The sequence below is a fragment of the Rhamphochromis longiceps genome, linkage group LG2, assembly GCF_057381845.1.
Source record: "Rhamphochromis longiceps isolate RC_006_pf linkage group LG2, R_longiceps_female_GT1.1, whole genome shotgun sequence".
Classification (NCBI taxonomy): domain Eukaryota; kingdom Metazoa; phylum Chordata; class Actinopteri; order Cichliformes; family Cichlidae; genus Rhamphochromis; species Rhamphochromis longiceps.
This window is the reverse complement of record NC_140558.1, coordinates 8,564,753-8,636,841: the sequence shown is the minus strand read 5'-3', so window position 1 is coordinate 8,636,841 and position 72,089 is coordinate 8,564,753. Positions and strand designations below refer to the sequence as shown.

The window sequence follows — 72,089 nt, the reverse complement described above, 5'->3', positions numbered from 1 at the left end:
CTGGTTAATGAGGACTTTTCAGGTCATGATAATCGGTACAGAAAGGACACTGAAAGCCCATTTTGGAATTGTACAGCATGTTTCAATGCCATGCAAATCAAGCAAAGAGCAGAATGACTGAACTGAATGACTCATTACAGCAAGGTAAGGGGCTGCAGAAGGCCCTCAGAGCGCAGACCACCCACTTATATCACCCATAAAGATAGCCAGCTCTTCTTGCACATTAACACCCCTGCAGAAATTTACTGCTTGGCCTGCACTGAGGGTGAAAAATGGTGAAAGACGAGGATTTTTAATGAGACATGGGTCAATGAAATGTCAGAACTGGACAAAGCACTGAGAAAATGCTTTAGAATGCAACCAAAAATTCAGGCTTTACAACTTCAAAGGGAAATTGTGAACTTGAAATGATAACAAAAAAAAAGACAACTTTTGTCTTATTGGTAATACTATAACGACTCTCTGGCACCTAAAGAAACGACAGATAGATAAATTATCTAGTATTTCAACTGCTAAACAAGTGTACTTCAAAAACAGAAAAATGGTACAAAAAAGCAGTTCATCTGCATGAAGGATGTAAGAAACTTTTAGCTGTCCACAGAAAACCCACTGGACCAGGATTGCTCATTCACTCATCTCATTTATTCAACCCAGGGAACTGTGCAGGAGCTTCATGTCTGCCACACAATGTGTCCTTGTGTGATTCATTGCACCTGTACCGCCGAATGTCCTCCTGCCATGGGGGAACTCGGCAGTAGCCTGTGCGAGAGAATATGGGTCACATTGTACACAGAGATGAGTAGGTTATACTACATTCTTTGACACAACAAAGACATCCAGCAGGCCTTGTGATGCCACAGGAAGTCTTTACTGGACACCCCTGTCCTCAGTGTAGGAGCATCATGCGGTCATACAACATGACTTGTGTGTGCTACTGTTGTTTTTCTTGTGTTCGAATTTTTTTTTTTTAAAAAAAGGAGAAATACACTCACTTACATGCTAACTGAAGTAGTTGTGCACAAGTTATTAGAGGAGCTTCAGTTGTTTAATTTCATTTTGTTTACTTGCCTTTAGCTTGTTTTGCAAAATGGAATTCAAAGTTCTTCACGACTGATTAACAAATCAGAAATTACTGCAGACTAATAGTAAAAGTAAAGTAAAATTTTATTTATATAGCACATTTCTAGATAAAAAAAAAAAATCACAAAGTGCTTCATAAGGTATAAAATAAAAACAGACAAAAGTTAACAAGTTAACTAATGACATGGGAGTAATGTAAAATGACAAAAGGATAAAAAAATCAGCCCAAAAATTAAATAAAAACTGGTGAAATAACCTCAAAATGACCTTTAAAACAACAACAAACCCAAAACTATCCATCCGTCCACGTTTATCAGGATCCTGCTTGCAGGGGCAGCTGCCACCTCTAGCTCTCCCAGAGAGATACTGAGACATTTCCAAATCAGTTGAGAGACATAATCTCTCCAGCGTATCCTAAGTCTGCCCCTGGCATCTTCTCCCAATTTGAAATGCCTGAATTCGCTCACCTAGGAGGCATCCAGCAATCACCATAGACAGATAACTGAACCGCCTCAACTGGCTATTTTGTTATGAAGGAGCAGTGACACCTTCCAAATGAGTCCTGAGCTTCTCACCTTATCTTTAAAGTGCTTCATGAGTCTTAAAATACTAACCATTTTTGTAATTGGGTTGCATCACACACTGAGGAGAATTCTCCATTTTTCTTGCAGATCTCAAACATGCATATAGTAAAAGCTTAAAAAACGACAACATAACACACTAAATATTATCATCAAGGTCATCATCACAGATGGAGAAAAGCACCTCCTTGCATATTATCATAGAGGTGAAGATGTTTAAAATTAAAAGTGCAGTGAAACAAATTTCCTTAATGTTAGCGATACCTGCAAAAAAAAAAAAGCAGTTGACATCCACTGTCTATTTTTTGGTGAGAACTATAGGTAAGATTTTAATTGTTAGTAATATCTGTTAAACATCTGTTCACCATTTCTTAGCAACATGATTATCTGATGACACCTTTGCAAATTTGATCGTCAAACTGCCACCTAGGCTGTCCCGGTACCAAGTGCACTTTTGAACACATAAATGTCCATGGGAAAACTGTAGTGGGCACAGAAGTCCAATAATGGAACGCAACTCCGGTTGAGACTCTGGGGACTCCAGCAAGGCCAGGTACTCTAGATTGACGTTCAGTGCAAAAGTACAAGTGATGGTCAGGATTGCTTCCTGAACTAAAGGTACTCAGATACCAACTTTTCATCCACTGGGGAAAACCCCAAGATTCAGGCAGTGGGCCAGGGAGACAAAAGTAAACCTACCCCTTCCTGCTGCCTCTGACTGAAGGCAACTCCAGAGTGGAATAGAGTCTGGTTGCAGAACCTGAGCTGTGCTTTGAGGTGAGCCTGACTACATTTAACTAGTACCTCTCAACTTCATGCATTAGAGAGATTGCTCTTCTCTCACCTCTCTGGTGGGGAAGGACACTGTCCCTCCTGTGGGTGGTAGTCCATGTCTCCATGGCCTAAACGGGCTAAGGCTCAGCCACCAGGTGCTCGCCCTTGAGCCTCTCTCTCAGTCTTGGCTCCAGGGTGGGGCCCCCTTGCTTTTGTAATCTTTATAGCAGTGTCCAGAATTGTTCTTAGTCTGGCCCTGCATCCAGGACCTATTTGCCTTGGGGAACCATGAGCAAACATAGCCCCTGGTATCAGTCAGGCACACAAGCCCCTCTGACATTATAAAATGGCAATACAACATGTACAATGATTAAAAAAATGACAAAAAAGACCTAAAGGTCAACTTTTAAGCCAGTAATTGGAAGTGTTTGCTCCATTGCTCTGAAGCTAGACATATAAAAACAAAGGAGGTAACGATTTAAATAATATGCAAGTATTCATTTTTCTTCAGCTCATAGATATTACACCACATAATAACTGCAGGCCACATGTACTTCCTGATGAAACTTTGAAGGAAACTGATGTCTAATAACTTCAAAACATTTGTCATCAAAAAGTCACGATTTGTATGCAGGCATCAAACTTCTAATAAGTTTTACTTCACAGCTGAGGAATTGAAATGAGAGGAATGGATGCACTTGGTGATGGCCTCTAATCTCCAGAATACTAATAAACAAAAAACAGAGCAATATGAAGCCTGTAATCAGTTTGCAATCAGGCGGGACTATGAAGTGTGCAAGAACATCTGAAAGCCTCACTCAGAAAATCAGGGGATCAGTTTGCTCTCCGCACAACCAACTGGTACAATGTAACAGATGGTTCAACAGGGAGTTGGAATTGGGACTTACATATTGATTGATGCTGTAATGGATTAACTAGGCACGATCCCAGATGAGTCAAAACCCATATTTTTATTTCATATTTTTTTAAGAAGGGTACTATAGTGGATTCAAAAATCTTTGCCAGTCTTTTACTAAAAGTAACATAAAAAAGTTGTTGACTAGTGTGACAAGATTTCTAATAACACATGTTTACACTTCTTGTGCACACAAATTAGCAATCTGTACCATCTGACTACTTATTTAATTGTGTTTATTAAATAATTCCGACACACCATTCACAGAGCAGAACAAAACAGTCTGTTAGCCAAGCATCTACATGTGTGTGAGTATAAGTGTCTGTGATGTGAGGATGCTGTTGTTTCCCGTCTGGAGTCTTCATCCCACCTTGAAGTGGAGTTCTCAAGTTTCTTCAGTTCCCTGCTCTTCGGGTGCATTCGTCATCTAACTCTGTACCTTGCTGGATTTCGTTGTTTACTGTGTTTCGGGATTCCGTTTCCCCCTCACCGGAGCCATTCCTAGTGAAGTAGGACACTGTGAGGAGTTTCTTCTGCAATGTTCGCTAATTTTCGGCCATTCTGTACGTTCCTTCCCCAATGATGCCTTCTAAGCTCTCTGTTATGGTGAGTTTACTGAGGGGAAGAGTACTGGCATGGGCAAAGGCTTTTTAAAAATTTTGACCTTTTGCAGCCTGCCCATATGATGCATTTGTGGCAGAGCTGAAAAAGACATTCGCTCACCAAGTGTCTAAAGGGGTAGCAGGAACTTCCGGTGCCCTCGGCCTAACACCATCTTGAAAGTTGACAGCAGATTTGGACCCAGACTAGGTAAGCCCAGCTCAAGAAAGCCGATCAAAATAAAAGGTATGTCGATCATCATCGTCTTCCTGCACCCAATTACTCACCTGGACAAAAGGTGTGGTTGGCTGCAAAGGACATTCCCTTAAAGTCCGTGAAACTTGCACCTTGCTACATTGGACCTTATAAATTAGATACTGTGCTCAGTCATAGAGCAGTCAGGTTCAAACTGCCTCCCTCTCTGCACATCCCTCCAACATTCCATGTTTCCCAGATTAGGCCTGTGCACTCAAGACTGTTGTTTTTCTGCATGAATATGAGAAATGAGAAGATGCAATGTTGAAAGTTTTGTTTTTGACTGGTCAAGAAATATTTTGACAGGTCATTTAAGGAATGGAAATGTTCCAGGATGACTACAGAGCAGATTCATGGATGTAGTGAAGGAGGACATGCAAAGAATTGGCATGACAGAGCAGGATCCTGGGGACAGAATGAAATGGGGGCAGTATGACAACCCCAAAGGGAGCACTTGAAAGAAGCTGCATAGCAAGAGAGGAATACTTATGATTTATTTTGCTTATCCATTAAATATATAAAAATAAAAACACTACTTTTAGGCACTGCAAAGCTCCATACTTACTGAAAATTACACTGAAAAGACAAATATGTCACTGGAAACTGACTGGGATGGACAAGACAGCGCTCACATCCAACAAAAATAAAGAATAAACAAAATAACAGCTCAATCTGAATGTGATGATTTTAATGATAAAACACTATATTATGATTAATACCAATGGGCTACTGACACAGATATCCCATAAGGTACACTTTATAAACCACTGATCTAAGGAGCTTTTTATTTGTTTGTTCTTTTTTTTCTAACAAAAGAATTGGATGAAGAGCAATCCTGTATTTCTCCATATTTTTTCTTTTTGATAAATGTTGAGACATTAAGAATTGTTAGGACTGTTATTTACGCTGGTGATTAATTATGCATGAACCTTTAAAATAAAGTCCTGTGGTACAGCAACAGCTTCTTTTGAGTCCTGGGGGTTTAATCATTGCCAAACCAATCAATATCCACTCAGCAGCTATCCAAACAGGTTTTACTGGTTTCCTTTGTAATCACCCCCATCATCCCCCACATCCCCACATAAAAAAACCTTTCAATGTGAAATGGAAATTGTGTAGTTCTATTGAATTTGCTCTTTAAAGAAAAGGAACAAGGAAATACTACCTTTCATACCGAACAGTGCTAAAAAATATATATATATATATATATATATCAGATCATACTGAGAGGTTTTGATTTACAGAAATGGAAGACTGTGAATATGAACAGGTCACAATCTGACCTACAAAATGTATTATTGACATTACCAGCTATCTTAAGGTCCAAATTTGGAACAGTAGTGTGGGCATGACCTGTATTTTTGAGAGTAATGGCTAAAAAGACACACAGTGTGAGTGCAGCACACACACGGCAGGTTAAAGCTGTGTTTGTCATTTAGAATGAAAAAAGAAACATATGACAACAATAACTTCAGTAAAGTGACAGATATGAATATTTGATGATTCTGAGGCAGTGTGTTATTTGCAGCTGTAGTGCCTTTTAGTTTTTTGTTTGTTCTTTTGTTTCTTTATTCTTTTGGATGAGCACTATTTTCTCTACTGGCCTTGCAAATTGAATTTCCCTCAGGATGATATCTGGCATTGCATCATGCGCTGAGGCCGACTCTGAAAGGAGGAACTGATATGCACACTCCACTGATTATTGATTTCTGTTCTGCTGAGTCTTTCCTCAATAGTCCAAGACTTTAGTGTTTTTGCACAGGGAGATTGTCTCCTTCGTTTAGCAGAAGGACAGTGAAATAATCTATAACTTTACACTGAAATGTCAATACTACATGTCACTGTGCCCAAACGTATGGATGTATTGTTAAAAGGTAGACATTTAGCACTCAAGTTTATTAGGCTCTAAATCCTTTATTGCTTTATCTGTATTTTTAATGATGCTGCAAATTTTTCGGTTAATCTCTAGCTTTAATTGCTTTGTCCAAGAACTGCCAACAGTAAGAAATTTCTCTAGGGTGAAAAATGTAATCTAATGGCTTACATGTTTGTGAGAAGAAACTGCTCCATATGACTCTTTCCCAGTGTCATTTCCTCTCAGAGTGTGACTGAGGCTGCTGATAACAGGTTCTCTAAAAGGGAACAGCAATCCATTCAGGAAGAAAAGTGTTGCTACAGAGGTAGACCGACAGTTTAATTTTTGCAGTATTGATTGTGTTGTCATGCACATGATAGTATACTTAATATTTACTCTCCTGCAAATATTTGCTAAAGTGCAGCCTGACTACATGAAAGAAGCCCAAGAGTACGCTAATGACAAAATGCTAACACTGACAGCAAATTACTCTGGCTGTGACTGAGCTTCTAGGTGCGCCTCGCTCAATTCATCTTTCCCTGTCTATCATTGTCTCGAACTGAAATTCATTAAAAATGGGGGTGGGGATGATGCAACACAAGGTGGGGGTGAGGATAGGGGACTGGGAACTGAGTGGGGGTTGGGTTCACAGGTGCAGCCAAATTGGGAGGTGCCATTGATAATGCCGTCCTCACATCAATTATGGCCCAGCTGAGTCATGGTGTCCATACATATTTCATGACTATCAGCGGATGCAAGTCAGGCTGCTTAAATCTCTCAACTTCCACCCTTCCATGCGTCTTTCCCCCACCAATCTCCTCCCCCAGGGCTCAGATAAAAGGAAGGCTTGACTTGTTAGCACCCTGCACCAGTTATTTCTGGACATGAAGGTGGGGTGCCACAGCAGGGGGGGCAGACCAGCTTCACCCTGTACTGCAGGAAGCTCCTACCTCTATTTGTCTTTGTCTGCCAGCCAGTCCCCTGTCTGCAGGGGGATGGAATATGTTAAGATCCGTCTATGAGAAGATCTACCTGTAATCGGCTCAGCCTTTTGTCTATTTTGCCATATATGTGAATACAGTTTTGATTTTTAAAATTCACCTGCCGTTTTTTGCTTTTACCCCATCTCACAGTGATAACTGTTGTTTCTATTTCTTTTCCTTTCTTCCTAATTATTTCCATGCTAATACAACTGAAACCCTCTCATCCACAGCACTGCTGTGGATGGAAGCCATTTTGGTTGAAGGGTGCAAGGACCCTGCAATTATGGTAGTGGGGGTTGGGGGAGTGGAGTGGGTGCTAGAGGCTGTTGGCTAGGAGCCGAATGGTAACGCTTTGTAGTCTGTTTTCAACCAACCATGTGCTGTTCCAGAGAGTTTCTACCTACTGAGGTGAACAGTAGACACAGCAAAAAAATATGTCAAGGAAAATAAACTATTTTTAATCATATTTAATGCTCTAACCATGAGTATCTATTGTAAAAAAGCAACTGCTCTCTTCATGAAATTTTCACTGCAGCAGTTTAACAGACTGGGTTGCATTTCAGTCGTCAACCCTAATGGCCAGATGTTTCTCCGATTCTATAACAAAGCACAGATTAAATTGCATGTGGCAGTGCTGGACACACTGGAGTTGTCATTATTTTAGAAAAGAAAAGTGTTGATGATATTTAACGTGGCTTGAAGCATATACTTGCAACACCACTCATTATAGTTTGTAACAGATTTCAGTTGGTGCACACGCAAAAGGATCTCTTGCCTTTAAAATGCTAAGCTCAGAGTGTGTCCTGATCAAACAGATCAAAGACTCTTCTCAACCTGTAAGGAGACTTTTTAAAGCCCCATAAATCCTTTTTCTGGTCTTGATAAAGTTTAATGCAAGAAGATAAATTAATTCTTAAGCTTGAAATGTCACCCTGAGAGGCGAGAAAGGAGGCAGTGATGTTGGGACCAAGGATGATACTTTTTTCAGCCATGTTGAAAAGAAGAAGTGAACTTGACTTCTGTAGTTTTCTTTTTCTTTGATTTGAAAAAAGTGGTACGGTTTAAAGTGAGTTTTTTGGGAGAATGAAGAGATTTGTTAACTGTCAACCACCCAGACAGAAGATTTGTTCTTTAAAATTGGTTAAAATAAGCAGTAATTTATAAGTCATTTGTCTAGTTATGAAATCGTTCTTTTATTTGTTTTATTTTATTGTTACAAGAAGTGATGGCATGAAAGATTGGTTTTGGTTTATACATCTCCTGCTGTCCCTAGAAGGAGCTTTTATTTTGAAGATCTACAGGAAGTTGTGCATTTACGGTAAGCTAACATATTGCACTTGTGTTAATTTTCTTCATGATTTACAGATAATTACTTTTGATGATGCCATTTCATAAATATTATTTTACTATTATGTCTGTCATATCTAAGTCATTAGAGTATTTTGTCATTTTTCATGTTAAGTGGCTGAGAGGAAACTTGTAAGCTGTCACGCTCATATTTTAATTTGTCCAATAATTGTATAAATGTGTGTGTATTGCAATGATGTTAGTTAGGCTGAAGAAATTCTAACATCAGTTACAATTTAATGGGTTAGCTGAAGAATACCACACATTTTCAGGATGTTAAATAGTTGCAACAATGATTCTTTAATTGTTGAATTTATAATTCACTTGAATGTTGTACAAGAGAATGTAAAATAAACTGTAAGACTGTAAACCTGCTTGTAAATACAGGTCAGGTCTTTTATCAAGCTATGAGTACCGTGAAGAAATTCCAGTGATTCCACTAGATGGCGAGCCTTCCAGTGTGAACTCCATGATCCAGATCTGCTCAACCAGTCTGACCATGAGTGATTTATCTGGCTTCTGGTAGGATTCCATCAGTTGTCCCGACTGGTAACAGTGAACAGACAAAAAGAGTGCACTCCAAACTTTGACTACACAAGGCGTGAAACTACTGTAGACTGCAAACTCTATAGACTTGTAAATTTGCAGACTTTACTTTTTTATTTTTTGCAGCCCCTTCGTTGCCTGACCGACAGATTGTTCCCTCATCCCGTCTGTTCTCTCACTTAACTGACCATCGACTCTATACAAGTCTGAAAAAAGATAGACCCCTGATGGATAAGGTTGTAACCTAACCAAACTGACTCTTGGCTGGGGGTTTGAATGACCCTGCATTCACTTTTGAGTTTTGGTGTTATTTGCTGGTTTAGGCAACAAAACTACTATGTTAGGATTAAGAAAACTTGGTTTGGATTTAAATATATTTTTTCACAGTTTACAAATATTTAAAAACATAATTTTCTAGGTTTTCAGGTAGACAGACTTTACCCAATTAAAAGGCAATGACACTGGGCCTTTGTCCCTAGCACAACTGCACTAACATTTTGACTCTAGGTGGTCCATTGCTGGTAGTTGGTGTATTTTGATTAGCAGTTGCTTTGTAGTGTTACGAGGTGGTGACCCCTTCTTTTGTATTGGGTTGAGCTACAGTTGAGAGTTTTACTCAGACACTGAGGAAGACTTTCAACAGGCCTGGCAGGGTTGATGTAAAGTGCTGTAGAAAATAGTACTAGTTTGGAAGTCTCCATTACAATGTCTGACAAATTTATCAGCAAACAAGCTATCCAGGTTCTCCAACGAGTTAAACTGGGTGTGTTTCTAGTTTTATTTGTTTGTTTTTAATCAGTAGAGGGTTTGCAGTGTACAGAGCAGTATAATCCTTTTAATGTAAAATCTAACATTCACATTCAAGTTATTTTGGTTCTATGCTCCACTGTGTGTTCTAAAACAGCTGATTATTGCACTAGGAAATGCAATTCTTGAGCAAGCTTTAGTTGTGGACAAAAAAGGAAAAAGAGATTTTTACACCGGATACCCCTCCTGACACAACCCCAAAGGGATTTGTGTCTCCTCCTGGGGATCTTATACTTTTTTTAAGGGAATGTGAAAAACACTACTCTATGGAGCCTCTTATGAATATAAATACAAATGTTGAGTGCAGCTGTAACTGTACTTTCACCAGGGATGTTTGTTCAAGAGCACTCACATGCTGAAACACGTCATTTTGACTCCTGGGTCTGATGGCTTATTGGATTTGTATGCAGAGGTTGTCTGAAAAACTAATTCCAGTCCATTAGAATATAACAAATTTTCTAAATTACTTTTTGATAAGATAGGATACAAATACAGGCACATTATTAATGTTTTACATCCAGTCATAAAACAGGCTTCTGTGTTAAAACAGCAGAATATGACTTAATAGGGCTGTTTAAAATGTATTTACTGGTTCTGACGGAGGGAAAGTTCACAACATTATTAGCTCCTCGCTAAAGAAAGCTTCTTAAACAGAATGCTGTGTCCTCTGTAACCTCTGATTGCTGCTCCCCCATCTGTTAGAGCTCAGAGGACTCACCCTCCACACAATGTTTAGCTGTGTCTGATGCTTTGTTACTAACATTGTGGTGAAAAGCAACCCATCGCTAAGACATGAATCACTACAAAAAGCTGCCCACAGTGAAGCGTCTTCCAAATGTCAAAAATTCCTGAGATAGCTTTCTTTTGATTTGTCAATATAAAGTTGGACACAAGGCCACACACACACATCAAATGTATCAAGAGCGAGACATGGAAATGGCGTTACATTGTGATATGTGTAATGGCATGTTTGAACTTCACTTGCTAGGGGAAAAAAAAAATCCCTTTTATGCTACCCTGAAATCTGCTGAAAGAGAAATTTGTGGTTTTGGCCTGTAAAGGTTAGAAAAATTGATTGTATTACTTCTCTTGAAAAGTTGTCATATTTTGAACTGAAAATCAAACCTTCTCACCCAGAAATTCTGTTTATAGATTTCAAAATGTACTTTTGTGGCCACGTTGTTTCTGGATTTATTCATTTCTTTTCCAAGGCAACGTTTTTTTGGGGGGTGGGGGTTCCAAGCATAAAATTACATGACTGTGACACATAATCATAGATGATTAAGTTTAGGCAACAAAAGCACTTCTGTTAAAGAAAGGAAAAGATGGTAGTTTTGGGTAAATGTAAATAAACAGTGTGTCTAAAGTATGTGTAAATTTCTTCCTGTTAAAAGTCTCTTTTTAAACAATATTACAGTGTTATCAGAATGACAATTTTTGAAATACTCAGACAAGCCCACTAAGAAACAAGTTCAATTCAAAGTCACCTTAATCGACCGTTTTGTCATTCTGATGCTCAGTTTTAACTTCATCTTGACTATGTGTCTTGACTATGTCTAAAGACACTTGGCTACTGGCATGTAATTGGCTAATTAGCTATTTGTATCAAAAAGAAGTCTAGCAATTTGTTGTCAGGTTGGTACTATGAGTGTACTGTGTCACTCTGTTTTGTCATTCTATTCCACATTGTTCTAATCGGCTAAAGATGTAGGTGGTGGCTATGTTCATCTGTTACTGTCAGTCAGGCCTGTAACAATGTCCATAGTAGAGGAAATGTTGTCCATTTCTGGATCTGTGTACAAAAACCATCAAGATGGTTAAATATGTTTTTTTGTTATTTGACTTAAATTCTTTAAGTACTTTAATTCCACAAGAAAGGTAATATGTATTTTAACACATACTTTTACTGTATATAAACTGACTGGGAATGTTGTAGAGCAGGGGTGGGGAACTCCAGGGCTCAAGGGCCGGTGTCCTGCAGGTTTTAGATCTCACCCTGGGTCAACACACCTGAATCAAATGATTAGTTCATTGTCAGGCCTCTGGAGAACTTCAAGACATGTTGAGGAGGTAATTTAGCCATTTAAATCAGCTGTGCACGACACCCACCCCTGTTGTAGAGTATGGTAAAAGCCTTGTACCAAGTTATGTTTTGTGAACAGAAGCAGTGTGTGGTGTTCAATCAAAAGTTTAAAATAAATCCCAATTGGACAGGTTTTCCAATTTGATCCTGGCACTGCGTATTTACCCAAAACCAGAAGATGAAGTTGTACAGGAATTCAGGTTTATTATTACAGCTATACTGAAATCAAGAAGTTAATTGTTTTGTTTATTTGTTTAACCTACTAGTAAAAGAAACAGAAAAAAATATGTTTGGTAAAAGTTGCTGGGTGTAAACCTGCAACCACCAAAATAAAACATGAGTGAATACATTCTGTAAAACGTCTTTGAATGGAAAAGTGGAATTTCAGGAGTTTATCCAAAGCATTTTTCACCCACTTGGCAGATGTGATCCCATCAAGAGGCTGTGAGTTTCACATGTTGTTTATTTGTTTGTGTTAAGCTCTGCGTTCACAAATGTTGCTTTCCAAAGACATTACACACGACACAACTACTGTGATTTTTTACTTTATTTACATCTACAAATAGGCTTTGTGAAGACATATTTGATGATTTTATGTGTTCCGCATAGATAAATGTAAGATAAAATTGTTTACTGCAAGAATTCATATCTGATTTTTGCATTAAGATGACTTTTAATAGCTAAGCAATAAAATTACTAATTTACAGGATTAACAAGTTAAAACAGTGTAAAGAAATAAAATTAAAGGAGTCTATAGTTATGTTTACTGGTATAGTAACTCCTTTTGCCTTTAGTATTATGTTCCTAAGAGGAATTTAATCAGCATATTGCATATAAAGATAACTACTAAGTGGGCATATGTACAACTGTTACTTAGCACTTGTGTGTGTGTATGGGTGAGCAAAGAGTGAGGTTGATACATGTGGGCGATCTAGTTTTATGCTGGCAAGGCCAAGAAAAGGGTTCATGGGAAAAGGCTATGTTTATTCTGATTTGGACACAAAAAATAAACGTGCCAACAGATGTCACGTTGGGAATTCTCCATGGAGCACAGATGTAGTGTACAACAGATTGTGTACGCACATATGTTTCTTACACAGCTTCTGTCATAGCCGTTTGCTGTTAGGCTTCAGCTGAGTCCAGTAATAAATCCACCAAATTCCATTTAACTAATGAAATTATTCAGAAAGTAAATGAAGAAACACTTAACAGTATAAGGAGACTTTTAAATATTAGGGAACACAGTGCAGTTTGGATTGTTTGCAGTAAATGCTGTTACCACTGATCAATGAGGAGAAAGAAAATTATCATATAATTGTTCAAATGTCTTGTCTTTGCCCCATTATCATCTACCTCATATCTTTCAGAGCGTACTTCCTTAAGCACATAAGCTCACCAGGCAAATCTTTTTGCCAAAGGAAATAACTTAGCTCAGTGTGAGTAAAAACAGGAACCATTATGACTTTCAACATTATCCATAAAAATAACAGCTGGTGCTGCATTAGTAGCCATAACAGTCCTGTGTGTGTTTCCTGTAAAGGGTCAAAAGGTATGTTGGAATGAGCTCCCTAGAAGCTGGCATATAATTTATGGATATGAGAACTGCAGTTTTTTCCGATCGTATCAACCGTTGGAGGTAGGTGTACCTTTTTGTTAACAGAGCTTACTATCAAATGCCTAATGTCAGAAAAAATAATGAGTGCAAAAGTAATAAGACAAAGTTTGCATAATTCCAGAAAACTGTCAAAAGAAAATACAGTTTTGTGGTCATAATCCACCCAATACAGCTTCAAATGTTAGATGCTGCACAAATTGAAATGAACAGTTAGCACTCAATGCCAATTCAGAAACTGATACCGAGGAGGCTGCAGCAAGATGATGAGATTATACCAGGGCTGAGACTCAAAAAATAGAACGTCTTATGGAAAACATGACATAAATATGATAATTAGGTTTAGTACACACACTAGCTCAGGGGATGTCCCACTCTCCTCATCAGGGAGCACAGATGTCATGTATTGTCTAATGTAATGTTCTATTTATGCTGCAGTCACGCAGGGATGGTGTATTACACAGGTTTATTACCTCATTGGTTGGTGAATGCTGGCAGCCACAGTGAAATTAACTGCTAAGGCGCTGGTAATGGAGGCAACCACAGGTCGCTAGGTAAAATCAGTTACAAAGACTAAAAACCACCTTGTGATTCCTTTGGTCTCTTGGTAGATTGCTGCAGCTTTTTATAGTTTGCATGGAAGCTGGTGACTTGGCTGCAATAATTTCACAGGGACAGCCAGCAACCTCCAGCAATTACTTTCCAATGTGAACGCAGTGTTTTTTTTCTCACTCTTAACTAACTGAAGCCTGTCATTGAACTACCAAATAAACAAATTGGTACTCTGTTTTTGGCCAGACAAGTGGCAGCACTTCTGCTATAATTTTGTTCGTATTTAACAAAATAAAAATGCAGACGTAAGTGTATACATTAGTTTTTGACTGGTAGTGAAAATTGTTTTCTTTACAAATAACTCTCTCACTGAACTAACACAGCCAATCCATCAACATGTTTGCTCTCTCTGCTCATATTGCCTTCATATTAAATCATTTTTTGCTTTTTAAAAAGCTTATTTTAACATTGCACTCAACAGCAAACAAATCCTCCCTAACAAAAAAAGTAACTTCAAGAGTCAAATTGCGTCATATTTCTTCACGTCGGGCCACAAGTAGGGGTGACGTAGGCTGCAAGTGGCCCCTGGGCCGTGAGTTTGACACCATTGCTCTAAGGTAGCTCAGAATGAATTGCAAAAATATCCTCCAGTTCTGTTCACACAGGCAGAAATTATGGCCAAAGCTATTTGTTATTGCAGTAAGTGGGCACAGTCTTCTTCTTTATGTTAAGCAAAAAAGTAACGTACCATCTGCATTTAATGACTTAGGAAGATAGTAGATAACTGTAGATAAATTTTCAGTGTGTCATGCCTAAATATATTCAATTTCTTATGTCATTTCATAGCATTAAATTTCTAGCCTTGCATGGCATGGAAGGACTAAGGTTTAAGAATATGTATTCTGATCACTAAAATCCCTCACTCTTACAACTAATGACACGATAATGACAAGGTTTTCAGCAGGGTTATAAGGTCTCCAGGGTGGCAGAATATAGTGTTTCCATTAAGCTTGCTCTCTTGGCCTCTTTTCTTTTCCCCCCACTTTCAGTCTCTTAAGGGAGGCACTCCAGAAGTTCCCAAGTGGCTTATTTACTTTTCAGATGGTCCAGTATCCCCTCAGCAGCCCTCCACAGCCGACATTGGATTGGCTTGTGGCACTGCATTCAAGTCCTCTTACTGTGCTTAAGTAGAGCTGCTTTCTAAGACCTAAGATACATTCTCTTGAGCCGGAGGAAGATGGTGAGATGAAAGGAATTGTGAAATACACACACAAAAAAATAATTCCCTGAAGAAGAAGGCAGGTGGAAAAGTCAAAAGGGAAAAAGTTCAAATGGATGAAGAAAGAAACCTTTGCAAATAGTACAATGTTTGTTTATTAGGAGAAAACTTCCTTTTAAAGACTTGAAGGGCAGTAACAAGGTAACGTAACACTGTGTAATAATTTAGATTTATCCAATTGTTTTTGTGCCAAGACAAATGAGGATGAGTACATGTGTTTGTACTGTATCTTTTGGTCAGAACCCTTAGTGCAGCATGTAAATCATCTTTGGTTCTAGAGTCCTCTGTGGTTCTACCGTCAATACTGTGAATGGGAACCAAAGTGCCCTGACTGTAGATAAACAGGAGAATGCTATCCTGGAGTGGATCGCCAAAGTGCCACATCTGTCATTAGCTAAAAGAAGATGGTAGTACAGAAAACGGAGGGACAATGTGATTTTGTCACATGCATAGCCCTTTATCTGTTTCTTAATTAGTTTGTCTCCTATGGCTACACAGCAAATTCAAAAGTGTTAAATTTTTTGGTGTTAATAGTCTCCTTGCAAAAGTAGAGTTAATTTTACTCTAAGTAGAGTCACATTCTTTTAATGTAACTCTGAGGTGTAAAATGATAGTAGTTAAAATCGAGTGTTAAAAATGAGTGTTTCTCTGTCAAATCTGGAGGTGTTACAATGGAAACATTAACTCTTGACCTCTTAACTCTGAACTCCTAGAGGGGCTATGACACCAACAGAGTAAATTCACAGACTCCGCCCCCAGCACGGCTCCAATCGAAGCTGAAGTGAAGCCGTTTCAGAACATTTTGCTCTACATATTTGAGTTGTTTGCCATGCTTGGTAAGTCATTTTTTCAAAGATTGTTTCAATTATTATTATGAGCTTTTACTTCTGTGGCTCTTTGGAGTTGAGACAAAGCTGTGTGAAAGGCATTAGCCGTGTTGCTCGGTGATAGCATAATATTCTGTTTTAGCTAGCTGAAAGGTATTGTTTGCGGGCAAATACCACAGCCTTGGAAAAAAAGCTTGCATGTGAATTTTCAGTCAAACTTTTGGTCAAATACACCTAAAACAATGTCTAGAATGTGAAATGTTGGTATAATGGTGCTACTTGAAGCCTGAAAACGATCGCCCATAAAAAAAAAAAACGAGCAAACAGCAATAACTGACGTCCTGACTCGATTCTACGTTAACATAGATCCCTTCAGAGATTTGTGCACACGGTTTAGGTAAAAATGAAAAAGGTTGAGGTTTTACATTTAGTTCAGTATTACCTGTTGCCTGTGTCTTTGTCTTTTGGGAAAATACTTTACACAAGTAATGGCTCAAAGAGGATTCCTTTTTTTTACTGTGCTGCAATTGTTTACTGGATTATTTGTGCCGTTAATTAGTGTCAACTAATATTTATTCAATCTCTGCACAGGATATGCTTGTGAAGATGGAATATGGGGGAGAGCAGAAGTGCGCTGAAGTTCCACAAAGTGATGAATGAAGGACATGCATATTGTATTGAAGAAATAAGTGTTGAGAATGCTGTTATTTGCATTTACCATGTCAGACCTTTTGATAAACAAAATTCTAATGAAAGTGAGAACATGTATACTGTTACATCTTTCAGAAAATGTTTTGAAATTGTGGTGCACAGTTCAGAATAAATGTTTTTCAAAAACCATTGCATCTTTTTAGTAAATGTTTATTTCCAAAAGAAATTTCTAGAAGTTCAGAACAGTAAAATTCCTGCTTTTTAGAATGAATTAGAAGATAACTCTTACGTAGTTAAACTAAAATACTCTTTGAGAGTTAATATATAAACTCTTAACACCAAGTGTTAAATTATCAACTCCAGACAGATTTGGTGTTTAACACTAAATCAGAGTTAATGTACCAACTCTCCAAAAAGAGTTAAATTAACACTCTCTGGTGTGGACCCATATAGACTTTAATAGTGTTGAAATCAAATCCGACAGTGTTAATTTGGACATGGTGGATTTGCTGTGTATGCTGAGCCACTGTACAGAACAGGTGGTGCATAAGTCCTCTTCTAAAGAACTACAAAGGATTTTGTCTCAGTAATAATTAATATTTTCTCCCACAAACCACATTTTACCAAAATATTCAAATCCTTAACTTCACTGCACCCACAAAACTTGCACCCAGCTGAGCGACAATCCCATATGGAAAAGAATTAGAAAAAACTTATAAAAGACTTGCCTCAGCTTTAGCTTGCTCCATATAGTGAATCATATAAGGCTTATATGATTGTTTTTAATCTGGATTCTTCAGCTGTCTTTTGTTAGTGTTCCTACCACCTTCTGTTTACACTAGAAATTTGCTTTGTTAAAAATTTTTTGAAGGAAAAAATGAACAAAAAAACAACAACACACATTTCTCCATTGCAGGTAATCAGAGGTGATCGTAACAATATAATGTGCTGTTTTGACCGAGTGACAACTTAATAGCCGTTTGTTCTTCCAAATAAAGCTACTAAATCAGCTCTGGTTCTGACAACATGATGCATGCACTTTCATACTGGTTCAATTAAGTATTGTACCTGTGGGGGAATATTGGCTGAGAGGGGGGAAAAAAATGAGACCATCAGAACAACGCTGTTTTGAATTGAACAACATTGATATTGGTGGACACTGATGACAATAACCTGTTTACTCTCAGGCTCAGTTGTGAAGATTTACTAACAGTGTAATGGAAAACGTAAGAAAAGCAAGTACATATAAAACCAAAGAAATAGTGACACACTTTAGACATAACATAATCATACTGGATACAAGTTTGTTTGAGTAGAAATATCTATAGATATCTATATATATCTATATATCTATATATATGCCGAGTATAACCTGGAAGTCCCGAGGTCAAAATGGGAGATGCCCCCAAGGGTGGTGGAGAATGACCGAGCTAAGATCCTGTGGGACTTCCAGATACAGACGGACAAAATGGTGGTGGCTAACCAACCGGACATAGTGGTGGTAGACAAACAGAAGAAGACGGCCGTAGTGATCGATGTAGCGGTTCCGAATGACAGCAATATCAGGAAGAAGGAACACGAGAAGCTGGAGAAATACCAAGGGCTCAGAGAAGAGCTCGAGAGGATGTGGAGGGTGAAGGTAACGGTGGTCCCCGTGGTAATCGGAGCACTAGGTGCGGTGACTCCCAAGCTAGGCGAGTGGCTCCAGCAGATCCCGGGAATAACATTGGAGATCTCTGTCCAGAAGAGCGCAGTCCTGGGAACAGCTAAGATACTGCGCAGGACCCTCAAGCTCCCAGGCCTCTGGTAGAGGACCCGAGCTTGAAGGATAAACCGCCCGCAGGGGCGTGCTGGGTGTTTTGTCTATATCTATATATATACAGACGGCAATTGTGGTATTACCACAAACCATTAGGTCATCTTGTCACTTGACAGGCAAGCCATACTATGCATTTATTTCCCAGGAGTCACTGGATTGACATTCATACTAGACATCCACAAGGGGAAGCAGTCAATGATGTCACCACCTCATAAATGGCAGCCCAGCGGCAAGCAGTATGACGGCTGCAGGACAACAAAGGGATCAGTGGCATTTATACTTTTTTTCATTATACAGCTGCCATTACTTTAAATGACATTGATAAAAGCTATTGTGATTTAAAATATAATATAAACATATAATGTATATAATATAAATAACAAAAAAGTGATAAAAAGAGAAATATATCATGAATTAGAAACAGGATGTACAGCTGACTATAATTATAAATAAATAGCAGATTTTCAGAGCAAACTCCACTTTTCAAACATTTCAAGAATCTGGATGAATCTCTGTGCACGAGGGACAATATACTGCATCTATTACAGTCCAGGTGCTGAACAGCTGAGCAGCTAGAATCCCATATCAGACTAGAATGAAACCCCATTCCTCTCCCAAAATTTCAACATGTGGTCCTACCATCACATTAAAAATGACCTTTTCTTCTCCCCTTAAAATGGTATACATATGGTTTAAACATGTGACATGTTTTTATGTGCTACTATAAAATATGGGCTCATGATATTTCTAAATCATTGCATTCTTTTACTATTTACATTTTACATAGTCCCAACTTTGATGGAACTGGGCTATAAAACAAACAATCTGTGTGTGAGTTATTTTGCATCAATTGTTTAGCAATTACAACCTGAGGCTCAAACTTAAATAGACAATTGGCTGACAGTTTCATGGTCAGGGGAGGTCTGTTCCCTACAGAAGAGAGCCACCAGGAATAAAAGCAGGCACATTTTTTTTTCTTTTCCAGAATTCTGAAATTAAAGTCAGAATTCTGACTTTTTTGTCAGCCAGTTGTCTGTCTAATTTTGAGGCTTTTCTTTTCTGTGGCCCTAATCCTCTTCCCTAGTCCCCTCATTATTTCATTACAAATGAAATTATTCCTTGGACTCCCTAGCTGAGACTAGGAATTATCTCAAAATATCTTTTATTTGCTTAATATGTCATAAAATAAGGGAAATGAGGGGAAAAGCCTCAACTGACCACGAACCAGTAAATTCATTAATTGCTTTTAAGCCTCTCAAAATGGGAAACCTTGTATAAACATGGCTGTAAATCCTAAACTGGTAATTCAGTACCTTTTGTTAAATTGAATTGTTAAAGCTGCACTTTAGTCAGTAGATGGTTTGATTTAAAATCTACTGTGGTAGTATGCAGAGGGAAAATCACACAAAAAATGTCATTGTCCAAATACTTGTGGACCTGACTGTAAGTTCTCCTCTTGGGCAGTATTATGTTGAAGTTTTATAAAGGTTGATGATAGGTAGTCTTACACAATAGCATAATGTTCATTTAATGCACCAAAATCAATAAAAGCCTGACAGCTCAGCCTGATTCAATCCCAAATGTACTTTTCTCTTTCTTCCTGTGTTGCATTTTCATGGTTCAGACATCAATTGTGTCGAATCCCCAGAGACAGTTGTGCGTCTCTCCTTTTCTGAGCTGGCAGCAGTTTTTTGACTTAAAAAAGACAAAGGAGAAAAGAAAGAGTCCACTAAAGGTTTAAAAATTTTCCCTTTATACATTTTGACTTTAACAAGCACACCTCAGTAGAGGTTCCAAAGCCATATTAACCTCTGCTATTCACAGCCTTTTAAATCAGCCGTCGATTAGATATTAAATATTTATTCCTCAAAATAAAAATCGAAAGCCTTGCTTTCATCTGCTAAAATGTCAAACAAGAGCTGAAATGAGCAACAAAGGTTTGATTGAAATTAAATTTAAAGTAGATCTTTATGATCCCAAGTAGGTACATTGTACTTGGCTGATGCTCTGACATTTGAACTACTGCCAAACACATCAAACCTACTGAATGAAAAGATGTCAGTTGTTTTCCTGCTTTCACTAACCTGCAAAACATCGTCCTAATATGTAACTGGACCCTCTTTGAGAATCAAACCTTTAGACCAATTTTCACTTTGACCTAAATTTTGAAATGTCAAAATCTGTCCACAAAACGAAAAATAAGTGGCATTTTTCATCCTCCATGAACATGATTTTCTTTTTTGTAGTACTGCCCTGGCAAGAGTCTGGGAACAGCAAAGCTCTCTATCAATTTTTCACCCATAAAAGCAATTTTATTTTGAACCATGGCCCAAAGCTTCACCAGAAAAGGCAGATTGCCTGTGATCCAAAAATGCACTAAGCCATTTTACATTAAAAGCATTGAGAAAATATATTTCAAAAGGCCTGATTATTTTTAAAAAGTGCAGTACTGTGCAAAAGTTTTTAGTCACCCTTCAGTTCTTTGTATTTTGCAAGGAAAAAGAGAAGTAGATTTACTGAAACATCTCCAAATATACATAATATTATAGTATATAAGACAAAAACAGAGTTTTCGGTGAGCTTGAACCCACCTTTATTTTTCAACACAACTTGAACTCTCTTAGGTAGGTTTCTAGTAACTTCTTAAAGAATAGTTTTCTAGGCTTCTACAAGCACATTCAGATCTATGTTTTTGGATGTTGGCTGCCTTTTATTCCATTTTATGTCAGAATTGCTTAAATAATAATCTTGTAGTTATTTTTGTGTGTTTAAAATTACATACATTTTAACAAGATCTCAAATCATTCATTCTTGTACCGCTCTCCTGACCACCTTCATGGATTCTGGTAATGATTTGAACCAAAACAATTCAGATTTGGTGCATCAGTTGCCACTAATTTTCAGTAGAGTTCTTGTGTAATCTGACTGTCTTTTCTAACCATTTCTATTTCTTAGAATGTCTTGTTGACAGCCACCCTTCCACTGAGACCATTTCTGATGGGTTTGGTGAACAGCAGATGGACCCACATAGAACCCTCATGTTCTGTGTCATATGTCTGCTGGATTTTTTCTTATTTCTGAATGACATGACTTTAAGACACTGTTCATTTGTTGTAGATAATTGTTGACACGGGTCTCCACTTGCCCAGTTTCCTTGTTTGTTTAAGGACACACTGCACAGCATCCTGCAAACAGCAAATTATGTGTTTTTGCAACAGGCTGCCAGTAAAAAGTGCCTAAAGATACAATTTAAAATTCTTTGGTAAGCCTTTTAATCCATCCCAGAACAGAAGTCCTATTTTTATGTTTGAATAATGCATATGTCACTTTTAACTAAAAAAGATCAGATATAAAGACTGGAATGAAAAAGAACCTACCTCCAAAAAGCCTGTAAAGAGCATTTTACAAAAAACTACAAGAACGTCTGGCTCATTGAAAGCATAATGCAAATAAATTATGGGTGACTCAAGACTTTTGTGCAATACTGCATGGCAAGAAAGGGTAAAACAGCTTAAACAAGAAAGAAAGAAAGAAAGAAACCCTCTAATTTATGTCCATTTACACTGTAGTTTATGAGGTAAAGATTTCCATATTAACACTGTGGCTAGAGAGGGAGCAGCATTAGCAACAGTGCAGTGAAAGTGGAATGCTTGTGCAACATATTTGGCCCCGCCACAATACAGCAGGGAAGTGATTATCACAGTTCAAGGTTGTGTTGAAATAGCACAGATGGATTGAATTTCATATTTCTAGAGAGTGATGTGATGTCTGATGACACCGGGGAGGAGAAAAGGAGGTGGTGGGACATGGAAGACAAGTGAACTGAGGCAAGTGTGTCGGAGGTGATACACCCAAATGGGGAGTGTAAAGACGGGGTAATTGCAGGATAGGATGTGAGAAAAAATGTAATTTAATTAAATACATTTTGTAAAATTTCCATCTGACATTATTACATAAGAACAATTAAAAATGTTACATTTAATGCAATCTAGTCAAATAAAGTAGACGATTTAAATGAATCTGATCAAATGAAATTCACTTGATTGGTATACATTCAATTTATACCAAGCGTCCTTGGTGATTAATTATTTCACTTGCACTCTACTCAAAATTATTGCTTCATGCTTCTTGAAGGTAAAGAATCCTTTTTTGAGTGCATAAGAAATAGATTAAAGTTATATGAGAATCTCTTCTTTTCATTATTAATTTTATACATCCCACTAAAACTCTGCCAGGACTCAAGCATAGGGACTGATTTCTGTCATAATTTACATTAGCATTTTGATGATACTATAACATAAAAGATGAATTAAAGTTTTTCTGAAAGAAAACACAACTCCAACTCTATTCTTTTAAGGACCACTGAAGTACATATAGTACATCTTACTAAATCTCTTAACTTGCCCTTTTTTTTTTCCGCTTTTTTAATGACATTACTTTGTTTTTTATACAAGAATTTGTAGTTTAAAAAAAAAAAAAGAACATGTAGCCGCTGGTTTGCAGTTTTTCACAGGCATGGACATGTGTTCAGTGTGTTTGGTGACACTTGTGCCCCTGAAATCTATTAAAACCCAATACGTGGGTTTTCAATTTTTATTTCTGAGAAACAAGCTAGATACTTTTTCCTTCTTTTCACCTGAAAGGGATGGTATGTTGTGTCTTTGCCTTGCTGCTTTAATCATTTCGACTTGGGTTCTTACTCTTCATTCGCCCTGTCCTTGTGATGTGATGAAAAGCCCAAGGGAGGGAAGCAGACATAGTCTAGTGAACCTCACTTTGATCAAACTCCCGGCTCAAAAGCTTGATACACTCATTAAATGGCCAATGATTTCTTGTTTAGACCAGCATTTAGCCAATGGCGTTTCCAGATGTTTTCTGGGTGTGACACAGAGCGAGTAAGGCAATGTGACCCCGGGGGAACCTGTAAATCCAAGCGAACGATGATTACATGAATTGCAGAATGTGAATTGACCGTGTAGGCTGTCGCCTTCCTTACACAAAGTTCCACTCATGTAGAAATTATCAAAGCTGAATTTTCCTGTGGCCGTGTATTTATATGGTGAATCGTAGCTTTGTTGATGAAGTTTTATCATGTGGAAAGATCACGATATCACATCTGTGTGAACTGACCAGGAGCTTTTCACTAAAACTGACTTAACAAGGAAAGAGAAACATTTCCAAGACTTTTGAAGTGGTGCAGGAGGGCAAGGAGACAACGATGATATAAAAAATCCTATTAAGTTGAATGTGATAAGATATTGAGAAAGTGACAAAGTCTGGAAGAAGAAGTAAAATATTCAAAGGGGGATTTGAAAGACCTTTGATGATACAGTCTACACAAGCCAAACAGTAATTATCTTGGATAGGACATATGAATATACTGTATCTCTGTTTTAAATGGAAGTGATGAAAGAGATACGAGACACTATAAATGTTCCTGAGTAAAACAAATTGATGACATGCTGAAACAATGACAGTGTCATCGGGGGATAACCCAGTGTTTTTACTGTGGAGAAAGCCTGATGTGAATCTTTCATTGCAAACCTGGAAAACTGTGCCAGCAAGAGAAGTATAACCATCACTATTGGATTCACGCTGTTAATTTTAATGTGAGACAATGCTATTGTTGAACTTGGGGTGGGGAAGATGGACATGACCAAAGTTGCCTCCTGATGCCTCAACCTTAGCTTTATGGTTCTTGACATGTTGGTTTCTGGAGCCAGAACTGACCTTAGTTAGATGATATGGTGGAGTATTATTGCACAAGAACATTTACTGATCAGTGCTAAATAAGGCCTTAGTCACAGAGCTAGAAACTAGTCAGCAAACACCTGGTACCCAGTACTTGGGGGAAAAAAGTGTATTCCCTGACTAGTTGCGATTTGTTACTGGAGATTGCTGGCAGTCACTGTACTCAGGCCTAGAGACTGGTCAGTGACTGGTGTGATGAACTATTATAAAAGATTATAAAAGAGAAAATTTCCAAATGCACAGTTCTTTTAATGTGGGAAATCACCTATAGAAACCAAAACTGTTTGTTTGTTTTTTGCAGTCACTCTATTCACTCTTGCACTATAACTCTTTCGAAGCTTGGTTGCTGAAGGTGACCATTCAAGGATTTGCAATTTTTCTGTTGGTTTCATTTTCCAGTTTCAGAGGCTGACACTTAGCTTCTGGTCAAGACAAGGCACGAAACTGCACTTCAAATGTATTCCGGTTGTTTTCACAAGTGATGACGGCACATGAGACATGTGGGCTTATGCAAGACAATGTAACGGACAAGGGAGCAAAGCCTGAAGTTAAAGTTCTAGACTAACTGGTCTTTCTGTCTTGCACCCCATGGTCATGAACTGTGCCATTATGAAAATGATGAGATATTGCATATTTAAAAAAAAAATAGGGATTAAAATATTAGCAAATATTGCATCCTATTTGTCCTGGTGGTTGTTATTTAGGTAAGCCTCCATCACAGGGTAATATTGACCACAGAAAAAAACTACTGATCAGGATGCCTCCTGGCATTTCTGTCATGCCCTACAGTGAGAAGACTCACTGCAGCATATCCAAAATACACTACAGGGATTTCTGATCCGATCTGGCTTAGGGACAAATAGGATCCCTCAACAAGATCTGGAAAATGTTGTTACAGACCAGAGCTTTCTTTCCTAGCCACCTGGAAAAATTAACCATTAATATGAGTGTAGTCAGTGTCCTAGAGCAAGCATTAAGAAAATTCTAAGCTAATATTACTATATGGCGTATTTTTAGTCAATTTTTTGGAAAGCCTAATATAAAAAGTGTTATATAGAAGGTCCCATTAGCACATGTGTAATCTCCCAGCCTCCTCATTCATCACTGTGGCATTTGGACTGAACCCATCTGAGTGACGGTTGCTCATTATCCCAGTATGCAACATGCCATTTAAAGATAAGAGACAATTATGCAGCATGAACAACAGGTTATTGACAATCTTCCTACCAGTTGACTGCTGTTTTTGTCTAATCACTGCTCCTTTTGACCTGCTATTAATATCTCATCACCTGCTAAATGATATGTTTACATTAATTAACGGCATTATTAATACCAGGAAAGTACCACAGCAGGTAGATTTGTTGTCAGCTTCGGTGTTATCTTAGTGTTGTCTCCTTCTCATGACAGGCCCAGATGGCGAGGTCTGTTAAAGACAGCATTGCTTTTCACTATTTATCTCACCCTCACTAAGCCTGGGGAGTGCTGCTGTCTCTCTCAAACCCTCACAGCACAAAGTCTTCACTTCACACCTTTTGTGAGACAAGCCACCCTCAGCGCCTTTGGCTAAAGGAACTGTTCATTTCAGAGGAGTGAGACTGCATGGCGAGAGAGCTCACAACCTGGTTGACACATTTCTCTGCGGGTGTAATTGTATTTCCCGTTTCCCCTTTGTTTCATTTCGGAATAACGCCAAACCTCTTCCAATTAAACTGAAAGCGCTTTCGCCCTCTCTCCTCTCTTTCTAGTTTTCCACACACCCTTTACCTCTTCTGTTGGCTCAAGCTGGTCAGTAGTGCGTGGACAAGAGGGATCCAGACAAATTCCGTTACAGCTCCGTGGATTCAAAAGCCGCCTGTACTCAGAATTTTTTCCAAGGCGTTGTTGTGTGTTAATAAAGTATTTGTCTCCAAATTCTGCTCTATAATACCCACAAATCCCAACACACATAAAAGAAAAGCATATTTTGTGGTTTGTCTTTTTTCAAAACATTTCCCAGATACTTGTGATTGCAGCCTCTACACGGCCCCTACCTGAATCAGATTCAGTGTATAGGATGCACAATTAATTGTTATTCTGTTGATTTTCTGATAGCAATATGTTCCTTCAGGGTTTGGGAGCTGAGTGAGCAAACATTAGATTAAATTTTAATGAGTTTCTCAAGATTTAATATTTGAATGGAATGAATGCATTGTCCATATGGGCAGTCTTCCATAGATTTTAGCTCTACACAGCTTTCCAGTACTTAAATACATGTGTGCAGCAAATGGTCAGAGAAGGATCATCTTCCTTTGGAAAATATAATTGATTATATTGAAATATCAGTAATTAAGTCTGCTACATACTTGCAGCATATAACAATGCAACCATTAATCAACATCATCCCAAATAACTATTATGCTTCATATATCTGTTACAACAGTTATTTACAGATTGGCAAGAAGTTTAATTGGCTACTTCTACTTGAAGTGGCTATATTTACATCATATTGCATATTACAACTCTCAATTTTCAGATATACTCTGAGGAATTGTATAAAGCAACAGTCTCTCTCACTTGGTATGTTAACGTTCAGAAAAGTCATACAAACTCATAAAAAGCACAGCAATGCCACCATCACTAGTGGCTTTGTAAGGAAAAAACATAACAGTTACACTATTACACTACAACACCATGGTTGTTATTTTTAGAGAGCTCCCTGAAAGGTCTCTCCTGACCACTTGCATGAGCACTCTGATTTCACCACAGACCTCAAACTTGAGCACTAAGCACAAACATCACTTTCTGTGTCAAACTGACCCAGCTTTCTCTTCGAGGATCATCTCTGCTGATGAGAGCTGGATCTCAGGCTTTATCTTCAAGCGAGAGCTTTTAGAGTCGCAAAGGTTTATACAGGAGGAGAATGCCTGCTGTTTTTTAAACTTTCAAGGGCTTTTGTGCTTTGAATTCATCCCAAATGTGAGACTATCAATGCGGAGTTCTACTCTAATGTCTTGAAGTGTCTGAGGGAGAATGCTCAGTAAAACAACTCAAACTTTGGTACTCGCCAGTCTTTGTGTGCAGACGCCCAAGACTCAAAATCCAGGAATTTTTGGCACATCAAAACAGTCTTCAATCATCACTTGCCCCACTTGCCTAAACTGGCTCCTTGTGATGTCTTCCATTTTCCTAAAAACTGAAGTTAAATGTAACAGTCAGTATTTTGACACACTGAAAGAGATCTAGCATGCACTGCAAACATGCAAGTGTTCAGGTCAGACTGAGACCAACAGCTGTGCTGCAGGCAGTGAACATCACATTTCCGAAGTTAACAATGAAAAAAATGTAGGCTTAAGTCTTTTTTCCCCTCAGTGTAACTCCTAGTCTACAGAGATCTTTTGTCTTAGCATGATGCATCCATGTTCAGAATGTATAGTAAGTCCTTCCATTAATTCCTTCCAAGCAATAATATAAAATGCATTTATTTTTATTTGCAAAATGAAATCTTTATATAAAACTGTTACTGATACAATTGTGAGACAATTACAGTGTAAATATCCTGAAAAGTACTTGACAAATTTGGCTCTGAGATAGCGGCCCTGTGCCAGACCTTCAACTTTTTTCAGTGTTGCGTGCCATGAGGGGAGGTGATTCTGCATAGATCAACTGAGCACATAGGCATGCTGGACCAAGCTGCTTCTAATTAGTGAGCACAAAGACACCCGCCACCAGGGCACATCTATTCCAAGGAAGGTTTGGCAAGTGGAAGTCATGTTGAAAAGCATTGCATTACTAACAGTGTGCAGCTCTGGATAAGAACGGCCTGGAAATTACTGAGCAGAAGAGAATAAAGCATGAGGTTGCATTGCTGTCAAATGTTCTGCTGTGTTTATTCATGTATCAGCTGTGTGTTTATGTATATGAAAAATATATATGGGGGTGGTGACCACGATGCATCACTCTAAATTTTCTCAAGGCCACAATATGCTTCTACTACATTAGTACCTTAAAACAAGGTACATTAAATGCTTTTTATGCTACAGAGACATGGGTGCTGGCAGGACCTGGATTCAAGACAATAAGAATAAATCAATAATACAACTCCATGGGGGCAGGCAGGCTGCCACACATCTGCCATTAATGATTGACACATTATTGGAGATTAAGTATTGGAAATTCAGGAGCGGAACCACACCTCCGAACTCGCTCCTTCCTGTCGTCATCTATATAGGTTCCCCCAGTTCTACAAGCTGTACATTCTCGTTTATGTGCCCCATCCTCTCTCCCCTTTTCAGTTCTTTAACTTCTTCCCTTCTATTTAGTACACGGTACAAACAACAGATAAAGGGGATGATAACATATTACATCATCATAATTCAAGCCAAGATGGTACTGTTGCAGAAACACTTTAAACAAATAGATAAATGGCCATTATATGCTCCTACTCCTACATGAGTTATTGTGCATTCCGTAATCAAAGTAGAAGTAAAAGAGGAAGAAGTAGAACGAGAATAGTGCACTCTCAGTTACTAACATTATTACACAGTCATCCACTGGCAGGGATTTATGATGGATTTAGGGGATCCATGTTTAACTATAATTTATTCACAAGTTGTGGATATTGAATAGGAAATTGGTTTGTCTTAAATGAATCAGAACTGCAGTTACAGAACTGTACAAGGATGGCGTTCACACTGACTTTGTCACGATGCCTTTAAAAAAAAAAACCTTTCACATCATTTTTCACTGCATAGGAAAGCCTCAATTCATACTTATTAGCCGAAACCAGTGACTAAGTCTATAAAGTTATCAGGAAAGTGTGTACTGAGGTCGGTGCTTGGGACGATTTATTCCATGGACTTCTAGAGCTCTGGAAGTGTTAAAACCACTGGTCTCGTTCTCTGGTAGCCATGCATGTTTAAGCCCACTGTGTTATCTTCACTTATAGACACGAAAGCTGGGTGTATTTGTAAAGTGACCATGGTTCAGGTAGTATGTTGACCAAGACATTGAAAACAACATCGCAGTCAGCTGAAATGATTAAGGCTAAATTGTTTTCAGACGTAAACAAATAGCTCAAGAATGGAAAATTTCCTAACTCACAACACACACAAAAAAACAGCAGTTTGCTTCACTTCAAAAGATCACAACCAAGTAAAAGTAAGAAATGATTCATAATTTTCACAATACTGTTTATTTACATCCAGTCCCTAGTTTTCTTTTTTATTTAACATATTGAGAGCCGTTTACATTGAGTGTTACTAACAGGCCTAACCAATGTTTCCTTGCAGTAAAACAGCATTCTATTTTTTTTCCATCTGGGAAGTCTTTGTGAGGTAGGTTACCACTCTGTTGGAACTACAAAAGAAAAAATATCATCATCATAATTGGAAGTAACTGCTACAATGTCATGCCCTTGAGAGACAGCAATGATTACTGCATGTGGCCCCCACATCATTGACAGGCGTTTGCTGACAATAGCAGGAACAAAGACCTTGCAGATGGCCAGAGTGGTCTTTTACTCTCCTTTTCCATTACCACATGGCAGCAGTCCAATCCCACAAGGCAGCATAAGGCCATCCAAAAAGGCAAGATTCTGTTTACGACGCAGGGATATGCAGCACAGGAGGATGTCTACAGTAGTTGTGGGAAGCAATCATAACCGATAGCTTGTGTGTGATTACATCTTGATGTTTTGTCAAAGTGCAGAAAACTGTGGGAGTGTATCATGGTGCTCCATTTGGTGCAATCACACAAGGAGCCAGACCTTCCACACAACAAAGCGATGCCTTTCAACAGAAAAAAGTAGCAAGGTCCCACAAAGACTGACACTCAGGCACTAAACTGGATTATGGATAATATGCTGTATTAGATGTGGTACATTTCTGAGTTGCAGTCATGTCACTGGGGTTTCACAGTATGCAGTGTGAGCCAGTATATTATAAATATTGACAGAGGCCACAAAGAGTGAAATAATCCTACTGACAGGGTGGCCTGGTTTGAGAGAGTACACATCTCAGAGGATTTAAAGATGCTGAACTCTTCTTGACTGTTAATGTACCAAATGACTTTTGAAAATTTAAGATGCTTCTGCCGGAAGAAATACAACTTTTCAATTTTTAAGTTAAACCTCAGGCAGTCTGCCCCACTCTCTTAATTGACTATCCAAGAGGCCCTTTATCCTGAACACACGAGTCCAGTTCACAAAATATTCATTGTATTACAAAGTGATATAAAACATTCATAAACAGTCCCCAACTGAACTTGGTGTCTTTGCCTGGAAAGGCTGCTGAGCAGTAGTTTATAATGCATACAGATGGATTTAGGTTCTTCTGTCTTTGAACTCTCCCAGCAAATTTCCCTGAGCATACTAATACAGCTCATTAACATATTTGGTTATGGGGAGCGCATAAAACATGGCAAGACAGCGATAGCTGTCAGTGCTCCCAGTGTCTAGGAGATTTAGTATGTCACTGGTATATGAGCAGGTATTACCTCCCAGTGAAAAGGGTTTCTGTTTCTGCCACTTTGTGACCGGAGGTTAAACAAAAACAACTAACCACAATGAGATAACGACCTCCTTATACTATCATCATTTATCAAAACAAACCCTGGAACCAAGGTATGAACTCTTCTGCTACATTCACACTTATGAAGCAGTCTTTGGAGACTTCAGCATGACCAGAATTATCGTGACCATATGCACTTAATTTGTTTTCACTCCCTTTAAAATGGTTGCTTTGAAGACTGAATGAGTGTGCAACTCAACTCGATTTCAGTTGTTTTCTGTTACAATTGAGTACCACTTTATGTGCATGTTATAACAATGCAGCCAAAAGTCCCGTGACATCATCTGTTTGCGACACAAACCCAACTCAACAATGAAGAACATCGAGGCAATGGTATACCTGCTGCTCAGTGTAAGGCTTTTTGTCAGACGGGGACCTTGGTGTTGCTTTTTGTGTAGCCATTTCCCTCGTTGTTGGGTTTCAAAAGCGGCAGTTTGCATGGCAGGAGATGATCTCATTGCTCTCATGACGCCACTGACTAGCCAATCGGTGGCATGTAGTCTTTTGACATCAGATTTTCAGATCACCCCAGATTGCTTGGAACCCCAGCCAGTGGTAGTACCTGTTGAATCTCAACAGATTCTGACTTTTTTTTCTCAGAATTCTGACTTCAATCTCAGAATTCTGACTTTTCTCACAATCCTTTTCTCAGAACTCTGAATTTGTTTTCTTCTGAATTCTGATTTTTTATCTCAGAATTCTTTTTCTCAGAATTCTGACTTTTTTCTCAGAATTCTGACTCTTTTCTCAGAATTCTTACTTTAATCTTAGGATTCTGACTTTTCTCAGAATCTTTTTCTCAGAATTCTGACTTTTTTCTCAGAATTCTGACTCTTTTCTCAGAATTCTTACTTTAATCTTAGGATTCTGACTTCTCAGAATCTTTTTCTCAGAATTCTGACTTTTTTCTCAGAATTCTGACTCTTTTCTCAGAATTCTGACTCTTTTCTCAGAATTCTTACTTTAATCTTAGGATTCTGACTTTTCTCAGAATCTTTTTCTCAGAATTCTGACTTTTTTCTCCGAATTCTGACTCTTTTCTCAGAATTCTTACTTTAATCTTAGGATTCTGACTTCTCAGAATCTTTTTCTCAGAATTCTGACTTTTTTCTCAGAATTCTGACTCTTTTCTCAGAATTCTTACTTTAATCTTAGGATTCTGACTTTTCTCAGAATCTTTTTCTCAGAATTCTGACAGGGTTCTTTTTTTTTCAGAATTCTTTTTTCTCCGAATTCTGACTTTTTTCTCAGAGTTCTAGAAAAGAAAAAAAAGACGTGCCCACTTTTCTTTTTTTTTTTTGGCCCTAATCCTCTTTCGTACAAAAGCCTTTTAATTGCACATTCATGTATTTTGTTCACATAAGTAAAGAGTGATTGAATAGTCACAACGTGTCACTCATATAGGACTGATCATCAAAGTCATGATACATAAGTGAAATAAATGATCTATTGCGAAATAATTGACTATTTTTGTGTAGAAGCTCACAAAATTAATAATAATTGATATAATCTAAACAACAACCAATCTTGAGTTTGTCATTACACCCACGTCTGTTACATGGTTGGAAAGCAAAACATAATATCTGAATTCTAGCTACTGAAAGGACTGCAGTAGTGTACAGGGTTTCCAAGACACTGCAGTAGAACAAGCCTGAGCTTCGCTGATAAAGCAAACTGTCAGAAGGTACAGCACTCTGTTAAATACAGGCTGCAGTACCTTGTGTAGCCCCAGATAGGCCAAGACAAGCCCTCTACTCCTGTCTGAGGGCCTAGCTAACTCGGGCCAACATGGCACTACAGCAGCCAGAGAGCCTTAACTTCAGCTGCTGACACAAGCTGGAGAGCTGCCATTATGCCTCAGGGGGGAGAAATCCTCCCTCCCCCACTGATGGAGAGCTCCCTCAGAGAGGATGGAGGGGACATTAGCAAGTGTCAAGATGGAGAGCTGATCCAGGCACAGTGGCAAATGGAGTGAGAGGAAAGTGATTCAGGCAGACATGTGATGATGTGCCTGGCAAAATGTCTCTTTCTTTGAAATTGATATAAAGACCTCTGTCAAAGTTGCTAGTGTCACTTTCTTTGGTCAAAGATCAGTCTGGCTAAATGTGGTAGATATGAATGCCTCTAATGTCATATCCAATCTATGCCAGGGGAGTTCTCTGATTTGTTCTAAACCAATAAACATCAATAACAGAAACTGGTATAAACGCAAGCTGGGTTTATTTGATGCTAAGTGCATTAATTCTGTATTCTGGGCTGAACACCAGTCAAACCATTACAGCTGAATAAGTCGGTTTAGATATTACTCTGTACCTCCTCCTCAGAAATATACCAGTACCAAGTGCACAGTCAAGGCTTTGTCATCCTTCTCGGATGTGCATTAACATAATTAAAATAACTGAAGTAGTGAGCTCACCAGACCCATTATTTCCTGAGTCAGGGAGCTGCCTTCAATCTCAACAATGGAATTCTCTTGAATATGGAAATAAATCTATTTCTTGTCTAATTAATAACCGCAAATATGAGCATGTTTCATAGGCTATGTCTAATATTCATCAGGTAGATGATAGAAATATCTGCATTTAGACTTACTGATCATTATGCTTTCAATAGTGAGAGTAAATTAGTTGATACAAAAGTATCTTTATCAGCTAGATTATGTTGGAATATTTTTCACTACAGCCAGCACCAAATGGCTGTAGTGTAAATGAACATTTTCCCTTGAATATTCCCTGACTTTCACACAAGAAAGTCAGGGAATGTTAGTAGTTTAGAGTAACCATGGTTCGGCTCAACCAGTCTGCAACATTTTCTAGTGATAAATGCAAACACCCCAACATTACATCCATGAGTTATTACTACACGTCCTATCCCAAGAAGATGACCATTATCCTGCTGCAACAGCCTCCACTTTGTTTATCAGAGAGGTTCAGCACCAATGTTGGATAATAAGGTCTGTTTCCCAGGCAGCCTTTCAGTTCATCCCCAAAGGTCAAGCCTCTCTGATCAGCAGAGAAAAAAAAAGATTTCAGCGCAAACCTCACAGTGTTAATGTTAATGTTTTTTTCTTTATTTTCATGACTGTTTACATTGTCGATTCTCACTGAAGGCATCAAAACTATGAATGAACACCTATGGAATTGTGTAGTAAACAAAAAAGTGCGAAATAACTCAAAACATGTTTTATATTTTAGATCCTCTCCTTTGATTACTGCTTTGCACACTCTTGGCATTCTCTCCATGAGCTTCATGAGGTCCTCCAGACCTACTGAAATACCTGTTGATTTCAGAAGGGTGAAACAAGCCTTTTCATAAATCATAGGAGAAAATTTGTGCCATGTAAACAACTCGGCTCTATCCAAAAATGAAAAACGTATTAGGAATTCACTTCCACACTTCTTTTATTTTTTTATGTACACAGATTTGTACATTTTACCTTTTACTAAAGAAAATGATATTTGCCAGTGAAGGTGTTCAATTTGTGTAGTGATAATTGAAAAAGAATCTGAAAAACACACACCACTTTACACTGCTGTTATCTTTGCAGTAATAAAATAGTCGCTTACTTGGCATTCGAAGAGCAGATATTGTATGATTTGTATTTTAACACTGCTCATTTCAGCACCTTTCATTAAACTGAGTTGTCTACACTGTAAACCCGAATGTTCAAAGTAATTAAACAGATTAAGTAGTGTATACTCAAAGTCTTTAAAAAGTTCTGTTAACTTAAATATGTCAAGTTCGTATAACATGTTCTTCTTTTTGACTAAATGAAACTAATAATATTTGATTAAATTTAACTATTTCTATATTAAGTAAGCATCACTTAAAATAATAACTTAAGCACAACGTAACACAGTTAAGTTAGGACATATAAGAATGGTAAAGTCCTGTTATTTTTGTTGTTTCAAGTAGGTAGGATTTAATAATAAACTTAATTTATGTAGCACATGCTAAAATACAATAAAATCTCAAAGTGTTTCACCAAATAAGTAAAATCAAATTGTCTTAAATGCATTAGTGGAAGACAAAATGTATTTATTTTAATATTCATTGTTTTATCACTGTGTCCTACATATATATTTTTAATTTTTTCCGTAAGTGTTGAGCAGCTGCAGGAATAAATTTTTATTCCGAGTTAATCTCTGATTCACCCTCCGAAGCGGAAGGCGGCGCTAATGAGCATTAATACGAAACACAGAAGAAGTAAAGGTATATGGGCGGGAACAGCACCAAAGAGGCAACACGGACGACTGGAGAAAGTTGGACCTAAAGGCAGCAACTAGCATCACTGGACTTACAGTAAGTTTTCAATGTTGATATTAGTTTATTGTTAAAATACGAATATTTAGTTGTATTTTGGGTGCGTGTCGAAAAGAATAGCAGAAATGTCGGTCCGTGTTTTTTATGTGCTTTGCTGCTCTCCCCGAAGGAAACTTTGCGCTTGCAGAGCTAGCATTAAGTTGTTGTAATGAGGGTCGCAGGCTGTTTAAAAAGTTAGATACTACTTGCTCTAGAGGTGGCGCCCGGTCGCCTAGTATGAAACAAAGTATTTTAATCTCTCTAAATTTTTAAACCCCCTCTCATGACTCAGAATAGTTGGGTCCAAACAAGCCCGTTGTCCCTGCAGTTACACAACGGAGATGCCTGTCTGCAGTGAGAGTGCTTTCAAGCAGTTTTCTTGTTAGAAACGCTATATTTTAAACTATATGTGCAGGGTTAGGGTTGTGAAGGAGCTCTTGGACCTCTGGCCTGCTCTAAAAATGGAGTCTGAGGTAATATGGATCAGCTCTGTTTAAAATGAAAATTGTAATTCTTACTCATGTGGCAGCTTTTTGCTGCTTTATAAAGATGTGCGAGATTCTTCAAATTGAACTGTATTGTCCTTCTGCTGTAGTTGTATGCAGAGTTTCAGCGGATTACAAATCAGAACCTGCCCAATACATTCTACGCTGAACTTGACCGCCATCTTCCTCGACTGATGACCTTATTCAGCCAGGGCATCAAAAACTGGGAAGACAGCAGATGCCCTGGTTGAAATTCTAAGAATTCACAATGAACAGGTAATAATAGATTGTTACACATTTCATAGGTTGAACCAGTGGAACATTGGACAGGTTCAATGATTTAAATGAGCTTTTTGAATTTTGCTATTACTCCACTTTGTGTTTGCTATTTGTCTGACTGTATTAAAGATGTGAACAGGTTATTTGTGGACATATGTTCTGATTTGACTGTTGTTTTTTTTGTTGTTCAGTAAACTCACCAGTATATAAAATTCTGTTTTTATCTGGAAATAGGAAATCCATGATATCCACACCAAGTGCACTACCGTTCTCCCTGCCCTTCCTGTCTATCTGCATGAGGATGTCTCTGGATTTTTCAGAACCTGCACTGTGAGTGTCCTTAAGTATCTAACAGATACTACTGTGTATATAAACAGTGCATCAAAGTACAAACATGTATTTTGATGCACTGTTTGGACTTACCTTTGTTTAGTCTACTCCTGTGTATTTCCTTTAGCTTAGTTTCAGTCTATCTCACACCACTTGATTCTCTGGTGAATTAGCTGATTTATGTGTGCAGAACATGGATCTTCTGTTTTTCACCTCTTACAGTGAGACTCAGGTCTCCCTTGTAAAAGAGGTATTGGATCTCAGTGGGAGTTGGTAAAATGAGAAATTATATGTCGTCTGTTGTATTTCTTGGGTTAGATTGTGATTAGTATCTCTTTTTCATTAATTCAGGACGAATCTGATGAGTTGGAGCTTGATGGTGTTGAAGTGGCCCTCTTCACTGTCATCAGTGACCATCACACAACAAGTCCAGTTCACTACCAACCTGTGAAAATCTCTGTCGTCATTGAAAGTGATGCCGTGTTCAGTCTCCCCAGATTTGGTGAAGCCTTCCTAGTAATGTTTGGACTGATCTATGCACTTCACCACAGCTACCCCAAAGCCCTGACCAACACTTTAGAATTTACTCAAAAGATTTTATTTGGTCTAGAAAGTGGTAAACTGTCACCCAGGTTACAGACCCTCAAGAATGACTTGGTTATGTAGGAACTCATCTGAAAGAAGGATGCAGGGTGAAGCATTATAAAAGGCTAGTTCAAAGTTCTCTCCTTTCATCTAAATAATGCCTCAAAACATTATTAGATTACTCTACAGGTGTTCAGCCAATAGGTCCAAACTATACAACGTGCCTTTGTTCTCATTAACATAATGCAAAGCAACACTAATGTTTTGTATGTTTTAATGTTTTTCGTAATACTATTTCCAAAACATTGTGGGCTGCGCAAGATGACCTAAATTTCACTGTTTGATACTGGTTAATGTAAAACAAATAGCATTGTAATTCACTCAAATTGCTGCCTTGTTGTCTTATTCAGATATTAGCCAGAGAGCCAAAAGCACATTTTGATATTATTACCGTATTTCCCGGACTACAAAGCGCACCTGAATATTAGCCGCACAAGCTAAAATCAGGGGAAAATCCTGTTTTGTACATACATTAGCCGCACCTGACTAAAAGCCGCAGGTGTTTCAATGTTGACTTATCATATGTAAGAGAATATGCACAAAGGGAATTGTCAGGAAAGAGATGGCTGTTTGGAGACACACCCCTTTTATTAATATTTTGAAAAACAAGTTATGGGTACATATTTGCACATGTAGTACATAACAGTAACCTACAGCACACCAGAAAATAGATTCGGACTACCTTTTAGGCTCAGGTGCAGTGACACGGCTTTAACAAGAAGAAAAGTCAGTCATTCACCATCTTTCTCTTCTTCCTGCGCTCTAAAACCACCAAAGTCCTCTTCTCCAATGTCGGAAACGAACAGGCTCAGGATGGCTTCGTCATCCACTCTCCGCTTCTCTCCTTCGTTGTCACTTTCAAAACCAAAGAAATCCTCGTTGTCAGTGTCAGAGTCGAACACCCTCAGAAGGGCCGTGGCGGTGTCCTCCTCTCCATCATGCAGCAGTCCAGCCCTTCAAAATCCGTTGGTGATCGTGGATGTTTTCGCACTTTTCCACGCTGTCAGAATCCACCGGTGGAGTTGGGCATAACTTGCTTTTCGCAAGTTTATCGCCGCTCGTCATCCACGCCTCCCGCTGAATGCGCAGCGCTACTTTGAAGTTTGTTTTTCGCGCTACTTCGTACGGCACTATGTTGCCTGGCGGACGGACATGTGACTAACATACCACTCTTGAACCCCGATCCTTCCGCCAGGCAACGTAGTGCCGTACAACAGCGGAACAAACAAAACAAATCGTCTTACGATATCACAAAAATCATGGAAAATCCATAGAAAAGCCGCACCTGACTAAAAGCCGCAGGGTTCAAAGCTTGTGCAAAAAGTAGCGGCTTATAGCCCGACAATTACGGTAATTATTATTTTTCATTACTCTGACAGTTTTCCTGACTAAACAATTTTTGGTCTACTTATTTTAATTTATAAATGTTTTTGTTAATTATTTTTAATTTATGTAATTTTTTTTTTTAAATGTATTTAATTTCAACATAGTGCTAAAAGGGAGCAGGCAAGATACTGTTCAATGGCAGATGTTTATGACTTTTGCATATTAAGTTACCGATACTCAGTGTAATTGAGGCAATCAATTGCCTCAAAAATTTTAAGTTTTGGGTCACATGTTTTTAAGTATCAAGTAGTCAACATATTTGACTAACGTGTACTTAAAATAATGACAACACAAACTAATAAACATTTGAGTTTTGTTAACATAAAAATGTTGTAGTGTACTTATTTTTTATAAGTTCTGTGAACTTATTTCTTTGAATTTGTAAACTTGAAACTTTAAGTCATATTAACTGCAAATATTTGAGTTGACCGTTCTCAAAAGATACAAGTACCATGTAATCCAAACTTTTATGTTCTGGAAAAATTTGGCTTTTGAGTTGATCAACTCAAAAAAATTGAGGCAATCGATTGCCTCAATTTTTTTGAGTTCTGGTAACTTATTCGGGTTTACAGTGTAGAAGTCTTCATATTGCTGAGTTGTGATCATCTTACATCAAACACTTGTACAGCAGCAAGCTTTATTCACAATTCCACTGCCCTTGAAAATTCTATTATAGAAATCCATTTGGTGGACTGAAATGACTTATTCCCCGAAGCCTTTGAACCTCTGCAGAGCTGGTCAGCCTGCAGACGTGTGGCAGGTTCCCACTCAGACATAATGACAAGCGCGTGGTGCAAAGTGACAGGTCGACACCTCGCCTCCCTGTAGAGAGGTCACACGGAAGGTGGTGACACTTATCATCTCTTCAGATGTTGTCAAATGCCCGCCGTGGAAAGACATGCAATCAATACAGCTTGACAGATGATGGAAGTGTAAGGAGTGGGCTGAAAGACATGGTGGCTCTATGATAACCCGGGCTGAGGCCATTTTTTTAAGAAAGTGTGATGTCTTGTATCATTAACTCTCGGCACATCCGTTCAGTATAAAAATATAGCTTCAAATTACACATTTTCCATTCAAGTCTTTCCTTTGGGGTTTTTCTTTATTAGAGGGGCTGTGGTTTTAAAAGTCCTGAAGGTCTTTGGTTGATATTGCTGCTGTTAAATTTACAGGGTCGATGTCTGATCTGTGATTTTTTTTATTTGGCAAAACTAGTTAAGGTTGATACTAACGAGGTCATGACCATCACTCTGAATATCCACAGTGCTTTCAGTTCAATAGGTTCAATTTACTCTGGTGCTTGACTCTAAAAGAAATGGTAGAAACAGAGATAAAACATCCAACCTGTTCTCATTCCTAGGCTCCGGATTAGGATGGTATCACCAGTGCCATCCTATCTTCTGTCTAAGTAAGCTTTTGTCATCCAACAAGATTGGTGAAATAAAGACAACAACACAAACAAGAAACACTGAGAGCACAAACCTCCACCTGGGGAGTATATCATTGTTTGCAGTAGTATTGTATTTTGTACATATTTGAGTAGTGGCAAAGGTGTGAATAGAAAGTTTCAAAAGTGTACCAAAAGTCAAAATTTCAAACAGGATACTGTGGTTTGGTTCCCATGTGAGACGTTTGTGTTTGTATTTAATTTGGCTTACTCTAGGTTAAGCACCAAAAAATGTATTTATAGAAAAAAGACTATGGTTTAGTTCAAAATAAAACTGTTAGCAGTCTTGTTGCTGGACTGACACAGCCAGCGGGTCAAGGCACCAACACTAAAGGAAACCCTGCATGTGTCTCTCCCCAGCAGTTTTGACAAAAGGGCAGTTTGACACCCCTGGAAAGAGAAAAGTCTCCAAAATCACACAGGTACATAACATAGAAAATAACTTTCACCTACTGCACAAAAGGCAAGCAAAATGGCTTGAAGTTAAGTACGGATGGGATTTCTTGGTGAAACAGTAACTTTAAAGTTGTCCTCCCTGATTGAAAGCCTGTTTCACTTTTCTTCACTCTTCTTAGATGTGGATACAAGTGGGGCTCATTTGATATAGAATCCAACTGTGACTGCAGTAAACTGAGAGATTAAACCAACAGGGTACAGCAAAAAAAGAGATTTCCAAGAGATGTTCGATGCAATGGAATATCAAGTATAATTTTACAGTTATCATCTCCCACAGGCTATAACAACATTTATTGTAAAACCCTTTTCAAATGCTGTGTTTCATCTATAGTGAGCTGGATTGTCTTGGATTGTGAAGCAATGAAACACAGAAATGACTTTTTTGTTTAAAATGAACACCTCTGTTGGATTTCACTCCTAGGTTCTCTCCTTCTCCACTTGTTTCCTGTAATCATTTTTCCTGTCACTTCTTAAGAAAAAATATAAAAGACTCCTAAAGAACAATAAAAAGTCCCAGATTCAGGTCTACCCAGAGGGACCCTATATTGTGGAATTAAAGCTGTAATTAAAATACCCATGACCTTACGCTTACACTTGAAGACAAAATATGCAGTCCATGACACATTTTATTTTTTATTGATCATTTTTTTTATCGTTTTCTTCTTTTTTACTACCCACTGAAAGGGTCATGGTGACGTGCACATTGGAAAATGACCCTAAAAGGTGCCCAGTGTGATACAATAAGAAGCCTAAGAGTTGGGATATTAATAGGCTGAGCAGACATAACATGTAATGAATGATGCTATAAAATGCAATATGCAATATGTTTCCCAAGTAAACATGTCAAATCCAGAAAAAATATTTGACTGCAGTCTGGTGGCACAGATTTGATTCCAGGAACCAATCTTGCTACCGATTTCCTAATGTCACTTTAATATTAGTCAGAGGGAAAATGGCAAAGGAAGCAATGAGTCATGGGTGATATTTCTCTTGGGGAGTCTTACACATGGTAAACATGGTTATGAAGGCCTGACAGCCACTCACATAAACAACCATATTAGTCTACAACGTTAAACTGTACTCCTAACTGCCAACTGACAGGTGGATGTCAAAGCACATGGAGTGTGTTGTTATTGAATGGAGTTGGAAGACATCACTACAGTGATCCTGAATCTGTGCACCTCCCCATGTGCAGCTGTCCAGATGCTGGCCTGTAAACAGCCACGAAGACTGAAGATTAATGTATGGTCTGACACACAGAAATTAATCAGGGGCAGCAGCACAGTGATCACAATATCTGTTTCCAATCATAAAGTGTTTTCCTGCCATAACTGAAGATGGAAAGTATTTGGTGACCTCACTCTAGTCGGCAGGGAAAGAACGTAACACTGAGCTTAATTTTTGTTTGTCTTTCCTTTTTATCCCCATTTCACCTGTTTTATTTCTGTGATTTATAGCTTACTTTAGGTTTAATTTTGTTTTATTATTTTTTGACTGCACTCTGTGTTAAAAGATCAAAAGACAGTGAGATTATTACTATACTGCAAGATAACCTATCAATGAAACCTGGGCCCTGAAGCTGGTTTTCTCTGATTGCCAAGTTATAATCCAGCTCTAAGGAAACAACAGTTTCCTGCACTGGAGAGACCACTTGTTGTCATTTTGACATTTTAAAACACTCTGTGGTCTGTGTAGTGAAACGCACATATGCTTATCCCTTAGCTGGATATTAATAAAATTAATACACAGATGTACGTCTTGATGGATGCATTGATGGATTAGTGGATGGTAATAATGATTATGCAGGAAAAATAAACTGAATAAGTTCTTCTGGAACTTATGGAAAAATAATGAGCTGTAATCTTCACAGTGAGGAAGAAACTGAAAATCCTTCTTTTATCTTTAAGACAACATCAAGGTAATGTAACATGAGATAAAATGTTGAAAAAAAATTGATATAAGAATATATGTTTTAATGAATCCTTAATCATCTGTAAAATAAAACATGAAAAACGGCTAAATAAAATGAATACAGTCAAATATATGCTCAGTGTAAGAGTTCTTAGACTACTGCACCACGCTGTGTTGACATTATGTTGTTAGCTCACTCCTACAACTGTTCCTCTTTCCCACCTCCATTCTTCCAGCTGTTACCCAATGTAAGGCTGCTGATGCGTGGTGTAGTAAACACCATCAAAAATAAAATTAATGGATGAACCAACTTTTTTGAGGCAGGATCACACCCGTCTTAGTGTATCGCTGTTTAGAACACTGCTATTTAAGTTAAGTTCATTCCAAATTCCTCATTATTGACCTCAGACTTAAGCAGAGAGCAAACATGAAATTCAACTTTAATGTTAACGGCCATCACTGGTGATAAGATTTAGGTCTGTGGAATCAAAGAATCAAAGACCAAACAATAGTTTTCAGTGGAGGAGTTTGCGCCAGGTCTCCAAGGCTGAAGGTACTGCATCAGGTCAGGAGCATGCATGTTGTTTGTTCGTGGCGTGGTGCCGTGTGAATTTGTGAATTATATCTCATAATAATCAGAAAGCTAGAGAAAAGCAAATGAATAAGCATTTTCAGAGAAAAGCAAACCTTTGGAAGCACATCCTTTATCCAACCCAAAGAGTGTCATTAGACATCAGCTGGATTTAAGTAGCAACTGATGTTATAAACATGCCGAAAATATCCCTTAGACCCAATGTGCCCACTACATACATGCACCTGGAGTCCTGATGCATGTATGCAGTGGACAGCAATGTTAACATAATTCAGGAAAATATTCGATTATGTTTTTTTATGGCTTAAAATGCATAAAAAATCTATAGAAAACAACAGTGCTGGCACAAGTATATGTAATATTTAGAGATCTAATGCTCACTATCGGCTGTTCCTCTTTGGCCTCTATAGTTTGTTTATATATTTAACTTTTTTTACAACGTAATTTTTATATAGAGTTAATTTATCTCTGAAGATGAGCAGATATGTTTGGGAGTTTTATCCCCTGAACATGTGTTTCTTTTCATTCACTTTGATATTAGACTACATTTGAGAAGCATAGCTGCACCCAGATTCATTATTAGTCCATGGAACATAAAAATATTGACTTTTGAGATCCATGGCCCAACAATACTGAGATTGGTACTGAGGTTGGATTGGAGTTTTGCTCAGTGGCATTGGCCTTCCTTTATTATTTTTTCTTATGCTGCTCCATTTCGCCCAGTGTTCCAGGCAGGAAACCAATGGTTTACTCCTCTTTTACTATTCCTTTTCCCCTTACATAAATCCTTTTGTCATTCTCCACAGTTGGTGCAAGGCTTAATGTTAACACCCTGAAACTAGCAATGATTGCATCAGCTGAGACTTGTAACATTTACAAGAGATGAGAAAAGCCATGATACTTAATACACTGGAGAAAAAAACACAACGTGAACAATGGTTGGATAAGCTGATTAACAAACCGAGTAGCGCGGGCTTCTTTATCACCAATATGATTACTGCCAACAGGTTTCTATACAGAGCAGCCGTGACCTTGTATTAACGAATTTCAGCCTGCTTACAATTATCATCTTACAGAGGCCATATTTAAGGCACCACTGATTGTGCCGAGGCACTAAGTACAGATTTAAAGGGAAACTATTTCATTCAGTCTTTGAGAACACTTATTAGTTAACTAGGAGAGCAGTAGCGCTGTGAGTCAGCCTTATTTTCCTTCTCCGTGCCTGTGAAATGGAATCAAACTGGGGTGAGATAATGCCTGAGTTGGCAGTCAGGCACTGTGCCCACATCCTTTATCCAGGAAGTCGGCTCCAACAAGAGCAGTGCACTCCTGCCACCTGCTGGGCTGATGTGAATGTGCAGCTCACAGAACAGACACATGGCAGACTGACAGGTCCTGACCACTTGGCTGTGCTCAAAATGTTAGAAAAGGTCAGGACATTCTCTTGGCTCGGCTGTCAGATTTGCTGCAGTTACTCTCCAAAGGATTTCTCTCTCTCTTTCTCTCTCTCACACACACACACACACGCACGCACACACAACACACACAAATCCACCTGCTTTGATCAACCACTACGTTGTACAGCCAAAGGTTAAATGCCTTTCTCAAGGGGACATTGGCAATATTTCTTGTATACTGTTGTGACTGATCCCACTGCAGTTCAGTGAATACAAACAGCAAGTCTATTTTCTACCTCTATGGCTCCTTACACAGATCATTACTGCTCCTGCACATTTAACATGTAAGACAGTGTATGGCATTTTTCTTCATTACAAATTCAGTGGCTCATGAATTAGCATTTTCATAAAGCAGTTATTCTTGGCCATTTAGCAATACTGAAACTAGACAATGAGTGCTAAGCAGTTTGAAACTGAAGAAATTAATTGGAATGGAAGTTACTGGCAACTATTTCAGGCACATCATGTAAAGTAACATGAGGGACAGGAAGTAGTACCATCCAAAAAGAGTATTTTTCTGTTAAAATTGACATTAAAAATCTATGAATCTTAATTATGTTGAATGGCTGGCAGTCAACAAATGAAACAGTAATTAACAAAGGCAGAAGGTTCTGGCAACCCAATGAGGCTGCCAGCTAGGATTTGTATTTAGCCTAGCATCTTGTTTAGTACATGCCCAACATCAGGGGATGAATCTAGATTACAACATGTTGTAATTTGTATTGCTGAATGTTGTGCCAGCAGACCCAATGTTTTCATTTAACAGTTAATGTTTAATACCCCCAGTAATAAAATATAGCACAACTGATGTCAAATTTACATGACTGAAGGCATAAAATCCTGATCTGAGAGAGTTGTTCTTCATTATCAGTATGGAATAACATGTAAATTCTGCAGGTTAGTATTTGATTATAAGATGAGATGCTTTCTGTGTCACAAGTTGCTGTTATCATTTCATTGTTGAACTTGATTTTTTCATTGCCTATGATCATCAAATTATAGTAACTACTCAAGACAACATCTTGTTCTTGTTCAATGTCACAGTCACACAGTCATACTGTGCTTTCTGTATCATGTTGGAAGAGATGTGTGAAGAAGAAGTGTTGTTTGACACAATCACTTCTGAGAATCTGAGCATCATGACTTAAACATTAATGATAAAACTGGGCATCACTTAAAGTGTGTGCTGCATTAAAACCAACCAAACAGCACCTTTTGGCTCTTTTTTTTCTTTCCTCTATAAATGACTTTTAAGTTGACTCACCCTGGATGTTAAATGTCAGATCAACAGACCTAAAACAATTATTATGCAGAGGGTTCCTCACTGCCAAAGATTGCCAGAGAACTTGTTTTCTATATGAAAACTTGGACAAATGAAAAAGAAGAAAGAATAAGTGGAAAGAAATGTGCAGAATCCCAGTGAGCAGCTTAGACATCAGTCTGATGTTTGTTATACAGCAAAGAAATTCTAAATTCATTTTAAGCACCGGGTGATCAGAAGAGGGCGCTGTTTCCTTTCTTCATACAGAACCTAAATTTGGAAGAGTTCCTGAGGAAAGATGAAATACGTGTTGTCTATTTAAGTATTGAAAATGATGAAAACTTTACAGTAAATGATTCAAAAAGTCAAAAATGACCCCAAAGATATTCAGTTAGTTTTTACCTGAAATGAAAAAAATAATCAAACACTCACATTTAATCGCTTAATACTTTAAAATAATTAATTTCAATTCATTTTAAATACTCTTTAATACTTTTGTGAGTGTAAAATGTGAACACTACAGTCAGACTATCTTTAAGCAACAAGAATGGAATCTAGCCTCAGTTGGACTCACTCCTTGCTCTCACACTATACACACAGCAGAGAGGTCACACATGGGAGTCTGGTCTCATTCTGTAGTTGAGACAGTTATTTCCTCCTGTCATTCTCCCGGGAGCAGCAAGGTCTGAAGCGCTGTGGGAGTGCTCTACAGTGCTGGGGGCACATCAGCGGGGTTTGAGGCTGGCTCCAGCAGCCCCCCAGGGGAACAGCTTGATTAATTGAGCTGGCAGATTTATGATGGGCCTAGCAGCTACTCGAGGTGTGTGTGCTCTTGTGTGGGTGTGTACCTGTGAGTGTGTGTGTAAATTACCATGTATGTTTGAGCTGTATGTATCCGTTATCCGTGCACAATGCCGGTGTGTATGCACAATTACTGCCTGTGTTTAGACATGTCTGTGTGTTTTCAGAGCTATTTGTGTATTTGTGTATGTGTGCACGTGTGCGTTGGTCTTTACAAGCCTGATTGTGTGTTTCTGTCTCTCTAAATGAGAGACATGAGTGTCTCTGTTTACACATTTGTCTCTGTTCATTTATATCAGTTCCTGTGTCTGTATGTGTGTGTGCCAGGGTGTGTGTCTGTCTACGTAAGTGTTTGGAAAGAAGCTCTCTCCCTCGACATAATTACAGCTTCCAGGCCTCGGACCGGCATGGGGTAGCCTGGATGTCAGGACTGGCCAGACCCTCAGCATTCCCACCGGGGTGAGTCTGGGGTCTCCCGTCCAGTCAAAACTCTGCAAAGCCGCCCTAAGGATTGATGTGCAGTAAGTTGGATAGTCTGCAGCCAAAACATCATCAGGACCTCTCTTTGCTTTTATAAAGTTTTTAACTCAAGTTTGTTTGACAAAAACAACAAAAAAAAAAACCCGACCTACTGTCTGCCATGTGAAGATTGTGAAGTCAAAGTCTGATGCACCAAGCAGAATATTTATGTGATATTAATTTCAAAAGACTACATTTTATCATCTATCTATAGGTTACTCTATTTTTTAACATATTGAAATTTGTTTATTAAAAATAGACTTTTTCATAAAAATTATAATATTATGTAGTCCAATATAAAGCCACAATCTTCTCAAAGATCAGCATTTTATTAATACAGAAAAAACGTTGGACAGCTTTAAGACAGACATACGACTCAGATGTTATTAGTCCAATGAATGCTTGTTATTACTTGTTATTAGTGCCATACATCCACCTACAAGCTGAGTAAAACAACAAAAACAAACAAACATATCTTAAGAGGAATAAATGGAAACAAATTGGAAACAATAGCATTTTATGTTTTGAGTATTTTCTATGTTTCATTGTTTTTAAAACATTTTTAAATATGAATTTAAGAGCCCTGTGCTTTTGTTTTGCCACTTTGCCATCATTAAATAGATTTACCTACTCTGTAAATGGAGGAGGTTGAGGTACTGTGCAGTGGAGTTATTGCACAAACACACACCTCCACACACACAAATAAGCAGAGCCCCTGGAGAAATTCCTCAAATTTTTACTGGGGTTTTTTTGAGTGATAACTACTACTAGAGAGTGCAGATGAACTGTGCAGTGCACACAAGAATGTTATACTCTGCAGCTTAAACATTAACTGAATTACAGAACCTGAGGTCTGGAATCTAAAACTTCTGTTTTGCATGCTCTTTTTGCATGCTCTTACTGTGGTCATGTGACATAAGACCAAATAAGGAGTGACTGATGTCCAGAGATGGGCAGTAACGCGTTACTTGTTACTGTAATATAATTACTTTTTCAAGTAACGAGTAAAGTAAGGGTTTACTATTGTAAAAACGGTAATTAGATTACTGTTACTTTCCTGTAGGAACGCTGCAACAGTGGATCATATATCGAGTGCGGGAGAGAGTATGAGCATGCAGTGTTTAAAGCGTGGAAGTACTGACCTTACTTTGAGTTTGATTCCATAAAAAGTGACAAAAACATTAGTGTCCGTTGTGCGTGGGAAGAAAAATTATTTTTACAGCGAAAAAAAACCCTAAACAAGCACCGAGTGCGCAACGACGTAATGGGAAATTCACAGAGAAACTCGCGGATTCTTCCACTGACCGCTGTGGCACACCTGCACCAGAGCACACCTCCGCCCACCCCACTCCTGCTTTACAGGTGAAAATAGAGCAACAGGACCGCTAGTCTTTGACTTTATTTATTTTCTGCTGTGTTTTACTTGCATCTATTTGAAAGACTGAGTGTAAACACAACAAATATTTTATTTTATTTACTGGAATGTGCAGAAAATAGGTTTAAAATGTTAAACTAATTTCTTCAAGTGAGAGAATGGTGCATGTAATTTAATTTTTACTTGATGCATAAAGTTAAAAGATTAAAACTGATAAAACAAGTTAAAAAAAGAGACTTTTCCATTTGATTACATTTTGTATGATGGATTATGCAGAAAAAGTAGAATTGGGCTGAAAGATCTATCGCTTTATTACCTATTCAGGTTGTAAATCGTGTTTTTAAAAAGTAACTAAGTAACTAAGTAATTAATTACTTTTGAAAATAAGTAATCAGTAAAGTAACGGGATTACTTTTTTGGGGGACGTAATCAGTAATTAGTTACTGATTACTTTTTTCAAGTAACTTGACCAACACTGGTTAGGAATAAGCCCAATAAGGTCCCAGGGCTTTGAGACAATACCAAAATGAAACTAAAATGTACTTTAAGTTGTTTCAGACTTAAAGAGACTGACCCAACACTGCCTCTTAACTATGTTTTCATAACATCAGCAACATTACATTTTTCATCAGCAATGAAAAGATTAATCACACTGTGAAACATGATAACTATTATGAGTTTATACAGAGTTGTATTTCATAAGAAGCACAACCATCCGTCAGCAAAAATATTGTGTTCTCTGCTAAAAACCAAACAAAAAAACGTAATTAGCTCTCCAGTCCAAGCAGTATCAGGGGTGTCAAACACAGCGACCCGGGGACAGAATCAGACTAGAAAATACTGCAGAGTTTTTATTGAATGTTCATAAGTTTTGCAGCTTATACCACAGTAATGAAGTAATATATAAACAACTGAATGACTGACACAGTCCTGTTTTTACTGTTTATGTTGTTTACAATGGATCCACCATAATCTTCTTGGATTTATATACTACAGCATCATTTCTTCATCATGTAGAAAAACTCCAGAATAATGTTGAAATTTCACTTCCTTTTCTTATATTAAGATATCTGAGGGATTCAGTGTTAGACTTGTTCACACTAACAGAAAGTAGAGTTTTGCCAGGAAATGAGTTTGACATTCCTGGTATACAGGACATAGTGTACCTACCATCTGATATGAGTAATTAGTTTTACGATGTAGCATTGTAAAGGTTTGGTAAGAATTAGGCACAGAAACACCTTGGGAACATTTTTGGGATTACCGTTGTAGGCAAATTAAGTTTGTGAAAAACCATCAACGCTGATCGATTAGACTGAAAATCAAAAAACAGTCCTCTGTTTTAAAGTCAACTGTTTTCATCCCACCACCCTGACCTCATCTCTGCACAGTCTTTGTGCAGAGATGAGGTCTCTTTTGACCCTCTTTTAAATACCACTGCCACTGGATGGTTTTGTCTCGTGGCCATTCTGCATGTCATTTTAAGGAATTTGATTGATGCCATCTCAGATGATCAGCAGAGATCACTTAATAATACAACATAATCTCTGAATCATAGAAACTCCTCGACAAATGATCTATGAGTTGGACCTGTGGAGCTCCAGGGTCTGGGCATAACACTGCTCACACTGAAAGCCAAGAGCAGGAATAATTTCATTCTGATATTCCAAAACATGCTCTTTTATACTCTTAACAATACTTTCTAAAAACTCGTTCATTAAGTAGAAAATTCATTGCCTTTACTTTTCTGTACTGCATGTGCAAACTCAGCTAGGACCAGCAGAGGCCAGTATGGTGACAGCAAACACAAGCCCAGGGTCACTTTGCACGTGCTCAGTGATACACGTGGTCAGCAATTGTATCACACATTGTATTGTACAGTAGGAGTAAACACTACTCCAACTGAGCTTCAGGGGGGAAAGCAACATATTTTAGGACAATAGCTTCCTTTTAGGGAGTAAGTTACCATGTTTACTTTGTGAATTATGTTGGTATTTATCTGTCTCATTTGTTTGGAAATGAAGAAGGTACATGAAGAACCATGTCTAATTTGCTGTAATGAAATAAATATGCATCATCAGCTTCTGAGTAAAGTCTTCACTGACCCCTGTTGGCAAGGTTTTAACCATTCTGTTTGACACATGTGGAGAAATCTGGGATTGTAACAGCGAAAAGGCCCCTGTACCTTCGAGCATTGTTCTTTTCAGCCTTGACATCAAAGCGCAGCGCTTCGACAGGAGATGCGTTTTCCTTCCTTCAGCTGTGTTATCGTTTATGATCGATATCAAACAGACACTGTGCATAAATCAAACACGAGCTAGCCAAAACCTCTTTCAAGTTCCAACAATCTCCACCGTTCTAAAACAATACACAAACTGTGGCTGTCTGTCTGTTTGCCAAGAGCAAGGAAGTCAGGAAGTATTGGCCAAACATACCAGTTCTGTAAATAGATAGGGCTTAATGCCCGACACACACACACATACACATAATACAGACACAAAACACAACCAGCTGCACACACACACAGATGGAGTCACTTGTGTCCACATGCACAGGCAGGCAGCACATTTCCCCCCCAGAAAGACTCACACAAACACAAATGAGCTCGTTCCTGCACGCAAATGTGTGGCTATTCGCTCAGATTCACGCAGAAACTGAAAAAACATTTGAGGTAAACAAGTACACTTGACACACTGTCGCTGTGTTTATTGTCATTAAGTAAGTACACACTTACTCAATGACTCTGAAGAGCCCTCTAATGGTGCTTCAAATAAACTGCAAGCAAGAGGGAAGAAGCGGGGTATAGAGGAGGTTTATGAGGTGTCGGCAGTCTGCCTGTCAATATGCTTTTAGAGACAGAACTGTTATGGGATTGACATTGCAATTTGTAGACTTTTACAGGATTATATATTGTATTATATAGTTTTATATTCAAATACCATCAGATCTATTTAAAAAAAAAAGGAAAACTAAAATAGAAGCTATTCCATTCACCACAAAATTTTCCTAACGTTATCAAATCCATAAATTATTAGGACACTTATTACTCTATGACCATATCTACTATAAGACTTCTCAACTGGCATGAAGAGGCAACAACGATGCCAATACATTATTTTCTACTAGAACATTAAAATAACATTTTGCTTAAAACTGTGAGTAATTACATGGCGTGGAAACAGAACTATTAATCAGCCATCATTAATGTTAACTATCCCGTCAAAGTTATCTGAGAACTTCATGTGAGATAGCAAGAGCCAGATTTGGCAGCAACAGCCTTCAAGTTTACTGTTTATCACAGTTAAGAAGGCCTTTGGGGGAAAATTTCTCAGATGACTTACAAAGTTTTGTCTGATTGTTTGTTAGCAGGACACATTAAAAAGTAATGGAAGGATTTGCAGTTTAAGAGATGTGGAGTTTGGCCCACCTTCTGGATTGGATCTGGAATTTAATCTGCTCCAACAGTTTACCATTGTAAGATAATAATTGAATATTTCTGCTGCATTTCTTGAAAATACATATCAAGCTGACATAAAAAAAAAGATGCATTGAACTGTCTTAATGTCTCCTCAGCTTTGGCAAACATTCATTGTGTATGAAACCTTTTGAAGTTTAACAGTAAAAGTGGTTGCACAACTTTACACTGGTGGAAAATCATGTTTAAGGCACAACCATTGTTAAAAATGTCACAGTAGCTATCTGAAGCCTTTTAAGGCTTAGATTAGCTTCAGATAGTAGGCTATTTGAAGCTTTTGTGTAAATGAGTTAAAGTGGCGACCTGCCCAGAATGTGAAGGTGTGATGGACTCTAGCGGCCTATATTACAAAGTAAAACTTAATCGGAAGTGAGAGACTTGCATGCAAAATCATAAAAATTAAAAGTACATGTATATTTGGTAAAAGGAAAACAGTGATCCCCTGAAGCCTATAGATAATTTTTTTTAAATCAACTTAATCCAGACTACATCTCAAAGATTTCCCCACACTCTCTTTTGGGACACAATATGCCCTCGTCTGTCTTTTGTGTGCTCTTTCCTTGTATTGTAAACTCCCACTTTAGCAACCTACTGATAGAACGCTCCCAGGCTGTTCCCAGAAAAAAGGAAATAGCATTTCCTCAGGACATCTCTCCGGATCTTTTCGTGGACACGACAGTAGAGCAGATTGTTTTGTTTTACCGAGTTCTCGGAGATGACTGAAAATTGTCTGTTTTGTTTATCTCCACTTCCCCACTCTGTTTGGTCACAAAGCCCCTCGACACACTGCCCTCAAGCAACCGCCATCCCCTGCCGCTGGGACCGTTTGTTTGTTGAACTTCTATCTTTTGTTAATTGTAGATTTTGTTTTTCAGAAAGTGCTCAGAGGGGAAATTTGTTCAGTTTGTATGTACAAAAGTGCGTTTAAGAGAGTCGCCCCTTATCTCGAGTTCCCCCGAGGCCAGGAAGTGACTGGCTGAGAGGAAAAGCTAATGTAATCTAATAGACATCCAAAGAGTGCAGGAGGTTATGAATTCGTCAGAAGAGATGGGATCAGGATGAAGTGCAGTTTAACCCTTAAATGTATCGGGAGGGTAGACAAAATTAGCAACACGTCAAAACAAGTATTTGAGATGCAGGAAATTAAAAACAAATTCCTCTCATGTGCTCTTGCATCTTTTACACAGCACTCAATGCGTGGCATTTCAGTGCTCGCAAGCTTTTTACATCTGGTTTCTGCTGCAGGCCTTTATATGATCATGTAAATACCTTCTATGGTGCATTTAGGGGGTGTGACTAAAACACTCGACAGCTATAATACAATATAGTTAACAAATTCACATCCAGGTTTGTGTTTGACATACTGGGATTTCTCAATCCTTGTGTACCATTAGTCACACACGTACAATTATAAAGTAACCGCTGAGTTAATGTTATCTTATCTGGCATTATGATAAAAATCTGTTTTAGTAGATCTAAAGGAGGGCATCAAAAAGACTTTTATATAAATGTTGACACAGCTGAAATGAATACCAACTTTAACATAAAGGGTGGAATAATACAAAGAGTTATATTTTATCATTACTTTAAATTTAGCTGCCTGTAGCTGAATGAGAGGTTTTGTTCGCAACTTGAATCTAAATCTCAGTTGTTGTTTGCATAATTTCCAACATGCAATTAAACAGTGAAAATACCAGTTCACCAATCTCTAAGTGCAACAATTTGCATTCAGACCAAACAGCAACCTCTGGAGCAGAAAACGCCAATGCAGAAGAGCAAAAAGTGCAGTTCCTTAATTGCCACTTGAAGCTGCGTCCAAAGAGAGTCGTTTCCCTTCGACTCCTATGTCAAAATGCCCAACTTTACAGTATTAAAAAGCATATTTAAAGTAATTCCCCCCTCATAACAACTCTGAGTGGGGTGATTTTTTTCTTATAACTCATCCACCTGGATAAATTTACTTTTAGAGCTTTTTTGGGGATTACTAATAGGATTATTAATATTGTGTTAGGATTAGTAATGTTGCGGTTTGGTGGTTCAGATTAGCTCAGTGAAATTCTGCTTTTTTATTATTCCCCTCTGTCTGTGTGCTGCATCTGCATGGTTTATGAGTGCAGCTTACTGATAAAGCTTTCTGTTTAGCTAATAAATTAACTTTCTCTTTAAAAGGTGATAAAATAAGTCTCATTAATATCATAACTTTATGTGTGGCATTACATTTCTTCAGTATTTATTTCTAAATTTTACTGACAGTTAAAAGCTGTACCAAATGATTTCTACTGCAGCCCACCTGAGGAAAGATAAATGGACTGCAACCTAAACTATGACATCCTCTTTAGAAGTTTTAGAAGCCAAACAGAAGAGTCTTCAGGAAACTTTGCATTTTAGCAATAATCATAATCTATTGTCAGTTCCTTTTAATCCACTCCATCTGCATCTGCCTTTAAACTGCAATCCCTTGATAATCCCAAAATTTGCAACCTCATTGATCATCCAGTCATTGTTTTTCTCACTCAACCATCTTCTTCATTTTCTGTTTTTCTTGTCGAACCACTCACCTAATAACTAAATTCTGTTGTGTACATGTTCGTATTTAATACAAGCAGAAAATATTTCAGTCTGAAGCTGGAAATAATTTGTTAGAGGCCAAAGAGTTGCAAGAGCAAATTCCTCTGTTGCTGTGTCGCTTTTCAAAGAATAAAATGAGCACAGATTCACTGTAAGAAAGTCACAACAATATCACTGAAGTTCTCTGCCACTCTGCTTCTGCATTTCATGTGATTTCGTTATACTGCTATATCTGTTTTTAGCATCAGTTATACAGCACATATAGGTGGTAAAAAGAATCCATCACAGATATGAAAACAAAAGTAAATTGCTTCAAAAGAGTACCACAAAGACAAGTGTTTGTTTGAGAAGCAGTATTAGGGAATTGTACTGGCAGAGAAAAAGTTGTTTGCCCAACCACAACTTCTATTCAACCACAATGGCAATTACGCCAATTTGTTACATGTCTTGAAGCAGCAGTGCGGGGAATTTCCTACCTCTCTGCTAACAAATGATTACACTATGACTCACTACAATACAGTATATTTAAACAGAGCTGAGTGTTTAGAGCTGCTGGTGTGGAATTGAATGCCGATGAGCATTCCTGTTGTGTAATTTAGTTTAATTTTTCTTTTACCTCTTTGTTTCCCTTTTTCCTTGCGACTTCATTAAATGTGAATCTGATTTGAAATTTTACATCAATTTTCTATCATCTTGAATGAAATGACTATTCGTAATACGCAAAGAGCGGCTTTAGTAACAAACCCACAAAGGATAATTATCAAACTTGGCAGCTCCAAATTCCACATTCCCTATTGTTTAGATTTATTCTCACCACTCTCATTAACTTGTTTCCCAGTTGCAGCAACCAACTGTTTGCAGTAAATCACTTCTGATAAACCCACTGGATGCTAACAGCTCAGCGTTATGATTATTAAATAAGTACCATTAGACCCTTGAGAAATATTTACCAAAATGTGCTGAGATTTTTTTCTTTAAACTGTTACAGGTGAAAAGCTGTTCTATGTGGAAAAAAAAAATATTTTGGCAGCTTTCTGGTAACATATTTGGTCATAAAAAAGGAGCATCTGGGAAATCGCAAACCCATATGAGATCACTGAGCTCTCCCCATATCTTTGACACGCTTCCAGCATTCAGCATATGGCTTTTGTAAGCTCACTTACAGAGGTCTTTGCCAAAGTAAAACTAAATTGTGCAGACATTCCCATATGTAGGATAGGTCCTTAATAGGTTTGTTTCATTTAATCTTTATTTGACCGGGAATGTTGCCCATGAACAGTTTTTTTATATGACCTGTCTGACTCTCTACAACAGTGTAATTAATCGAGTAACGTTGCATATTAGAATTGCAAATAAATAATATCCTCTGTGTTATTTAACACAGAAACACTGGATTCTCTACCACTGGAAACGCTTTTCTTATCGCTACCAGTTTTAATAGTTTGCGTCTTCTTTAAAAAATGAAAAACAAAAAACAAAAACACGTTTGTACTACAAATACTACAATACCCATAAGCCACAGGAGCTGTCTCTATGGAGTAAAATCTAGTCAGGGGCACAAATCAGCCGACAGAAAGCTGATGTTCTCTCTGAAATGCATAATGCAACTTGAAGGTAACTTAAATTTTTAATTCAATTGTTCCAGGCTGATCCATGCTAGAAGTCCTTCAGTGCCATACTCAGTTCATAGTTTATGTGGAAAAGTATAAAAATATGATTCTTTTCTTTTCATTTCTTTCCTGAAACATCACCCTGAGAGCAATAAAGCTATCAAAAATACACACAGTAGTTAACATTAATGTCATAGATACATATGATGGCTAGTCATGTTGGTAACAAACATTTTTAACCCAATAGTAAAGTAATATTTCCTGAACAGTTTTGTTATTGATTCTCCTCCTATTTAATTTGTCGGGAGTGTAACGGGAGAAGAACAATAAACCATTTGACTTAAGACTCTAAGTACTCGTACTACAAAAGATATCATCTGAAGCATGTTTTCTTGACTCATGGCATCCTTTAAAACTGACCCCTCTGAGTTCAGTGGGTAAACTTCCATGGAGTGCTATGTATACAGTATACAACTGTATACAGTATACAACTTTATACCAAGCAGTTTTAGTAGGCAGTGGATTCACAGTTCATAACACTCCATGGAAGTTTACCCACTGAACTCAATTCAACAGGCTGTGGTTTGTATTAATAATGATAGGAAATAATCTATATAACTATAATATTATAAAAGCCTCTATGCCCATACAAAAGTCAATTGAGTTCATAATTATGCCACCTCAGGGCCAATAATACCATGTTAGTCATTTGACAAAGCTTTTTTTTTTTTTTTTGCATAAACTTAACCACTAGGTTGTAATACCAATACTAACCAACTTTTAGTCACTAAACATAATCTAAGAACATATTACATTAAAAAATGTAATATCAAAAACAGAGGTAAGATGAAAAAGTTTTTTAAAAGAAAATTGTCACCAAAGGGTATCCCTGTGAATGAGAGAATAATGCTGAGTATTAAAAAAAATCACAGGAAGGAACTATTGACTAAGCATGAGAACGTGAGGAGGTTGGAGCAAAGATGTGTTGGCATGAGTTGGAGCTGAGATGTGCTGAAGAACACGTTACTGGAATTGCTTCAATGCAGACAAGATGCTGGAACCAACTGAGACTATACGTGCATTGGCAGAGCTACAGACACAAGAAAACGGCACTTGGCTATAAAGCCATAATACCTTAATGGCACAATTATAGCCTATTACAGTCCTTAATACATTTTGTTTCCCAGAAGCATCATCTTTTATTTGCTGAGTGACACTGCTTATTGCTAATAAGCAGACAAATTACAGCTATACCAACAACATGTGGTAACATCTTTATCGTATGCATGGTCAGACTACAGGATGGCTATGTTGTGCTTATGCCATAGGTATGGTGTAGAATCAACGTCAACTATAAATCAAGCTTAAAGCATGTGAATTGGCTGTTTTGCTTTGATTTCATGAAATAATCAAGATCTTTTGCTACTGATGAATCATAAAGCAGGTGTGAGGTCTCTGCCCATCTCTGAATGTCACAAACGGATAATCAAGTAGAGGGTGAATTAACTTTATTGTCTGCTCGTTAGAAGGACAAGACTTTGTACAGCCAAAAGCCTCTTGGCCTTGCGTATCATGGCCCAAAGGATGAAGAATCCTGGGAGTTCCGCTACGATCAGGAATTTATTGTCACAGTTCAAAGCAGGTGCCGAAGCCAAACCTTAAACAAGGACTTAAAAGGACAGCAGGGGGTGAGTCTGTTGGGCGGCCGTCATGGTCATTATCCTGGTGGCTCTAACCCCCGGCCCTCCTCCCCAAAGCACACACATGAACTAACCCTTCAAACACATACACACATCTGCAGCTAGCCCACCCAGTGCTCCTCATGCTTTCAGCTTTTTGAAGCTGAATTTCCCCGGTACACACAAATGTGTGTGTCATGCCAAGTTTGTAGCTCAGAGGGATCTATTTGTGGATGAAATGAAGAAAGTGGCAAGAGATGGCAAGAGCAAGGTGCTGGATTAAAAGGTGAGGGAGAAAAGCGCAGAGGCTCTTTAATTCAAGAAATCCTTGATCCCACCCCACCCCACTCTGCCACCTCCCTCCCTGCCGAGAGTGATACTTCATGAAACACACAGACAATGGCTCAGTGGAAGAAGTCACCCTTAATTCTCCTTTTGATCACCCAGAAGTCTTTGTGTCCCTAGGCTCTTTACACATTCTTTCCTTTTTGTGCCAATGCTCCAAGTTGGGAATGATTAAGTGTCTGTGGATAAATCCCCTTATTTCATTCTCCTTCTTCAGGGATGCTGCTTCTTGGGCAGTCAGCTTACCATAATACCAAGCTGCCTCACAATACATCCAAGTTATTTTTGGTGGTGCATGCTCATAGCTTTGCGCCTTTTATCAGTCAGTGATCATTTGTCAGTGCACTTAATCTAATTACTTGAACTTGAGGGGAATTTCAGTGAATAGAAAAGATTATTTCAAAAAATTTACAAGATAGATGGTGTCATTTGCCATGTAAAATGTTTATGTCTCCCATTTTCTCCCATTCTGATTTTCACCAGTCACACAGCAACCAAAGGTGGTAAATGTGTTGTTACATTAGAAAAAAAATTAGACGCAAGGCAACGGTCTTCTTATTGAGTTCATGATTTATTTCAATTATAAGTAGAGCAATACAGATTGAAATATATTTTTATGAAAAGCGCATTCCTTTTATTGTTTATTACCATGTTAAAAAACATGAAATGAATTAACACCTACATTCCTACATTTGAGGAATTAAAATGGTTTAAAATGACTTTATTTGACAGCTTCCGACTTGCTGGTTTATTATAGACCTTTAAAGTTTATTTAAACTGATTATAATTCATGGCCATATAGAAAACATAGTCTGTCTATAAGAATCTATCATTTTAAGATTAAAAGGGTTAGTAACACCAGGCTAAAAATGAACTTTAAATTTAAACTGACCTCTGACTGTGTTATAAAAAGCAAGGCACACCACACTCGTGACATTTTAAAAGAAAATTCGGACTTGTGTTTGCATATGCATTTTTTAATAATTTATAATTATTATTTTTGCTTTCTTTTTCTGTCAATAAAGCAGAGTTGGTAAACTTGGCTCTTTATCTGCATTAAAATGTCTACGATCACATTATTCTAAACTAAACATTAAGCAAGTTTCCGATCACACAGTTACTTTTTACTTAATTTGTTTTAAATAAATTACATTATTAAAGCTTTGATACATCTTAATTTTCCCTTTCAAAATGTTCCCTTTAAGTGTTTGTGGCCTTAGAAATCCTGTAGGTATTGTTATTGTCTGTGAATCCTGGGAAGATGATACACATCCACCGTATCTATCTCCTCTCAGCAGATTATGTGGGCGGAAGCAGGTGGCAGTTGTGAGCACAAGGAAATCAGGCTGCAGATCTTTGGATGCACGAAACTGAGCAGCAAATCAGCATATTGTTCACTATCACTGTGTTGGCCCCTATGCGCTAAAGATAGACGTGTGTGTGTGTGTGTGTGTGTGTGTGTGTGTGTGTGTGTGTGTGTGTGTGTGTGTGTGTGTGTGTGTGTGTGTGTGTGTGTGTGTGTGTGCGTGTGTGTGTGTGTGTGCATGCATGTGTACATGTCTTTACATGCACATACTAGTCTACGGGTGCACCTCTGCCCTCCTGTAACGTTGCGCGGTGGATTCCGAGGATTAACGCAGTCTCCTCAGACCACTTTAACCACTTCCTCCTTTATCTATGACAGCTCCTCTGTGAGTTTGAGATAACAGCCCAGCTCTGATGTTTTTGAAGCTTTTTCCCTTCTGACAGCACTAAACAACGGGGAAATCCACATGTTGTGCCCCTGAGCCTTCCGTCTTCAAACTTATCTTCAGCCGTGTGATGTGGGACCATCCTACTGAGATCAAATCGTTAATTAATCCTTTTGTTCACAGTGTATGACAGGAGCTTTAACACTCTGTGATTTGTTAAAGAGAGATACATCAATAGTGTTGATAAGAATTTGGCAATTATGCACTGGTTAAGCACAAATATTCATAGTGATTTCAGGGTGAAACGGTGGCACGTATTATCCTTTACTTTGCCAGGATCTCATCACTTGGCTCTTGCACAATGCACATTGAAAGTTCATGGGGACAGTATACATGCCAAAGCATGTCGAGGCCTGCAGGGTGTTACTATGAGTGCTATCAAGTACACGAAAACACTTAAAGAAATACTCTCTATAAGGCCTTGAATTGAAAATGTGAGGTAACCTGTCCTATAATTAAAGGATGAGAAAACATCAAAGCAAAGGTGTAACATCCAAAAAAACAATTATATTCATTAACAGAAGGGCATAATACTCAACTCTGGTAATCATTAAAAATGCAACCCTGTTTCCAAAAACGAAAAAATAAATTAGATGCTGTGTAAAATGTCAATTATTAAAACTTTTGAAAGTTGGAAATGAGAATTTACAAAAAATGCTCATTTCAAATTTGATGCCTTGGCATGAATATGAAAGAATTTGTCTAGCAATAATCCTGCAGAAAAATGCATATCATATGACATGAGTGGCAGAATATTATTCTTTCCCATGCACTGTGAACTCCAGCCCCTGTTTTTCTCAGACAATGTAAGGGTGTCTTAGAAACGTATTAACAGTCTGGTGTGTATATGCCTGGAGCTACATTCTGTTGATATTCAATATGGATGCTCTTCAATATTTATAACAAAATTAAAAACAAAAAAATTGGCAGGTCTTCAGTGAACTCCAGAAAATCATGTGGAATCACTTAAATGATTGTCAGAATTAAAATAGGTTTACGTTTTACCCTTTTTATTTAGGGTTCAGAATTATTACTTTTCAAATATCTTGCAATTCCGAAGAAAGCATTTTGAATGCTTTCTTCGGAAGGCTTTGAAAGCTGCAAGCCTTTTACTTCTTGTTGGCATGATTTGAAATTGACACTTTTTCTGTCATTGGTAATCTCAAACTACTACATAAGACATCAGTTCCATTTCACTGAACAGCATATGTTTTGCACAATTATTGCACTTATTGTGCCAGTTTGGGTTACAGTAAGGATAGTAGTCTTCATAAACTCATGTCAGTCAAATCCTGTGTGCAGTATGTTGCTATATGGAGAGATTCACAGACAGAAGCATTGTGTGATGTAAAATAAACAGTTCAAACTGGAGAGAGAAGGATATTCAGGGTGAGGGCAGCTGGGAGGCTGGGTGGGACAGCTGTGTTCTTCCGGAATGTTCTGTTATTTCCAGATCAGGAGTTCTCTTTTGACCTAAACCAAACTCTGTGCTTTAGCTGAGAGCTGCCTAGAGGCTCTTCTACCTCCACAGCAGCCTTTTGTGTGTGCCTGCAGTCCCCTGACCCCTTTATAGTCTTGCAATATTGGTTTAGGAACAAAAGAGGCTGGTTAATTCAATAAAGCACCTTTCCCAATAAACTGGCTGGGTGCTCTTGCTGTGTGTGGCAGGCTGCACCGCATGTAGCTGTTTTCATTGTGTCACCACCGCTAAAGATAAATGAGAAGTTCCCAGATGGAGAAAGAAGCAGACTGCATGTGAATGTGGAAAATATTATACTCAGAGGGAAGCAAAGAGGACTTCAGCAACTGGAAGTGTCTGACAAATAATGTTTACTCTGGAATTATATCTCAACTGGAATATTGTTAAATATGATTGGAGGCCTTTTAGTGTGCAGTTAAATGGAAGTATCCAAATTGGGACAGCTAAATCTGAAGCTACAGAACACAGTTTAAAATCATATTTCAGGTGATTTTCATTTCTTTACTTTGAAATGTTAAGGCTTTGATGGTAGTTAATGCCCTGGAAGAACTATAGAAGAGAGTGTGCACATCCAGGCCAAAATTAAATCTATTGAGATGCAAAAAAGGAGATGAGTTTGCAAGCTTCTAGCAATTAAGGCACTGTTTAAATTCATAGGCTCTTCTTGAGAAAGAGTCACAGGATTAGCCTGTGATACCTGAATACCCGGTGTGTTGCTTAGCTGGAATTGTTTTTACCTTGTAAGTCTCTATGTGTGTGTGTGTGTGCACATGTGCGTTCATGTCACAGAGACACCAAGTGAGAGCTGGTTTTGAATCTGCCTGCGGACAGATTTTGTCAACACAATAGCGGCACCACCATGCATGATGCAGTTACAAACTTTGCAGGTGTGTTGGCTAGTTGATATCAAAACAAAGGTTCAGTTTAATGATGGTTGCGGTTTGTTTTACTTTGGATTGTCTGCATTAATGTTACCCAGTCATCAACATTCAGCGCTAGCTAAAAATGATAAACCTGAGAAAATTGTCTAAATCTCGCTACAGTGCTCTTTAAAAGAGCTGGAAAAAACAAATATTGGTGAAAAGTTTACAAGAATTGAGCTGAACAAAAAGAACAAAGAATATATCTTATTAATAGAATTTGTCACTTTGTTTATGCCCATGGAAATTGTGTTTAGTCAATATGTAGGAGCAGCGTGTGTTTGCATAGTTGGTGTGTGTACGACTTGGTGTCACTGAGGTCATCAGCTCTGTGACAGTATTGGGACACTGATGACAGGCTTTTGAAAGCTGCTCCTCTGTGTCTCACCGAACTGTCAACAGCATTTAGTTTCTGGAGCTGTTGATCTGCTCTTTTCACTCTTCATCATAAACCAAATGTACAGATGCAGTTTCAGCCCTTCACCGTCATGTTGATGGTTTCATGCATGCAAAGTTCATGCTCAAACTAATTTGTAGAGTGATGAGTGAACAAATAACCACAGCTGTAAAGACGTCTCCCTCTATTGTCTATATAAAATGACAACAAATTAATAAACAATTAACAACAATGTCAACTGGTTGCTTTCAAGTGAGTAGTACCATAAGCACTTCTACTACAAACGCAGTTAAATCATAAGGATAATGTATTATGTATGTAATGTAATATGTCGGTGCTTTACGAGTACACACTCATGGATATGCTCTGCATTCACCTAGACCTGGAAACCACCACTCACTAGAGAAAAATGAGCATTCCTGACTGGTTCAGGTAAGTGGTTAAGGCCGCTTTCTTGCTGTTGCTAAAAACTGTTAAAACTGATTTCAAAGAGTTATAAGGTGCTGCAACAAAAACCTTTTTTGATTGCTTTGGTTACTAGCAGACAGACACTGTTGCTGGTAGTTTGTATGGAAGATGCTGACTTGTCTGTAAACATTTGCCAAGTACTCACTGAGTGGTAGTGAAGGGTCTGATGCAAACTGATAGAGAGAACATTGCCCTTAAAAGAAAAAGTTTTGTCTTTTGAGACCTGAAGGTTTCAGGTAAGACAACTTTTATTTTGAAGCAGAATGGATCTGCTATGCAACCTTCGAGTGACTGCAGAAATGTGCTAGCAACACAATCACAAAGAAGCTTTTGGTGCTGCACCTTATTTACAACAGATTTCACCCAGTGACAGCCAGCAACCAGCAGCCACTGCCAGCGACCAGTTGGCAACCAGCCGGGTAATTGCACATTTTCTTTCTTGGTGACCAGTGGTTACCAGGAGATCACCAACTGTGTGACTAAGGCCTGAAATTTAAAGATATATATATATATATATATATATATATATATATATATATATATATATATATATATATATATATATATAAATTAAAACGAATGACACTATAGATCTAGAATGTGAGTATTTTTTTAATGTACTTTGAGTGAGTATTTTTTTAATGTACTTTTTAAATAAAGTGGTAGTGTAGGGTGGAGATGTGAATCAAATGTGCACCAGAAGAGTACTTCAGCCAATGAGAGTGAAATTGTTGCAAGTCTTTAATGGTTTTGGAAAGGGGAAATTTTGGTATTTAAGCAAAACAGGAAACTCTTAACATGTTTAACTCAATCTGTTTAACTCATGCTGAACACTTGCTTATGTGTGTGAGAACATAACAGCTATCTCTCTTCAGCCCTTCACTTCCCTTCTTACATTGCTCCAAGGTAAAACATGTCATCTGTGGGAGCCAGTTTGATGGGTGCTTTGAGGATCAAGACAACAGTTTCCCAGTGTGAGTTTCTTACTGGCATAAGGAGTGAAAACATGAAAAAAAGAAAGAAAAAAAGATCTGCCGGCTGTCAGAGACTGTAAATGGTGATTTTGTTTCACTTCTCTACGTGTTTTCCCCTTTTTTCTTTCTTTTTTTTTTTTTTGCAGAATCAAAGACTTATTGAATCCTGTCCAAAACCAGCATGTTTGGCCCTGTCATGAGAAATGACAGCCATGTTATGTATTTCTTAGCTACAGGTTTTACTTAGGGAGGTGTTGATGGTGCTTCACATGCCACATTGTGTGTTTTCTGTAGGGACTGGCTCCACTGTTGTGCACTGCAATCGGCCTCTGTTGCGGGCAGGGTTAATTAATGCAGTTGGAATGTAACGAGTGTTGCTTGTCAGCCAAGTGCATGCCCGCTGGCATTTTATCAGCTTGTCACATTAATGAAATACGGTGCATGTCGAGATTGCTCAATTTCCATTTCAACTTTTAAACTTTGCCTGGCTCCAGCTAATGATGTAAGAGTTAAATCGAGCATTAAAGTCATTGAGAGGCAGCAACAACCCCCCAACACACGCTAATACAGTTTTGGAGCTTCTTGAATGCATGCACATATAAGGGTAAGAACAGCCTTTACTTGCAAAGCAGGGCTTAACACTACATTTGTCTCAGAAAATCTTACATCCTGTTGGGAATAAAGTACTCTGCTTTCACTGTAAATACTAATTTGCTATCATTCTTTGGAAACTGTGATGAAGTCTTATTCAGTGAGGTCAAATGTTCCATTTAGTGTCATATGACATGAAGAATACAGTCATGAGGGTAGTCTTTGTAGTGATGTTACAAAGTAGGGTTGTGTTAGATAAAGTTTACAGGTTCTGTATGAAAAAAGAAAAAAAAAATTCCCATTTTGCCCCTGTGGAGAGTTGTTATCCTCTGGTCCTCTACCAGCTCAGGTCCTTTATCGGAGGCCTGAGGGCTTGAGGGTCCAGGGAGGTATCTTTGCTCTTCCTTGGGATGTGCTCTTCTCGACAGAAATCTCAGTTATTGTTCCTGGGATCTGCCAGAGCCACACGACTAGCTTGGGGGTCACTGCACCAAGTGCTCCGATTACCACTGGGACCACTGTTACCTTCACCCTCCACATCTTCTCAAGTTCTTGTCTCAGCCATTGTTACTTCTCCAGGTCCTTCTTCCTGGTGTGGCTATCACTTGGTATAGCTACATCTATCACCACGGCCGCCTTCTTCTGCTTGTCCACCACTACTATGTCGAGTTGGTTAGCCATCACCAGTTTGTCTATCTGCATGTGGAAGTCCCACAGGATCTTAGCTCAGTCATTCTTAACCACTCTAGGGGCAAATCCTGTTTTGACCTCGGGATTTCCAGGCCATGGTTGGCACAGATGGTCCTATATACTATACCAGCCACGTGGTTATGGTGTTCTATATATATCCGGACTTCTAGCCTCTTGCCTAAGGTCTTGCCAGGTGTAGTAGCCTCTATGGATTTTGTACCTGGAGTTTGTTCCTGTGATGCCATGATTAGTGCCTCTGTGCTGTCTTTCAGTCCAGCTGGTAGGATTTATGGATTTTAGCCAATTCCTTTATCTGCTGGTGCTGCATACCGTGCAGGCCCCTGTCCTTCCATGATGGTTCCTCATCTTGCTTCTCTTCATTCTCGGATTTCTGCTGCCTGGATATTCACTAAGCATGTGATCAGTTGAGGCCATCTTCCTGATGTTCTTATGAATGTTTGTGGTCTCATTCTGAACAGCTATTCTAACACTCACCAGTGTTCAGCCTCGGGTGGTGGATTTTTGGTGAAGCCCTCCATGCATGGTCAGGAGCTTTCTTGTCTTGATGTGAGGTGGCTTCTACCTCCTCCTGGCCAACTTACTGTCCCAGCAGGGCGTAGATGTTGATTGTATGGATCTTATTCTTTACATTCAGCTGACTCCTCAGGACTTGCCTTACTCTCTGCAGATATTTGCTGGTCCTTGTGGCCTCTTTGTGGTTCCCATTTGCCTGTGGGATTCCAAAGTACTTGTAGCTGTCGTCAATGTCTACAATGTTGCCATCTGGAAGTTCGATCCCCTCAGTTCTGACTATCTTCTCGCTCTTTGTTACCTTCTGACTACACTTCTCCGGTCCAAATGGTATTCCGATGTCGTTACTGTGGTGTAGATCAGTGACTGATGCTTTGTTCACTCTTGACAAGCTTGATGCCATCATGTACAGGAGGAGGCGAATGATTGTTCAATTCCATAGTCGGTATCTGTAGCCAGTCTTGACAATGACTTCACTAAGGAGGTTTAGGCCCGTGCAAAACAAAGGTGGGGAAAGGGCATCTCCTTGGTAAATCTCTCACTTCGTGATGACTTGTGCAACTGGCTTGAAGTTAACCTCTAGTGTAGTTTGCCCCATCCCTATTGAGTTCCTGATGAAGGCTAAGGGTCTCACTGATGTTGTATATTTCTGTGCATTCCAGGTTCCATATGTGGGGCACTGAGTCATGGCCTTTCTTGCATACAATCCAGGCAGTGCTCAGGTTGGGCAGTCTGTTCTTGCAGTCTCCGGCAACTGCTCTGTCTACCAGTAGCTGATATTTCACCCTCCTGGTATTCCTGCCAATTCCTTTCTGTGATCCACTCATGTATTGAGCCATGAGCCTGTTCATATTAGCTACTATGATGTCTGGAACTTCCATGTAGTACTGAGGCAGGTTAAGGGCCAGTAGTTGGATGAGACCAGTCCTTTCTAGGGATCCATGGGGATAAGGACAGTCCAGCCTTCAGTTACCCATACTACTTCTCCATGGAGGGTACTGCTCCTTGTGGTTATTCATCTTGTAGCCTAGCATCTTTGTGATCAATGCTGCCTTGGAGTAGATTGGCTGATAAGTCTCAGTGATGGTCATGTAAACACACATGTTTTAAGTTGTTATCTTTGAAAGGCTTTTAAATTGAATCTGTAAAACCTATAATGAGCATCTCTTCTATAATTCTGTGTTCCACTGCTTTGGCCATAATAGGAATCTAAATATTGTGTAGGAACCAAAGTTGTGTATGGATCTCTATCTTGACATCATATGTCAATCAAAGGTATTCTTTACTCTCATCAGCAGGCACTTAAGGCATGGGGGTTGAGAAAGCTTTATCTCGGGCCTTGCCAACTGCTTCCAGTGTGGATGTAGCTTTAGATACAGCCACTACAACCCTAGTGAGCCCTCATCTGGGACTCTCCTCAGCTCTTTCTGGGACAGTGGCGCGGCTGCCCCTCTGTTGGTCTTCTTTGGTCTCTTGTGTTCTGGGGGCCTCTGGATGTCTGGAGTTTTGATCTCCTCCATACCTGCTTCATGCCCTGGAGGACGGTGCTGTGGCCCCCCCACACCCTCTAGCAGATCATTACATGAAGGAACCTTTTAAAAAACAAAAAACAAACGCGTCCATGCTCACAGGTGTACACACGGGTGATCACACCCACAAACTACACCCTTTTTGGCTCCTACCTCAAAGCACACTGTGTTCTGTTGATCTTATGTGCTGCACAATAATGTTTAATATTTAGTATTTACTGTCATATTCCCATATATCATTGTGATGTTGTTTATTCTATTACTCTTGTTCTCTTCTGCTTGTTTTCTTTTTTCTTTCTCAGCAGGTGACCCAGGTGATCGATATATGCATTTTTTTTCTTCTTTTTTTTCTTTTTCTGCTCATTCTGTTGGTTTTTGGTTTTTGCCCTTCTCCCCCGTCCCTCTTCTCAGCTGTTTCTCTTTCCCTCTTTCTTTCTCCCCTTCTTTCCCCCAGTCAAGTCTGTCCCATGTTCAGTAAGTGAAAATAAAATAAACAATAAAAGGTGAATCAAATGGACCATTATGGCAAGGCTGGGATGGTCAATTTGGTAAAGTAAATCCGTTGGGCATCTTTCTTTGCCTTTAGACAACAATTCTGATGGCAAAAGAGCCAAACGGGACAGGCAAAAAAAAAAAAAAAAAAAAAAAAAAAAAGATACAGCCATGACAAGGTATATCCAGAATGCAACAGGCCCAATGAACAAGCCTTATAAAAATAATGTTACATAAAAAAAAGAATTCTTGTCATATTTTGCTTCTCCAAAACGTGACAATAATTTAATGTGATCACTTCGAGAATCAAATTATGCAAAAAATATTTGAATGAAGACACAAGTGAAGATTACAAACACTACCAAGTTTAGGTGTGTACTTGCAGGTTCTGGCATCTGTGCTAATTTTCTGCTTGAAAAAGCCATCATGTACAGTTCAGTTCTATATTTCTTAAGCAGTCTGTCATGTTATCCCTCATAACTTTATTTGAACCAGTTAAAATAATAATAATAAAAAGCAGTGTTAACTAATCAATAAAAGCTGATAATTGACCAAATTCCAGGAAACTGCAAAGAAAACTTAAACTAGAAAAGAAGCACGACTAATTGTATGCATGTCAAGTGCTTTTTTTGTTTGTTTTTAGTTGTCTGCTCTGCAAAAATAAAACTGCTGTGTTCAAAGTATTATTATATTAACTATTATAATTAGAATTATACCTGTTTAGCTTTTTTTTAACAGAATTACAAAGTATAACAGTGTTTAATCTGTTGTTTCTTCTCTGACCTGTGAAGTTTGATCCAAACTAAAGCCTGTGGTTATCTGCTTGTCTTCTCTTTTTCTCAGCTCTGAACATTTACAAGTCACATCATGCCACCAGACCAATTATTTCTAACTTACTAAATAAAGAGCCCTATCACGAATTGCTTCTGTGCAACTATTCCCTTTTATGTGTCTTTCTCTCTGCCCCTTTGGTTTCAAAAACACTTCCCATTTTGCAGAGAGCAACTCGCTTTACAGAGGAAACAAAAAGAGAATGCCCCTAACCTTAACAATAACAACATGTCTCATCACTTTCATCTGTTCTCATTGCCATGGGAAGACAAAGCAGAAATTTTCCATAAACACAGAATGAATAAAAGATCCACACATAAAGTGTGTGATTGTACTTTTTCTTAAAATGATTGGATGTTCATTAATATTGAAGTCAACACAAAAGCACAGCACCTATATACCCTGTCAGACTATATTGTGAGTTATTAATACCTTAAAAAAAATCGTGCACAAATATAAGACACACCCACAGATACATTATGTTAAACTTGCAAGGAAACAGATGGCATTAACACAGCACTGAACAGGCATTACCTGTTGTATCTTTTTCACAAATCTGCAATACAATATTCCACAATTTCACCTTTTATTTTCAGATTTAATTCTTGGGTCGCTTTGTTCAGACAACTTTAACTCATGGAAAATTTTGTTCACCATTCATGAATAGATTCTTTTGAAGATGGCAATATCTTTGTTACGCACAGAGCATTTGAATTGTGTTCCAAGACAAACATATTATCCATTGTTTTACACATAAACAAATATTTTGTATTATTATGAAAAAAGTTAAGTCATTTTCTGATGTATGCATTTGGGAAGACACGCAGAGGGTTAGTGTTATGGAAAGGGTAGAGCTGACAGGGTGAGAACTTAAACTCCTATGAGAGAAAAGAAGCGACCATAGAAGAAACCATAAGAAAGAGTTGTTGACACTGAAATATACAGGGTGGGCCATTTATATAGATACACCGTAATAAAATGGGAATGGTTGGTGATATTAAAGTCCTGTTTGTGGCACATTACTATATGTGAGGGGGCAAACTCCTCAAGATGGGTGGTGAGCATGGTGGCCATTTAGAAGTCGGCCATCTTGGATACAACTTTTGTTTTTTTCAATAGGAAGAGGGCCATGTGACACATCAAACTTATTGGTAATGTCACATGAAAAACAATGGTGTGCTTGGTTTCAACGTAACTTTATTTTTTCATGAGTCATTTATAAGTTTCTCTTTGTTCACAGCCATTGACATGTCGAAGAGGTTAACACGTGAGGAGCGGATCGAAATTGTGTTGATATCTGGTGAACGCAGTAACCGGGTCATTGCAGCAGATTTCAATGCAAGACACCCTGCGAGACCACCCATCTCCCATGCTACAGTCAGCAAACTGCTTGCTAAGTTTCGTGAAACTGGTTCAGCGTTGGATTTGCCAAAATGTGGATGCAAGAAAACTCACTAATGAAGAAACATCAGTGGCTGTCCTAGCTTCATTCAGCTAGAGCCTGTAGCACTCGTCACATGTCACTGGAGAGTGGCATTAGTCGAACATCCCTTCGGCGGATATTAGCTACTCACAAATGGCACCCTTACAAACTCCAGCTACTGCAGCATCTCAACGAGGATGACCCAGATCGGCGCACAGAATATGCAGAATGGGCAAAACAAAAATTGGAACAGGACCCTCAGTTCATGCAGAAGATTTTGTTCAGTGATGAGGCAAACTTTTATGTGAATGGTGAAGTTAAGAAACAAAACCACCGCTATTGGTCTGACACTAACCCACATTGGATTGATCCCTCCAAGACTGTTGGAACAACAAAAGTGATGGTTTGGTGTGGTATATGGGGTACAACGATAGTGGGTCCATTCTTCATCAATGGAAACCTCAAGGCCACTGGATATTTGAAACTGCTACATGATGTGTTTCCCTCTTTATGCACTGAAGCTGGCACGTTCCCTGAGTTTTTCCAGCAAGATGGTGCACCACCACATTATGGGTGCCAGGTCCGAGCATTCCTAGATGAACAGTTTCCTGGAAAGTGGATTGGTCGTCGTGGGCCAGTTGAATGGCCCCCAAGGTCTCCCGATCTGACCCCCTTAGACTTTTATCTTTGGGGGTCATCTGAAGGCAATTGTCTATGGTGTGAAGATACGAGATATGCAGCACCTGAAACTACGGATACTGGATGCCTGTGCTGGCATTTCTCCTGCGGTGTTGCTATCAGTGTGTGAAGAGTGGGAGAAGAGGGTTGCATTGACAATCCAACACAATGGGCACCACCATTTTAGAAGTGGTCAGAAACTTGTAAATAACTCATGAAAGAATAAAGTTACGTTGAAACCAAGCACACCATTGTTTTTCATGTGACATTACCAATAAGTTTGATGTGTCACATGGCCCTCTTCCTATTGAAAAAAACAAAAGTTGTATCCAAGATGGCCGACTTCTAAATGGCCACCATGGTCACCACCCATCTTGAGGAGTTTGCCCCCTCACATATAGTAATGTGCCACAAACAGGACTTTAATATCACCAGCCATTCCCATTTTATTACGGTGTATCCATATGAATGGCCCACCCTGTAGAATAATACAGTAAAAGCTTTATATAATGTCAAATATTCTTTTTTTTAACCTATCAGCTCAACAGTTCAGTGTCTAATAGCATGAGACATCTGTGTTTACCAGATATGCAGAAAGGACTTAATTATTTTAGATTATACTTCATATTCCAAGAACATTAATCGTAGAAAAATGCCTATTAGAGTCATCGCTAGGGATGGGTATCGAAAACCACTGTTTCAATTCCTTGGAATTGTTTGCCATTTTTGCAAACCATTCCCTTATCGATTCCAGTCGCCCCGAATGACGTCACCACGTTGCGGAGCGTCATTTACCTGGCAGGAAACACGGCGCGTAAGCGGCTCAAACACTCAAAAGTTTGGTTATACTTTACGAGAACGGATGACAACAGGGCAACTTGCAATACTTGCAAAGTAGATATTTCATTTAAGGGAGGAAACACTACGAATATGCAAAAGCATTTGCTCACAAAACACGTGATGACCTTAAATGAATGTCATGTTTTTAATTCCGCTCCGGACTCGTGAATCTCAACCCAGCAGCAGCGGTAACGTTTGCACGTCCTCTCCCGTTAATGCAGCAGGTAAATAATCAACTAACAGTGCATATTATGTTAGCACGATCTGCCTTATTACAAAACCTGCCATTACTGTGCATTTAGGGGACCATGATGAGAGAGACAGAAAGAGTCTGGCTGGCTCAGATGCTGGCAGTTCTCGCTGCAGTCCGGTAGCGTCTCCTTTCAGGCCAGGATAGACGAATGTCACCAAGCAGTGACTAAGTTTGTGGTAAAAGGCTTGCACCCATTTGCCACAGCAGATGCCCCCAATTTTCGGTAAGTGAATGTGTTTAATTGTAGGCAGGGACATTACTGGATATTCTTGTGTAATTGCTACTGAATAATTTATGTTATACTTTGTTATTGCTACAGAAGAATATTTATTTTATTATTTTACATTTACAATTTTTTTTCCTGGGGACCCTGTGACACCCATTGAAGAGCCTTAGGCCGTGGATCTCTTAAGATCTCACTGTTGGGTTTGTAAGAAATTTAGGAGTAACATGGC

General features: G+C 38.5%; 2 long non-coding RNA genes across 4 annotated transcripts; both read left to right on the top strand.

The window, feature by feature from the left end:
- The first annotated feature begins 15,772 nt into the window (after window positions 1-15,772).
- On the top strand, window positions 15,773-16,937 carry LOC146676940 (uncharacterized). The gene is made up of 2 exons (XR_014907293.1): window positions 15,773-16,106; window positions 16,689-16,937. It is a non-coding gene; the product is annotated as an uncharacterized LOC146676940 (long non-coding RNA).
- An 18,059-nt stretch (window positions 16,938-34,996) lies between these two features.
- On the top strand, window positions 34,997-37,275 carry LOC146676939 (uncharacterized). 3 transcript variants are annotated; one of them, XR_014913072.1, is made up of 5 exons: window positions 34,997-35,165; window positions 35,581-35,638; window positions 35,761-35,926; window positions 36,164-36,259; window positions 36,611-37,275. It is a non-coding gene; the product is annotated as an uncharacterized LOC146676939 (long non-coding RNA). The 3 variants fall into 3 exon arrangements; XR_014913070.1 differs by lacking the exon at window positions 35,581-35,638 and having other exon boundaries at window positions 35,015-35,165; XR_014913071.1 differs by lacking the exon at window positions 34,997-35,165 and having other exon boundaries at window positions 35,173-35,638.
- The last annotated feature ends 34,814 nt before the right edge of the window (window positions 37,276-72,089 follow it).